This window comes from Polypterus senegalus, chromosome 8 (assembly GCF_016835505.1).
Source record: "Polypterus senegalus isolate Bchr_013 chromosome 8, ASM1683550v1, whole genome shotgun sequence".
In the NCBI taxonomy this organism is placed as follows: Eukaryota; Metazoa; Chordata; class Cladistia; order Polypteriformes; family Polypteridae; genus Polypterus; species Polypterus senegalus.
In genome coordinates this window covers 168,110,312-168,182,400 of record NC_053161.1, presented here as the reverse complement: position 1 = coordinate 168,182,400, position 72,089 = coordinate 168,110,312, and the positions used below count along the sequence as shown (strand labels likewise).

General features: G+C 40.1%; 2 protein-coding genes across 2 annotated transcripts; one reads left to right on the top strand and one right to left on the bottom strand.

The window, feature by feature from the left end:
- Positions 1 to 16,817: 16,817 nt before the first annotated feature.
- LOC120534478 (zinc finger protein 184-like) lies at positions 16,818 to 54,963 on the bottom strand. The gene is made up of 5 exons (XM_039762071.1): positions 54,830 to 54,963; positions 47,845 to 48,221; positions 28,517 to 28,607; positions 25,511 to 25,971; positions 16,818 to 17,820 (listed from the first exon to the last, which is right to left on the bottom strand). Exons 2-5 carry the CDS (start codon positions 48,140 to 48,142, stop codon positions 17,252 to 17,254), a joined length of 1,419 nt encoding a protein of 472 aa, XP_039618005.1. The 5' UTR covers positions 48,143 to 48,221; positions 54,830 to 54,963; the 3' UTR covers positions 16,818 to 17,251.
- A 34-nt stretch (positions 54,964 to 54,997) lies between these two features.
- On the top strand, positions 54,998 to 70,829 carry LOC120534477 (gastrula zinc finger protein XlCGF57.1-like). Its single transcript, XM_039762070.1, has 3 exons — positions 54,998 to 55,124; positions 67,352 to 67,821; positions 68,691 to 70,829. Exons 2-3 carry the CDS (start codon positions 67,389 to 67,391, stop codon positions 69,782 to 69,784), a joined length of 1,527 nt encoding a protein of 508 aa, XP_039618004.1. The 5' UTR covers positions 54,998 to 55,124; positions 67,352 to 67,388; the 3' UTR covers positions 69,785 to 70,829.
- The last annotated feature ends 1,260 nt before the right edge of the window (positions 70,830 to 72,089 follow it).

The following is a 72,089-nucleotide window of genomic DNA, read 5'->3' as shown; positions in this document are numbered from 1 at the left end:
GAGAGTTGGAAGAATGCTGTGAGGGCTGTGTGCGGAGGATTGCATTTTGTGCTGTAAAATATACTCGCAGTCTATTTTCCAAGTGGACAGCAAAATTTAGCACCGCTGGCAACCTTTCATGGATGCTAAATCCTAGGATCCTCCACACTGCTTCTGAAGAGCTTATGTATCACCCAGTTTTGAATTTCTCCACCTCATCCCATACTGGAAGGAGAAGGTCGCCTAATAGCTGCCCTTGCAGACATACTTAATAGCTGTGACAGAACTGCAATATTCAATAATGATATGTGCGTTAAATGTCTTCAGCAAGACGGGATTAAAAGGCACAATTCATCTCTTGGTTATTTGCACTGCCCTCCCCTTCACATTCATAGTGGCTGTTTGACCACCGTCTGCAGGCTGTCATCTTCAGTATTTAGGGTAGCCATCATCAGCTGTAGAGGTTTCAGTCCAGAATTCCTATAGGAAGTGTTTAGTGCAGCATCCCTCCTTCATGCAAGGACAGTACTTATTAAAAGAACCGCATGGCCCGTGGACCATTTGTTAATCACAATTGAGTGAAGCTTTGGGTCTAAGGTAGAGTCTGAAATCTGAGCCAATATTACATCATCTATCTGGTCAGGTCGTATTTTGTCATCAAGCCAAACTAAGAGATGGCCATTACCTTTCGATGGTATACATAAAACATTTACTCAGTCCAAAGATCTCACCTTTATTAATAAGAGGGATTCTTTTCTGTAATTTCAAATGGAAAACTGCTGATCAACTCTTCTTTGAGTCATCCTGCCCAGATAGAATAATATCTCTAGGCTCAAATTCTTGTCCAAAAATTAGTAAAGCAACTTCATTAATCATGGGCCTGTCTTTTGTCAGCATCTATAATTATTTTAAAGTCAGAAGAATTTTGAGCAATGTTCTCCGTTGCAGACTTAAATGACAAAATGTAAGAGTTATGTTCATGTAATAAATCCTGTAGCGAGCGAACCAAAAATTGCTCACATTGAGGAAACGTGCAGTCACTTGAGAATACAGTGATCCCTCGCTATATCGTGCTTCGACTTTCGCGGCTTCACTCCATCGCGGATTTTAAATGTAAGCATATCTAAATATATATCAGGGATTTTTCGCTGGTTCGCGGATTTCTGCGGACAATTGGTCTTTTAATTTATGGTATATGCTTCCTCAGTTTGTTTGCCCAGTTGATTTCATACAAGAGACGCTATCGGAGGATGGCTACCCAATCAGAGCATGTATCACGTATTAAATAAAACTCCTCAATGATATACGATATGCTTCCCGCGCGGTGCTTGATTGTTTGCTTTTCTTTGTCTCTCTCACTTTCTCTGATATTCTCTGCGCCTGACGGAGGGGGTGTGAGCAGAGGGGCTGTTTGCACAGAGGCTGTTTGCCTAGAGGATACGGACGCTCCTCTAAAAAATGCTGAAAGACTACCTTCACATTGCTCCCTTCTTTGCGGCCGCTTTATCGCGGTGGGCATACTTAAAAGTCCAACAGCACGTATTGATTTTTTGATTGTTTGCTTTTCTCTCGCGCTCTCTCTCTCTCTCTCTCTGACATTCTCTGCTCCTGACATGCATTCCTTTGAAGAGGAAGATATGTTTGCATTCTTTAAATTGTGAGAAAGAACTGTCTTCTCTGTCTTGTCATGAAGCACAGTTTAAACTTTTGACAAAAGGGTGTTATTTCATGTCTAGAGGACTCTAATAATGTTAAATGTTAACAGTGTGGGAGAGTTTCTAAGGGCTTAAAATATATAAAAATAACAATACAAACATATGGTTTCTGCCTCGTGGATTTTCACCTATCGCGGGGGGTTCTGGAACGCAACCCCTGCGATCGAGGAGGGATTACTGTAATACCTATCAATGCAGTACATCTGAAGGAATTTGTGTTCACTTTCAGGCAGTGGGAAGACACTTCTGATAAGATGGTAAATCTTCTGGACTTTGAAAGTGGGCATATATCCAGCATCCACTACATGATTTGCTCCAAAAGTTGTCATATGGAACGTGTTGTTATAACAGCGATTTTTTATTTTTATAAGAAATCCATAGAAAGGGGGTGCTCGCCAGATAACTACTGGAGAGGTGCCAGGCGAGCTTGGACTAACTGTAATTATACTTCACCACGTTGACAACACAGACCAGTAGATTCATCTTTAACTCTCAAGGCAGAACAGAACTGACAGGTGCGATTCATTTCCCCAAGAGAAAATGATCTTTCGATTGCGTAATCAATGTTGGTCTCCTATTGTAAGGCTAAATATTGCTTCTTGGTCCATTTAAGTAGAACAGCATCTCCAGCAGCATCGTTGCAGGATTTGAGGAGAACAGCCGTAATGGTGTTGAATATGTCGAAGCCGATCTCCTTGTAGTCATGCCGATCATCTTTGTGGTGGTTCGTTCTCTTTTAAAGCTGCATGGCGATATCTGTCAGCCGAAGTGAGAGCTTTTCTTTTAGGCAGTGACTCTTTCTGACATAGAAGAGCATGTCTGCCTTGATCAGCTCTCTGTCAAGCTGAACGATCATCAGACATCTCACGTTCTCTGTGAGAGGCGTGTCGCTGTTGATAAGCCATGAGGCGCAATTTGCGCTCTTCAATTGATTCATACTCTCGCTGAGATGCGTGCTGTTGTTGATCCGCTCTGAGGTGAGCAGTTCGCTCTTCTGAGGTTTGTCTTTGTCTAGATAAACGCTCTCTCTTTGCATTAGTAGTGGAACATCCAATTGAAAATCTCTGACATCGGGGCATTTTTTTTTCTTGATAAGTGAATAGGTATCAATGTAGCTGTGATCTCTTTGCCAAAAATGTAAAAAGGTGGTATGGTATCTCTGGCCATGCAGAAGGTAGATACGCTCCAAAGTCAAACTTTGCCACTGTATCTGATTGTGTTCAGCTGTGACGGGAGAGCGTCCCCCGCGTGGGGAGGAGAGCATGTGGCCGTAATATCTCTGCCAATGAACAGCTACCTTCTAAAACACACTTAGCTGTGATCTCGCTTTCAAAAATGTCAAACACTACAGTTAACAATCTCTCTGATAATGTCCACTGAACAAACAGGTATTGCTAAATGCAGGCAAGGTACCCTCCAACACATGGGGACAGGTAGGCCAACTTGATCAGAGGCTGGCACGTGAGTGAGGATGGCCCTGCCCAGCTCCCTACTCCTGAGGTCCTGCTGCTTCTCTCTTGGATTTATGGGCTACTTCAAGCAAACTATGATGCATAGTGTGATGAGACAAGTCACAAAATCAACTGGAATGTTCAAAGCAATATATAGAAAAAAAAAAAGATTTAAATCCGTTAAGTAGTTCTCACATAAAAAGCTGACAGACAGACAGACAGACGTTGGATTTTATATGTAAATAAAAATGTTTTGCAAGTTCACAAACTTGCCATATTTAGATTAACTTAGTAGCCTATCACAATAATGTTATTGAAAAATCATATTTCTCTTATATTCTAGTTTATTTTAATTAATGTGTACTTATTTTAATAATCAATACATCCTAATGGCAAGTCAAACAAAAGTTCATTCCAGAGGAGGGAAAGACTTAGCACTATATTGCCAAAAATTATTGGGACTTCTGCCTTTACACACACAAAATTTAATGTCATCCCATTCTTAATACATAGGCTTTAATATGGAGTTGGCCCACCCTTTGCAGCTATAACAGCATCAACTCTTCTGGGAAGACTTTCCACAAGGTTTAGGAGTGTGTTTATGGGAATTTCTGACCTTTCTTCCAGAAGGTGAGGTCAGGCACTGATGTTGGATGAGAAGTCCTGGCTCACTCGCAGACTCTGCTCTAATTCATCCCAGAGGTGTTCTATCAGGTTGAAGTCATGGCTCTGTGCTTGTCAGTCATGTTCCTCTGCACCAAATTTACTCATCCATTTCTTTATAAATGTTGGAACAGGAAGGCGCCATCCACAAACTGTTCCCACAAAGTTGGGAGCGTGAAATTGTCCAAAATGGCTCCATATGCTGAAGCATTAAGAGTTCCTTTCACTGGAACTAAAGAGCAAAGCCCAACCCATGAAAAACTATGCCACACCATGATTCCCCCTTCACCAAACTTTACACTTGGCACAATGCAGTCAGGCAAGTACTGTTCTCCTGGAGACCACCAAACCCAGACTCATCCATCGGATTGCATGATTCGTCACTCCAGAGGACACGTCTGGACTGCTCTAGAGTCCAGTGGCAGTGGGCTTTACACCACTTTGCATTGCACTTGGTGACGTAAGGCTTGGATGCAGTTGCTCTGCCATGGAAACCCATTTCATGAAGGTCTCTACGCTGCACTGTTCTTGAGCTTTTGGAGGTCTGTAGCTATTGACTCTACAGAAAGTTGGTGACTTCTGTACACTGTGCACCTCAGCATGTGCTGTCCCCACTCTGTGGTTTTACGTGGCCTACCACTTCGTGACTGAGTTGCCATTGTTCCTAATTGCTTCTTCTTTGTTATAATATTACTAACAGTTGACTGTGGAATATTTAGTAGCGAGGAGATTTCACGAATGGACTTAATGCACAGGTGGCATCCTATCACGGTACCACACTTGAATTCACTGAGCTCCCGAGAGCGACCCATTCTTTCACAAATGTTTGAAGAAGCAGTCTGCATGCCGAGGTGCTTCAGTTTATACACCTGTGGCCATGGAAGTGATTGGAACACCTGAATTGAATGATTTGGAGGGGGGTCCCAATACTTTTGACTAGAGGCTACCTTGTGCAGAGCAAAGTACTGTGGGTAGAAGGAAGAAGCAGAAGGCGTGGTTCTTCCCACTATCTGTTAAAATATTAGTTTGCCCTTCAAATAGTTAGAGAATTCATTGAAAATGTTTGCGTCAAACGAAGAAACGTAACTTCTGTTCATTTGTTTTTGTTCGTATTAAATTGTTTGCTTATATATGGTTATTTTAGAAACAATAAGTTATTCCCTTGTTAAATAAAGAACCAGAGAGTAATGTTATATTTTTGAGAACTTTAATTGTCTATGCAGTTCTTATAAGGCACCGTTAAGTCAGAATATTTAATTTATTAATAAGGTTATATTTGTTACGCTTGTAATTTCATTAACTCTGTAGTACTAGGGTGTTGTACTGTGTTAGCCATTATGAATGTAGAGAAAAGTCGAGCAAAATGACACCTTTTATTGGCTAACTAAAAAGATTACAACATGCAAGCTTCCGAGGCAACTCAGGTCCCTTCTGGATTACGTCTTGTCTGAAGAAGGGGCCTGAATTGCCTCGAAAGCTTGCATATTGTAATCTTTTTAGTTAGCCAATAAAAGGTATCATTTTGCTTGACTTTGCTCTACATTAACTCTGTAAAAACGTTCTCAATAGTACCTGTAGTAACAATGGTGCCATCTAGTGATCGACTTCAGTATTGTAAGTTTGTGATTGATATTTGTTTAAGATTTTGAAACGTTATCTATTTTCCTTTACGAGTAATTTGAGAACTAAGAATAGTTCTACTTTAACTTTTTATTGTAGACCACACACAATTAGATCTCTATATGTACGTCTATATCTGCATATTCACGTTTGGATCTGAAATCTACTTTCCAAGTGTTTTGATCGACATTTTGCTGCTCAACCAAAAGTATCTTAGTTGTTCTCTCCTATATTTCATGTACATGCAACCGTCTGCAATCCGCCTTTCCCTGCGTTGTGTAAATGATCGTCACGTAGGGTTAAATCACAAACTTTTATTTTCCTCTTCCAAAAAATCTTTTCAAAACAAAAGGAAAAAAAATAGACAGGGCGTCACATAAACGTCTTCTCCCCTTTGCCCCTACAGCGTCCACCGCGCTTCTCGCCTTTTTATTTATACAAACACATTACATTTAAAACTAGTTACAAAAAAATTACTCCAATTTTCTAAAGAGATCTATTTGCAATACACATAGCTTTATACAAAAAAATCCTAATTTTATAATTATATATTCTTAACAAATGAAAATAAAAATAAAAGAAAAAAATATATAGCATACCTTTTCAAAACAAAAGGGAAAAAACAGACAGGCAGTCACATAAACGTCTTCTCCTCTCTGCCTATTAAATAACAGATTAAATCGATTACAAATTATCAACACAAAGTTAATGAAATAAAAATCGGGAAAAACTTTGGGAGAACTAAGTAAGACGACAACCTACCCCTACACCGTCCACCGCGCTACTGGCGTTGTCGCTACTCGATCTGCGTGCCTGCCCAATTTGCGCGCGCAGGTGTATTGAAAGCCTAGCATACCGTAAAGTGTTCACGCATGCGTTAAACACATTGGGCAGCACCGTAAAGTGTGCGATGACGTAGCCTTTCAATACGCACGCGCGCGGATCGGGCCGGCAACAGGAACCAGGTAGTAACACACATAGACATATATAGATAGAAGCCGCATTCACTATGCTGTCAGCGCGTCAGCCTTATTGCGAGTGGCAAAAGTGCCATTTAAACTAATACAGGTAGACGTGGAAACTAGGTTTTCTGATGTAAAAACAGTAACGTTTAAAACAGTATCGTTTACATACAACAGATTTTGGCGGATCGTTTACATGAAATTATTTATATCCATTTATACACTAATAATTTCAATTATTAAATAATAATAATAATTATTATTATTATTCAATAATTTCTCCCATATAAGTAACATTTCTTGGGCTGCCTTCTTCCATCTCCGAAACATTTCTAGACTTTTGTCCTGTTCTTACGCAACACAGTACTGAAGAATTGGTTAATGCCCGAGTCACCTCACATATACCGTAGATTACTGTAATGCTATTCTATCTGGCATCCCGCAAAAACTTATCCATCGCTTACAACCTCTTCAAAATCCTGCTGCAAGGATTATAACCTGCTGTTCTAAATCCACTGAACATATTACACCGATTCTCTCTCAGCTTCACTGGCTCCCTGTTCACTACAGAATCTACAGTATACTAATAAAAGGCAAAGCCCTCACTGACTCACTGACTCATCACTAATTCTCCAACTTCCCGTGTAGGTAGAAGGCTGAAATTTGGCAGGCTCATTCCTTACAGCTTACTTACAAAAGGTGGGCAGGTTTCATTTCGAAATTCTACGCGTAATGGTCATAACTGGAACCTATTTTTTCGTCCATATACTATAATAGACTTCTGCTCGATGGCCGTGGGAGGCCTGATGACCCCAAAATTAGGGCGAAACACATGTCGCGTACTCTTTGCATTATTTCACAGTAAAACTATTTCAATATATATATATACATACTTATATATACACACACATACATATATATCAGCACTTCCCAATTCATTTTTACCCTCGCATCCCCTTGGTTTGAGACGCATTAAAAAATATGCGGTTAACGCAGAAAGACAGATCACCAATTGAAGCTTTATGAATAATGGATACTTTATTCGCCATCAATGACTGTTTTGGTAAAGCCATACTCAGTGTAATCATTAGATGAACGGTAAAAAAGTAAGAGCGAGGGAAGGATGACTTATTGAGGCACGCAGACGAAACCACAATAGCACGCGGGCTTGATGTACTGTAGTGCGCGTCAACTCGATCTGAATTGTGTGATCACATTCGAAAAAATATATCTTTTCAAGTTCTATTTAGTCAACAGAAATATCTTTGGTTGGAATGTAAGGCGAATTTACTCTTTACATTTCTATGGTGAAGAAAAATGTATTCAATGATGCCTACATTTAACTTACATTACTACCAAAGATATTTCTGTCGACTAAATAAAAATTCCTTCTATTTAAAATTTAAATAGAACTTGAACAGATACAATAGTTCATAATATCCACGCAGACTTGCACGTAAGAGCGGGAGTCATCTGTTTTAACAAGCAGCGTATTGCACTGATACGAAATAGCCTGCCCATTTAATTATTTAGGAATGGATAAATAAATTAAGATTTTGTACAAATAATGTTTTTCATGTTTTTTCCTTGATGGATTCTGGCACCCCAGCAACAGTTGCTCGCACCCCAAAGAGTGTATATATGTATATATGTAGATATGTATGTATATGTATATGTGGATGTATGTATATATGTGTGTGTGTGTATATTTCCATTCTTTGTTACATATTGCCCGGCCATATCAGGCTCACTCTTGATATCCAGAGGAACATTCTGTCTTATGTATTGAATGACTGGGACAGGTTCAAGGTGTGGACTGGTGACGGTACAGGAGATAATTATACTACACAGGAGCACTAGAAGAGTGAAATGCTTAAGCCCTTCACCTATCGTTCTGCATGTGAGTTGATGGCTGCCGCTGAATTGTTCGGTTGTCGCTTTCAAGTGTACCGAAATGGCCAAATATTTTACACCTTTCGACAACCGCCAATGCCTCTTAAACATTTTAGATTCACAGGTGACGATTTCAGTAGTGGACACTTTGATGTTTATGAATGTTTCAACTCTCAAAAGCTGGATGTGAAGTTATCGATGAAACCGGTTGTATTCTTACAACGCTTGACAGATGCCGAATGTCACTTCAACACAAGTCCTGCATATACTGTCGTAATTGAAACAAACCATGAAACTCAAAGTTGTGAGATTTGAGGCAAGATTACTGTTCACATGGCCAACTGTACATTGCATGCTCAAGGGTAAGCTCAGCGCACAGCTTGGTCATATTACAACTGGAGTCCTGAACTGACAACCTGGCATACAAAGAGATCCTTAACAAATAATTATTGAAATATTTTCCCTCAGTTTAAAAAGGTTTACTTTTCTTCTTAATAAAAATTTTAAGGCAGTACTTCGCCGCTGTAATGTGCGGGTATTTTGCCAGTACAATACTAAATGCCGCTCTGAACATTTAATCCTCTCCACAACCTCACTGATCTCATCCAGACTTGCACTCTTTTCGCTCACTCAGATCCTGTAATTTGAGAGTATCCAGTTTGGCAATGTGGTGCAGCCTTAGTTTGTGGAAGAGTTTGTGGAAGACTAAAGACATGTGCATAAAATGATGGCTGTCAATTTCAAACTGTGTTTCCTCGATGTGCTCCTTGAGAAAAAACATCATCAAGTTTGAGAAATGTTAACAGCTAACAACAATCTACATAGATTGTGACTAAATACGTTAAGCCAACACGTTGTTTAGTGGTTCACTTGAGCACATAAATGCATAGCTTTGCTAGCTTAGCCTGGCATAGTTAAAGTTAAAATTATAAAACGGGATTTTCAAATGGCCAAATATAACCAAAACAATTGTTCAGCCTTACCTATGAAATGTAATCCCCCGGTATCTGGTTTGGAGCGTACAGCATTTTGTAAGATCCCAAGCAGAACATGTGTGAGGCATCTTATCCATTAATTCACTCCACAGTAGTGCCACTCACAATATGGCGGCGACGTTGACATACGATTCTGCTGATCATGAGGCGTCTACTTATTCTATGTCTATGGTGACACACACCGCATGCGCTTAATGAAAAAAACAAAAAAATTCACTTTATGGCACAGCTCAATCTGAACTGTGCATGCCGATTCACAATTTGACATTACGGTATATTCATTTTAGGTCCACATTAGTTTACCATAATGAAAATATTCATCCTGCAAAATAAACAAAGCAGCTTTCGTGGCGTAATGTTGACGTCCAAGGATCAATCGCCGTAAGGGGAAGAATAGCTGCACACACCTGATGAGCCCCAATTAGGGCGAAACACATGTTGTGTACTCCTTGTATTATTTGGCAGGTATTGTGTGTGTGTGTATACAAGTATGTAGTGTTTTAATTTTTCCACTCACGTAATAAATTATATAAAGTTCCCTTTCCATTTTGATCAATTGTTCTTATTTCCTTCTATGGACAAACTGTGTTCATTTAAACATATCTTTAGATATCACTTATTAATAAAATTGCCATTTGTCTTAAGGCATCAGGTTTACAAAACCTAATGTTGCCAACCAGTTTTATAGAAATAAATGGTCCTTTTTCAACAAAAAAGATTTAACACCTTGTTGCATTGCTTTGTGCGGACTGTACCCCTTAGTGTTAACTATGACAGTCCACTTGTTCAGATTCTTTTATTCGTTCTCAGTTTTGCAATCAGGTCAGATGCTGAAGGAATCAAGAGTATAAAGCCACAGGTTCAAATCCTCATTTATTCCAACGGCTATTAATCTTACAAAGAACTTTAATTTTACATCCACAGACTTAAGTGAGTGAGCTGTTATCACTTCATCTTTTATACAGTAAGTGCTGCTATAGTTCATATTTTAATAGGTTTGTTCTTAGTGATGTGTTTTTAATGTTGTTTCAAGGTGTCTCTGTAAAACTCCCCTGACAAACCGAACCTACCTATTAAGACAATAAAACTGAACTAAATTTAACAGCTGTAAAATAAAATATTCTGCAGTAACTGAGGAGAATTTAAACAGCATGAAATAGTTCAGTTTATGGTGAACTTAATATGGACAGAGGGCAGTGATATTCTTTCTTACAAGTTTAATCAATATAACACACCGCTGTCGTTTGTGTGCACATTCATCTCATGTGAATGATTTTATTCACCCATATTGATACAGAGCCAGTTCATTTTTATAACTTTAAAAAAGAAATACAATACACTTTTTCATATATATTTTTTATTGAATAAACGGTATGTTTAAAAATAACAAAAGTGAAAGATTTGTGAACAATGTAAAAAAAAAATTAGACACACAAATATATGAGTAGAAAATTCAGTAATCATAAAGATGTATAAATAGTGAATGCATTTAACTAGAACACAAATACAATGAAAATGGCCAACAATGGGGAGGTATTAAAAACTATTAGAGAAAGGGAATACAAACATATTTACAGATTTTTACCTTGGTATTAAAAAAACGCCTCCATCAACATCCTCAGAGCAAACATCACATCTGTGGTGCTCTTTCTTGGTATGAAACCACACTGCTGCTCACTAATCATCACCTCACTTCTTAACCTAGCTTCCACTACTCTTTTATCATAACTTCATGCTGTGGTTCATCAATTTTATCCCCATGTAGTTACTACAGCTCTGCACATCCCCCCTTATTCTTAAATATCAGCACCAGTCTGTTTAAAAACTCCACTGCCATCACTTCTAAACACCTCCATGCTTCCACAGGTATATCATCTGGACCAACGGCTTTTCCATTTTTCATCCTCTTCTTAGCTGTCCTTACTTCCTCCTTGCTAATCCGTTGCACTTCCTGATTCACTATCTCCACATCATCCAACCTCTTCTCTCTCTCATTCTCTTCATTCATCAGCCTCTCAAAGTACTCTTTCCATCTGCTAAACACACTCTCCTCGCTTGTGAGTATATGTTTCCATCTTTAATCTTTATCACCCTAACCTGCTGCACATCTTTCCCAACTTGGTCCCTCTGTCTAGCCCACCGGTCCTTTTCTCCCTCCTTAGTGTCCAACCTCTCATACAACTCATCATGCACCTTTCCTTTAGCCTTCGTCACCTCTCTCTTCACCTTGCACCTTATTTCCTTGTAGTCTTATCCACTTTCTGCATCTCTCTGACTATCCCACTTCTTCTTCACCATCCTCTTCCTCTATTTACACTCCTGTACCTCCCTATTCCACCATCAGATTTCCTTTTCCTCCATCCTCTGTCCACATGTAACGCCAAGCACCCTTCTTGCTGTCACCCTTACTACATCTGCTGTAGTTATCCAGCTGTCTGATAACTTTTCACTACCACCCAGTCTTCCCTCCTCCCTAAACTCAACCTTGCAGTCTTCCTTTTTCAACTTTCACCATTTGATCCTTGGCTCTGCCCTCACTCTCTTCCTCTTCTTGATCTGCAACATCATCCTACAGAGCACCATCCTATACTGCTCAACTACACTTTCCCCTGCCACCACTTTGCAGTCTTTAATTTCCTTCAGATTGACTCTTCTGCATAGGATGTAATCTACCTTTGTGCATCTTCCACCACTCTTGTACGTCACCCTATGTTCCTCCCTCTTCTTAAAATACGTATTCAACACAGCCTTGTCCATCCTTTTTGCAAAATCCACTATCATCTGAATTTCTTCATTCCTCTCCCTGACAACATATCAATCCATCACCTCCTCATCTCCTCTGTTCCCTTCACCAACATGTCCATTGAAATCCACTCCAATCACTATTTTCTGTACCTTGGGTACACTGTTCATCACTTCATCCAACTCACTCCAGAAATCCTCCTCATCCATCGCACACGCAACTTGTGGTGTATATGCACTAACAACAGTCATCATCACACCTCCAATTTCCAGCTTCATAATTATTACTCTTCCTGGCACTCTTTTCACCTCCAAAACACTCTTGACATGCTGTTCCTTCAGAATAACTCCTACCCCATTTCTCCTCCCATCCACACCATGATAGAACAATTTGAATCCACCTCCAATCCACCTGGCCTTACTCCCCTTCCATTTAGTCTTATATCATCATATCGGCTAACACTGAATGTTGACAGTATGACTGGTAAGGAGACAAAGTTCCTGCCCTCAGTTCCACTCTCTTTACATTCCTCCTCTCCTGCTGCATCCAGACGTCTCCCCCCTCTTCTTCTGCTTCTTCAGCCAACAGTAGCCCAATTTCCACCATCAACCTATTGGCTAACAGTACTGGTGGTGGTCGTTGTTAACCCGGGCCTCGACTGATCTGGTATAGAAATTTGTATTGGTGTCCGCATGTTGATCTGGCAAAATTCTGTACCAGATACCCTTCCTGATGTAACCCTCCCCATTTATCCGGCCTTGGGACTGGCGTGAAGAAACACACTGGTCTGTGCATCCCCTGTGGCTGGCTTCGCATATACATGCAAAGCTATACTAATAAAAGGCAAAGCCCTCACTGACTGATTCACTGACTGACTGACTGACTCACTGACTCATCACTAATTCTCCAACTTCCCATGTAGGTAGAAAGCTGAAATTTGGCAGGCTTATTCCTTACAACTTACTTACAAAAGTTAAGCAGGTTTCATTTCGAAATTCTACACGTAACGGTCATAACGGTCGATAATGGTCGACAACGTCCGCCATGTTGAACTTTCTTATTTATGGCCCCATCTTCACGAAATTTGGTAGGCAGCTTCCCTGCGCTAACCGAAACCGATGTATGTACTTATTTCAATGGTATGACGCCACTGTCGGCCGCCATATTGAACTTTCCAACATCACCAATTTTCCGACTTCCCGTGTAGGTAGAAGGCTGACCCCATCTTCACGAAATTTGGTAGATGGCTTCCCTGCGCTAACCAAAACTGATGTACGTACTTATTTTGGTAGTATGACGCCACTGTCGGCCACCATATTGAATTTTCAAAACGTCACTGATTCTCCAACTTCACGTGTAGGTAGAAGGCTGAAATTTGGCAGGCTCATTCCTTACAGCTAACTTACAAAAGTTTAGCAGGTTTCATTTCGAAATTCTACACGTAATGGTCATAACGGTCAACAACGTCCACCATGTCAAACTTTCTTATTTATTGCCCCATCTTCTCGAAATTTGGTAGGCAGCTTCCCTGCAATAACCGAAACCAATGTACGTTCTTATTTCGGTGGTATGATGCCACTGTCAGCCGCCATATTGAACTTTTCAACAGTCTTTGTTACTTATGGGCCCATCTTCAAGAAATTTGGTACACGGGTTCCCAACGCTAACTGAATCCTACTTACGTACATATATACGTCCATAGCCTGCAGTTCGGTCACCGTGTGAGGTGGCGTTGGGTCCCCCATCCCAACACCTCCCACGTTGTTGGCTGCCTGCCTATATAAGACCGTCTGTCGCTCCGGTCTCTACATTCCCTTCCTTGCTTCGCCACAAGATTCACGTCTCCCTACTGATAACTACAGCCTTTTTGTTTAATCCATGGCTTCTCCACTGTTTTATTGTTCATTCATTACGATTATAGTTATTGTGTAGGTATTTTACACTTACTTTACATTGTTCAGGTACCCATTTCCTTTATCATTCCAACCCCCATTAACATGTCTATCGAGGTAATCACTATCGATCAAAGAACTGTCACTTACCGAGTGGTTTCCATGCCCGGAGATGGCACCTACCTTTTCCATTCTCTTTGTTACATATTGCACGGCCATATCAGGCTCAGTCTTGATATCCGGAGGAACATTGTGTTTTATGTATTGAATGAGTGGGACAGGTTCAAGGTGTGGACTGATGACATTACAGGAGATAATTATACTACACAGGAGCACTAGAAGAGTGAAATGCTTAAGCCCTTCACCTATGCATCTGCATGTCAGTTGATGGCTGCCGCTGAATTGTTCGGTTGTCGCTTTCAAGTGTACCGAAATAGGCAAACATTTTACAACTTTCGACAACCGCCAATGCCTCTTAAACATTTTAGATTCACAGGTGACGATTTCAGTAGTGGACACTTTGATGTTTATGAATGTTTAAACTCTCAAAAGCTGGATGTGATTTTATCGATGAAACTGGTTGTGCGCTTACAACGCTTGACAGATGCTGAATGTCACTTCAACACAACAAGTCCTACAAATTCTGTCGTAATTGAAACAAACCATGAAACTCAAACCGATTATGAAAGCAGCAATCCAAGCTGTGAGATTTGAGAAAAGATTACTGTTCACATGGCCAACTGTAAGTTGCATGCTCAAGGGTAAGCTCAGCGCAGAGCTTGGTCATATTACAATTGGAGAGCCGAACTGACAACATGGTATACAAAGAGATCCTTAACAAATAATTATTGGCCTATTTTCCCTCAGTTTAAAAAGGTTTAATTTTCTTCTTAATAAAAATTTTAATGCAGTACTTTGCGCATGTAAGCTGGTATTTTATTATATATATATATATATATATATATATATATATATATATATATATATATATATATATATATATATATATATATATATATATATATTTATATATGACAGCAACATTCATAACAGTGAAAAAAAAATAACATTGACAATCATGTTACGTTATTTTTAAAATGTTTCCTTTTCTTTTTCATAACTTCTTTAACACACTACTTCTCCGCTGCGAAGCGCGGGTATTTTGCTAGTAATTTAATAAAATGATCTGACCTAGATTGCCCTATTTTTCGGTGTCTTCTGTATCAATGCTCTCGGTTCACTAGAGATCAGGCTATGTTCTTCCTTTCACACTGCCTTGTCCATTCTGCTCTCGGGATGGTCTGTTTAGCTTCCGGCTCGAAGGACCATGTAACAGAGGAGTTTCGGGGACCTCTGGAAAATGTGCTAATGAGCAGAGTTTAAAAAACAGAAAGCCGAGTGCAGGAGTCATGGAGATGACAGACTGGTGAATTTCAGTGTTTAGTAATTTATTCAGAGCAACAAACAATTTACAACAACAAACAAGCCCACTGTAAGTAAATCAAGATAGCAGAATACAAAGTCTCTCGGGAACAGGAACCCTTTCTGGTCGAGGGCGTTATCTGGCTAAACTTTCTTGGAATTATTAATTATTATTATGCCAAGGTGGCTTACAACATCTGAGACATAATTGCTTTTCCTCGTGGTGACACACTGTCAGTGCCTATCAGTCCTAACATATCAAATCCTTTTGAAATTCATTCTAAAATATGACTCTGACAGTTTACCACTGCTAGTACCTTATAAAAGCTCTCTGAAAGAGAGTTGGGAAAAGAAATTCCAACTTTACTTTTACATGATAACAATTCAGTAATTAACAATTTAACACCAAAGTAAAATGGAGGTACTTCAGAACATTTAAATTCTTTGGGGTGGTACGCCAAGACAAAGGGGTTGATGCCCCAAGTGTAGATCTTCTCCAACTAAGCCCACTTCTGGAGGTGGCACCCAGTCTGAATTCTTTTGTGGCCCAGAAGATTCTGGTTTGTGAGACTCGTCGTCCACACCCAGTACTGCATTATGGCATCTCGAAATTAATTCCTGCAAATTTTTTTTGTGTGTATGTATAGCAAAGTGAATTTTTGTTCATTTATTTATATATTTAATTTTTTGTAGCTTTTAGTTATGAATTTTTCCAAAAAGAATTGTTTGTGTATATTTAGCATTTTTTACCGGGTGGTCCAGATCGTCTGGATGACTTTGTTTTATGCGGGGACAATTCCAGTTCGGCACGAAGACAATTCTTCATGTCTTCAGTTCGTACACTTCTCGACCATCCGTGATTTTTCGGGTGATTTTCTATGTAATAAACTTAAGTTATAGCGTAATGAAAATTGCATAATTAGATCTGGACCACCCTATAGTATGGATGCAAATTCATGTGACAGCCCACAGACGGCAGGCACCCTCAGGTGGATGCTGCAGGTGTAAGTCATATTTTCAGCTCTTCCCAAGCCCTTTCTAATTTTATTCTATTTATTGGACATGTATATTATTTGCTAATGCTAAAGTGTTAAATAAGTAATGTGAAGACTGAGTTCTTATATTAAGTTTTTGTATGCTTTATTAACAAAAACAAACAAGAAATAAAACAAAATAAAAAAAAAAAATAGCACCTCTTCTTTTAGTGTGCTGTCACAGCATTTTATCATAATACAACATGGTGTAAAACATGGTGATGTGTATATTTTAGATTTTAATTTTACATTTTGTTTTTTTTATTTTGTATTAATAGTCTGTGTTTGTAATTATTAGTAATTGATTCATTATTTAATAAGCATTGGCATGAAGCTGTCAGTATGATGCTTGGCTCTTTTTTTAAAGGTATGTTATTTTATTTTTTTTTTTATAAAAATAAAATACATAAGATTATCAAGTTGAAAATATTTTTTATTGTGTTAGGCTGTTTACATTGTAAAGAATTATTTTTTTATTTCTCTCTGATGAAATGTTTATATTGTAAATAGTTCTATGTGTAATATATGTATGTTATGAAAAAAGGGCTAGACGCATGGTAGACGCCGTAGGGGCTGTGTGGATGTCGCCCTGTTCTTTTTTTAGTTTCTGGAAAGAGAAAAAGGATATCAACTTCTGTTTCTCCTCCATGTTCACTTGTTTCCAATGCAACATGGAATAGGATGGATTCCAGTCAGTTACTTGTTAGAACTTCACTCTTTAGTCGTGATAGTTCAGTTGTACTTCTCTCCTGTGGGAAATCTCTGAAGAGGACTCCCCTGACAGAATTGTTTGCCACATTCCAAACAGCAATATGGCTTCTGTCAGGAATTCATTTGTCAACAATATTTTAGTTTGCTTACTTTTCAGGACAGGAGTGAACCTCACTTGAGTCCTGAAATGTGCTCGTTTTTCTGGACTGAGTTTTGAACTGCTACTGTTTTTATTCTGTTGTGAACTCTTGTGTGGATCTGAAGACTGCCCATTTGTGAAAACTGTTTACCACATTCATTACAGATATACAGCTTCTCTCCTGTGTGAATTCTAGTGTGTGCCTGAAGACTACCTATTTGTGAAAAGAGTTTACCACATTCATGACAGCAATATGGCTTCTCTCTGGTGTGAATTCTAGTGTGTTTCTGAAGATTTCCCAGTACTGAAAACTGTTTGCCACATTCATTACAGCAATACGGTTTCTCTCTCGTGTGAATTCTTCTGTGACGCTGAAGATTGCCCATTTCTGAAAACTCTTTACCACATTCACTACAGGTATACGGCTTCTCTCCAGTGTGAGTTCTTTTGTGGGTCTGAAGATGGCTCTTTTGTGAAAACTGTTTACCACATTCATTACAGATATATGGCTTCTCTCTGGCGTAAACCTTAGCGTATTTCTGAAAGGCACTCCTGCCAGAGAATTCTTTGCCACATTCCAAACTGTTGTGATCATTGTTTCCTGTATAAAGTTTAAAAGAAAAACAAAAAAAAAAGCCCTTATTTTCAATCCACTGCCTTATTATTAACATTAACAATCATTAAATACATGTTGGCTGAAATTAGAAGCAACCTTTGATCAGCATAAACAATTATAAAACTTTAGTTGTACATGGAAAGACAATTCATTTATTAATGTTACATTCTCCATTACAACTACTCACTAGGGCCACATGTATAAAACTTCCTTATCCTTGGAAGCCATGTGTGTAAGCCATTTCTTATACAAACGTCAGGATTTACAAAAACCAGAACTTGGAGTGAAAATTGGCTTAAAGTTATGAAAAGGTTTCAACATTCATAAGTTCTATGCCGACATTTTTGGTGTTGGAGTTTTAGCAACTACAGGTGGCAACACAATGAACTGAAAAGAAAATCTCATTTCATTCCACATTCTGATGTTTGTCGGTATACACAAGGAGTTTTCAGGGATTACAATGATTTTTTGGCTCAAGATGATAAGTATAAGCTGATTTTTGACTTCCTGCATTGATCCTCTTTGAACTGTGTGCCGAACTGGAACCTTCATTACAGAGAACATGACGCATACATCATGTCATCCAGGTTCAGATAGATAGATAGATAGATAAATCCCAAGGGGAAATTCACATACTCCAGCAGCAGCATACTGATCAAAACAATATTAAAGAGTGATAAAAATGCAGGTATAACAGACAATAACTTTGTATAATGTTAACGTTTACCCCCCGGGTGGAATTAAAGAGTCGCATAGTGTGGGGTCTCCTCAGTCTGTCAGTGGAGCAGGATGGTGACAGCAGTCTGTCTGAAGCTGCTCCTCTGTCTGGAGATGATCCTGTTCAGTGGATGCAGTGGATTCTCCATGATTGACAGGAGCCTGCTCAGCGCCCGTCGCTCTGCCACGGATGTCAAACTTGTCCAGCTCGGTGCTTACAATAGAGCCTGCCTTCCTCACCAGTTTGTCCAGGTGTGAGGCGTCCCTCTTCTTTATGCTACCTCCCCAGCACACCACCGTGTAGAAGAGGGCACTCACCACAACCGTCTGATAGAACATCTGCAGCATCTTATTGCAGACACCAGCCTTATAAGGAAGTATAGTCGGCTCTGTTCTCTCTTGCACAGAGCATCAGTATTGGCAGTCCAGTCCAATTTATCATCCAGCTGCACTCTCAGGTATTTGATGGCTACTTTTCAGAGTGAATTGACTAACTGGTGAGGAATCACGCAGTCACCCTGAGCCACGTCATGCCATTTGTGTGTGGTGGTACAGAGATGCATACAAAATCCTTACCATTGGGGATGCGAACTGTGATCAAAATGCAATCTGAAGCAACTTCTTCTGTCATCAAAAGTGGAGGTCTTCTTTGCCCTCACAGTCGCTTTGCGATTACTGAGCTCACCCATGTATTCTTTTTGATTTTGGTCATCCTAAGGTTTTACCAATGTCTCAAATGGTTTTATTGTTTCTTTTTTTATTAGTATTGATTTTCAGCCTCATAATGGCCTCTTTAACTTTCATTGTCTCAGCTCTTCTCCTCATATTGAACAATGGCAACTACAGAGTCCAAAGGTAGTTTGTAGGTAGAAGCAAGCTGAGGCATCTTATGCCCGCATGACTATGGCATTGAAACACACCTGAGGAATCACAAAACAGCTGTGATACCAATTGGAAAGATAAAGAAGGTGACAGCCTTACAAAATTATTTTCCTTTGATAAAACAGAACTGGAAATATTACAAAAAATTGATGAGAAGAGGCCATTCAGCCCAACAAATCTTAACAGTCTGATCCACCTAATTTCTCTAAAACAACATCAATTCAAGTTCTGAAAGTCCCTAAAGCCCTTTTTTTCCACCACACTGCCTGGTAATTTATTCTAAGTGTCAGCGGTTTTCTGTGTGAAGAGAAACTCTCGAATGTTTATGTGAAATTTCCCCTTTACAAGTTTCCAGCCATGTCCTCATGTTCTTGTTGAACTCTTTTTAAAGTAGCAGCCGGACTCCACTGCTCCAATTCCTTTCATTATTTTAAACACATCAGTCATGACTCCTCTTAAACTCCTCATAATCTTATGTGATAAGTCATCTCTCTCATCCTTAAAATCATCCTAGTCGCTCTTCTCTGGACTCTTTCTAGCACTGCTTTCTCTTTTTTGTAGCCTGGAGACCAAAACTGCACACAGTACCCCAGATGAGGCCTCACTAGTGTGTTATAAAGCTTGAGCAGAGCCTCCTGTGACTTGTACTCCACACAAAGGCGCTATATAACCTGACATTCTGTTACCTTCTTAATGGTTTCTGAACACTGTTGGGATGTTGATAACTTTAAGACTCATAAATCCTTCTCATCAAATGTACTTTTAATTTTCAGACCTCCCATCATGTATTCAAACCATACACTTTTACTTCCTACGTTTAATACTTTACACTTACATTAAATTTCATCTTCCACTAATCTGCCCAAGTCTGTAAGCAGTCTAAGTCTCTCCGTAATGATTCAGCAGATTCTAGATTATCTGCCAATCCACCTATCTTAGTATCATCTAAAAACTTAACCAGCTTGTTATTCATATTTCTATCTCAATATTTATATATAATAACAATAGCAAAGGCCCTAGCACTGACCCCTATGGGACACAACTCTTAAAATCGCCAGATTTTGATGAGGTTCCTCACACCATCACCCTCTGCTTCCTGTGTCTGAGCCAATTCTGCACCCATCTACAAACATCACCCTGAACTTCAATTTCTTTTAGTTTGATTCCCAACCTCTCAAATTTACCTTATCACACACTTTATGAAAGTCAAAATAAATAATATCATAAGATCCACTTTGATTAAATCCTTTGCTTACATCCTCATAGAATCCCAGCAAGTTAGTAAAACACATCAGCGTGGGTTCAGACGAGGGAGGTCTGTTCAGTAAAACTGTTCTGTCCATGTCTTGGCCAATGTTTTCTTTAATAATTCCCTTCCATTAATTTATCTGTGATGCATTTTAAGCTTACTGGCCAATAGTTGCTTGGATCATCCCAAATACATTTTTAAATAACAGGATAATATATTCCATTTTCCAGTCAATAGAAATTTCCAAAGTGTGTGATGACTTCTAAAATTATGTGTCAAATGTTTATACACTCATATGAAAAATTTTGGGAACCCCTCTCAGCCTGCATAATAATTGACTCTCCTTTCAACAAAAAAGATAACAGTGGTATGGCTTTTATTTCCTAGGAACATCTGAGTACTTGGGTGTTTTCCGAACAAAGATTTTAGTGAAGCAGTATTTAGTTATATGAAATTAAATGAAATGTGAAAAACTGGCTGTGAACAAATGTGGGTCCCCTTGTAATTGTGCTGATTTGAATGCCTGTCACTGCTCAATGCTGATTACTGGCAACACCAATTTGGTTGGATTAGCTCATTAAGCCTTGAACTTCATAGACAGGTGTGTCCAATCATGAGATATAAAGGTATTTAAGGTGGTCAATTGCAAGTTGTGCTTCCCTTTGACTCTTCTCTGAAGATTGACAGACAGCATGAGATCCTCAAAGCAACTCTCCAAAGATCAGAACACAAAGATTGTTCAGTCTCATGGTTTAGGGGAAGGCTACACAAAGCTATCTCAGAGGTTTAAACTGTCAGTTTCAACTGTAAGGAATGGAATCAGGAAATGGAAGGCCACAGGCACAGTTGCTGTTAAACCCAGCAGGTCTGGCAGACCAAGAAAAATACAGGAGCGGCATATGGGCAAGCAGGATTGTGAGAATGGTTACAGACAACCCACAGATCACCTCCAAAGACCTGCAAGAACATCTGGCTGCAGATGGTGTATCTGTACATCGTTCTACAATTCAGCACAGTTTGCACAAAGAACATCTGTATGGCAGGGTGATGAGAAAGAAGCCCTTTCTGCACTCACGCCACAAACAGAGTCGCTTGTTGTACGTAAATGCTCATTTAGACAAGCCAGATTCATTTTGGAACAAAGTGCTTTAGACTGATGAGACAAAAATTGAGTTATTTGGTCATAAGAAAAAGCACTTTGCATGGTGGAAGAAGAAAATCACATTCCAAGAAAAACATCTGCTACCTACTGTCAAATTTGGTGGAGGTCCCATCATGCTGTGGGGCTGTGTGGCTAGTTCAGGGACTGAGGTTCTTGTTAAAGTTGAGGGTCGAATGAATTCAACCCAATATCAACAAATTCTTCAGCATAATGTTCAAGCATCAGTCACAAAATTGAACTTACGCAGGGATTGGATATTCCAACAAGACAATGACCCAAAACACAGTTCGAAATCTACAAAGGCATTCATGCAGTACAATGTTCTGGAGTGGCCATCACAGTCCACTGACTTGATCATCATCAAAAATCTATAGGATGATTTGAAGCAGGCTGTCCATGCTCGGCAGCCATCAAATTGAACTGAACTGGAGAGATTTTGTATGAAGAATGGTCAAAAATACCTCCATCCAGAATCCAGACACTCAGCAAAGGCTATGGGAGACGTCTAGAGGCTGTTATATTTTCAAAAGGAGGCTCAACTAAGTATTGATGTCATATCTCTGTTGTGGTGCCCAAATTTATGCACCTGTCTAATTCTGTTATGATGCATATTTCATATTTTCTGTTAATCCAATAAACTTAATGTCACTGCTGAAATACTACTGCTTCCATAAGGCATGTCGTATATTAAAAGGAAGTTTCTACTTTAAAAACTCAGCCAATGATAAACGAAAATCTAAAGAATTAAGAGGGGTTCCCAAACTTTTCATATGACTGTATATGTACTCACTAACCCCCTAAAGTATTTAAGAATAAATATTATCTGGTCAAAGTGATTTGTTTAAATTCAGCCTCTCTCAGCAGCACTTCTCACTCTACAATTTCAAAATACCTTTATAAGTCCCTATTACCACTGGGAGGTTATCCACTTCCTCGCATGTGAAAACTTTAGAAAAAGACAAGTTTATAGCATTTGATTTTTCACTGTCTGTCTATGTATCGCAATTCACCTTTATTGTTCCTAATCTGCTTCACCTCCTTGGCTGTTCTTTTACTGCTAAAATACCTAAAAAAGGTCCATCTTTCTCCTTACCGGCAATATTTCCCTGTAACTGCCTTTTAGCTTCCCAGACATCTTTCTTAATGGTTGCCCTCTTGCTCTAAATGCCCTACTGTTAGCATTGCGGTACTTAGTCTTCTATGACTTATTCTACTGTTTTTTCCCTTTTTTATCTCCTTATTTACCCACTGCAGAGGTCTTATTGATTTCTTTAACCCCATCCTGTATCATATGTAAAATGTTTAACTTCTTCCTAGTAAGGAATCCCAGTTACTGTTGACTGTTTGCTGCTACCCCACCAGTTAATTACTGACTTGCCAGCAAAAGCTTTCTCTGCCCTCTAACCCACAAACACAAAGGTTTAAATACAAGTACCTTTTCTAAACATTCAACTAGCTATTGTGTAGATGACAAAAAAAAAAAGCAAAACACCCTTGTACATAGAGAAAAGGTATAAAAGGTAACCAAAAAAAAACAAAGTTTATAGCAACAAAAGTAATATTTAATTCACTCTCACACAGAAGTAACACATACACATGGCCTTTTTTCACTTTTTAATGCAAGAATGAGGTCAGCAGGTCTATGATGTTACTCTAAACCAGTGCTTCAATTTGTAATCCAATGCTTCAATTTCCCTACCGATAGTTCTTAAAGAATGTCACAAGGACCTCAGAAGAACTGAAGAGCTGTTTAAAGCTGAAAAAGGCAACAAAAGCATTTTGGAAGGCCCGGGTGCCCATTAATCCATAGGGAGCAAAACTGACTAGAAAAATGGTGGAAATTCAGTACTGGAGTGGGCATCCTGCAAAGATCACAGTGTGAAAGTAGTGGCGACATCTACTTGTGAATTATGAATTTCCCCTTGGTATTAATAAAGTATCCATCTATCTATCTATCTGAAAAGGAGCCCAGAGAGGAAAAGCAATGGGCCAGCAGAAATATTCGGAACTTGACAAAGTCTCTGTGCATGGGTCCATGTGAAGGAAAACACCAAGGAAATCAGTGTGATCTAACAAATGCATCACCGTACATGGTTGATGTTCCATACAATGTTCTATAGACGAGTGCGAAAAAACTTGAACTCTTTTGTCAAAAGATGTGACACTATGTTTGGAGGTAAGAGAGAACTGCACATTGATATTAAAACCTGAAGGGGAATGGAGCATCATGGTTTGGGCCGGTTTTGCTTCTTCAGCCACTGGGAAGCTTAACATGATCAAAGGAACACTGAATTCAAAATATTATCAAGAAATCGGACCAATATTTATCAGGATAGTAGAAGCTTAACAGAAGTTGAGTGATGACAATAAGACAAAACACAGGAAGAAATCAAAAAGAGAAAGTCTTAAACATAAGGAAATTAATGTTCTGGAATGGCCAATAAGAGACATGAGATGCTGTGGCCTGACCTAAAGAGAACTGATCAGAATAGAGCTCTCGGAGATAAAAGGAACTGAAAAGCTTTGGAAAAAAGGAATGTATCTGTAGCTACACAAAAAGATTGCTGGAAACCTTTACTGCTAAAGAAGGGTCAACCAGTAGGTAAAGAGAGAAGGGGCACGGAGAGGACTGTAAATGTCTAATGATGTGTTTAGAGATGACAAGAAGTCGTCCAGTTGTTTGTGTGTCATTAGTTTAGGATGACTGTTGTGACACACATGCGCTTAGGAGACGGCCAACAAGCTCTAAGGTGAGTGGAACTCCACGAGACAAGGGATTGATAATGAGCACTAACTTCTCACTCTATATTTCTACAGACCACAAGAAGAAAAATAAAACATTCTTCTGGTCCTACAAAATGGCCACCAGGCATCCCAGAATTCCTTCAACATCGTCACTTCCGGTTTCCCTTGATGACATCACTATCATCTCCCAGAACCCATCTTCATTCTCCACCCCTCAATGATATCGCTTCCGCTCCCTGTATGCTGTCATCTTCAGCCATGTCAGTTCATCTCTCCAGCTTGTCTATATAAACCCGGCTTTATCCGTTATAAATTGTCAAATGCTTCTGAATTTGGTCACACTTTTCTGTTTATTTCAAACGTCCAACAGACATTATACAGGGCTATTCCCCAACACTTTGTGTGCTCTCCAGAGTGTCTTCATTCAAGATAATTACTTACTACACTGTGTTGCCTGTAACTGCACCATAGCTAAATATCAGACCACATTGGTTAGAGTAATTCATTCAGATATCCTGGGAATTCCAAAGGGTTCACAACCTTTTCTTTGCAGCTATACATTTGTATATTACTCTTTACTAAGGACATGTTTAGGACTTTTGCATGAAATCACTACAATGGAGGAAGAGCAAATTGATAAACCTTACATTAACATAAGGGAAATCTCAAACTACATGTAAACACACAGTACAACACAGTATTTCTCAAAAAAACCGCAAGACCCAACCATTCAGACCCATAAACCATCCATCCATTATCCAACACGCTCTATCCTAACACAGGGTCACAGGGGTCTGCTGAAGCCAATCCCAGCCAACATAAGGTGCAAGGCAGGAAACATACCCCGGGCAGGGCGCTAGCCCACCACAGGACCCATAAACCCCAACCCTAAAACTTACACATTTTTATTTTACACTTACTTTTCCCAGACTTCATTGTAGGTGGTGGCTGATTTCTCCGAGTTCTAACAGGTGTAGTCTCCTCAGTCCTCTTTGTGTCAGATAGTAATGATTCAGACTTCACAGTGACAGAAGGCTCTGGAGATGAACAGTGTCTGCTTTGAGAAGAGTCTAACCTGGTCACCACTCCATCTTGACACCCATCATGAAGAACGCCTTCCTCAATACTCTTCAGATTTGTATGGTTATGATTCTCAATACTAACAGACTTCTCTTCAACTTCTTCTTTAATGCTCACTGGCTGTAGTTCACTGTCCTCCTCCTTAATGCTCAGACTTTCTTGTTTAGTGTAGATGGACTCCCACTCACAGTCCTCCTCCTTAATATTTACAGTTAACTCCATGATATTTGTATCCACATTACAAGTCTCCTGTTTCACATCCATTGGGATGTTATAGTGTACAGCAGCCTTTTCGTTTTCTCTGTAGAAAGAGCAGTAATTCACTTCATTAAAACTGCATCACTTAGATCTAAAGACTCTTGAATGCCATTTTACAACACTCTTTCTGTTAAGGTTTATGTAACGTTTCACAGTTCATAGCATGCTGATAGTAACTCATTACTCTTTATTTCAAACTAGCAAAATACCCGCGCTTCGCAGCGGAGAAGTAGTGTGTTAAAGAAGTTATGAAAAAGAAAAGGAAACATTTCAAAAATAACGTAACACAATTGTCAATGTAACCTTTTGTAAGTAGTGCCTGGAGGATTCAGTGTGGAGAAACTCTAGAGACAGTGTGTGTATTAACTTGTGGATTTTTCTGTGAGTATTTGGTGGCAGTGTGACGAAGTTGCTTTGGAAGACGGCGTTAGCCACAGAGCTCAGCTCAGAGCGAAATGAGGTGAATGGGAGGGGAGAGGATGACGTCACTCCTCCATCTGCCTTAACTGTCAATCCCCCCACAAACACAGTCTCTCGGAATTTGCATAAGCACAGACTTTGACCAGCAATTTGAACTTAGTTACAAAGTGATCAAAACTGTCGTTTATATCCTGCGTCCTCTCATTAAACTTGTACCCCGCATTAGCCGTGGGCATGACAAACGCCAGCAGCAGCCTGTCTATGAACTTAATTTAAACTTTAGTTTTACACCGTGCTTTGTTTCTGAAGTAGCTGCAGGCATGAATATGGTTGTACAGTATGTGTCACTCGCTCGCTTCTTATTGTTTCGCTGCCTTCTCAATTGTATAACGCATGTTTTCTTCAGCGCTTTTTGGAGCTCTTCCAGGTTTTCTATGTAATGCGTTGACAGTCAGTTCACGTGATTACGTGGGAGGCGTGATGATGTCACACAAAACTCCGCCCCCACGGCCATCGAGCTCAACTCCATTACATTATATGGAGAAAAATAGCTTCCAGTTATGACCATCACGCGTAGAATTTCGAAATGAAACCTGCCCAACTTTTGTAAGTAAGCTGTAAGGAACGAGCCTGCCAAATTTCAGCCTTCAACCTACACGGGAAGTTGGAGAATTAGTGATGAGTCAGTGAGTGAGTGAGTGAGTGAGTGAGTGAGTGAGTGAGTGAGGGCTTTGCCTTTTATTAGTATAGATTATCAGATGAAACAATCTTGGGAGTGGAGAGAAGGTCCAACAGTCTTAAACATGAAGACCAATTTGCTGTGGGTAACTCTAAAAGGACAAAGCAACACTAGAAAAGGTCCAGAGAAGAGCGTTTAGGCGGATTCCAGGGCTACAGGGGTTGAATTATGAGGAAAGATTAAAAGAGATGACAAGACTGAAGTGTTTAAAATTATGAAGGGAATTAGTCCAGTGGATTGAGACTGTTATTTTAAAATGAGTTCATCAAGAATACGTGGACACAGTTGGAAACTTGTTAAGGGTAAATTTCAAACAAACATTAGGAAGTTTTTTCTTTACACAAAGAACGATAGACACTTGGAATAAGAGACCAAGTAGTGTAGTAGACAGTAAGACTTTAGGGACTTTCAAAACTCGACTTGATGTTTTCTTAGAAGAAATAAGTGGAGAGGACTAGCGAGCTTTCTTGGGCTGAAAGGCCTGTTCTCATGTAGATTGTTCTACAGTAATGATCTACTGTTCTAACAACCAATTGCTAACCTTCATGAATATTCGAATTAAAGAGGATCCTGATAAGAGGAGAGAGGTCAGGTGGTATGTAGAGATGACCGTTATTTGCTGATTTAATACTAGTACTGTGGTCTGAAAGCTGGTATCAATACAAAGGTCAAAACACTTAGTACTGACCTAACACTACCTTGCAAAGCAAATTTACATTTGTCAGTGCATCTTTAGCACATTTAGAAAGAAAAAAAAAAAACAGGGCACACGTGAAAACTACACATGCAAAGTTATTAGGCAAAGGTTTAAATTCACACTACTAATGTAATACATTTGTAATTCAGCTGAGAGGGAGAGATATGGACAAATGGCAGCTCCAAATAAAGATAGATTGACAGAGGGTATGTGTAGGGATATCATAAGAAACCACGCTGATGTAAAGCAATTTAGCTGCATAAATGTATGACAAACTGGAACAAAGAATTAATCACCAGAACTGCCACTGGCAGAATAAATGTCCACCTGTTCATAATGTACTACTCAAAGGGTAAGAGTGAAGAGGGGCCGTGTGGTCTGTGGTCAAGGGTCCACTTACAGTTAGTACAGGGGGTTAAGTGTGAAAGAGGGGGCCTTATGGTCAGTGACACTGGAGCACATAATCTCAATGGCATCCTAATTCTGCCAATGTGTGAAGATACCATGAAATATCCAGGATATCAAAGCTATTAACATCAGTGCCCAGTGTCTGACGTGACTTCTAGTATCATATGTTAGGCACATTAGGGCCTAATGGACTCAGATGACCTACAAAGAAACGTCTGTCTTGTTTTCATCCGTTAAAGTACTTTTTCCTTAAGTAATGTTATTTTTTAACTTAACAGACATACATTTCATAAACGTAAAAGGTGACACGGTGGGTTTACTCACCTCAGGTTCCTGCCGACTACCGCTGATCGTCCAGTGCTGGGCTGCGTACCTGTCAGAGTGCCAAGTTTGAGGAGTCCAACCAGAGTCTCACCTGAATAAAAAGAAGGAACACACGGCTATGTCGGCATGTAGAGCACAGTTTAACACTTCACAGGACACAACCGTGGAGCAACAAGTAGAAGGAGCAGACAGGCAGTGTGGCGGAGGGGCGACGGCTGGGGAATAAAAACCCTGAGGCTGTGAGTTCAGCTGCTTCTACCGACACTGGGAGACCTTGAGCGGGTCACTGCACCTACCGGTGTTCCAAAAGGAAGTAAGCTGCCTTTGAATTTCCCCATGGGACAAGTAAAGTGTATCTAATCAAGGTGTCAGACAAGTAATGAAATGTAAATGTATAACGATAAGCAGATGGAAACATTGGTGTAAAAAAAAAAAAAAGATAATAAAATTATTAATAATAACAATAATAATAATAACTGACTCTCCAGGCTCATTGAAATCCGCTTTTAGGCTTACTGCAGATGTTGAAAGATGCCAACCTTCTCAGAAAGTATAGTCTGCTCTGTCCTCTCTTGCACAGAGCATCAGTATTGGCAGTCCAGTCCAATTTATCATCCAGCTGCACTCCCAAGTATTTATAGGTCTGCACCCTCTGCACAGTCACCTCTGATGATCACAGGGTCCATGAGGGGCCTGGGCCTCCTAAAATTCACTACCAGTTCCTTGGTTTTGCTGGTGTTCAGGTGTAAGTGGTTTGAGTCACACCATTTAACAAAGTCCTTGATTAGGTTCCTATACTCCTCCTCCTGCCCACTCTTGATGCAGCCCACGATAGCAATGTCATCAGTGAACTTTTGCACGTGGCAGGACTCCGAGTTGTATTGGAAGTCCAACGTATATTGGCTGAACAGGACCGGAGAAAGTACAGTCCCCTGTGGCGCTCCTGTGCTGCTGACCACCGTGTCAGACCTGCAGTTCCCAAGACACACATATTGAGTTCTGTCCGTAAGATAGTCCACGATCCATGCTACCAGGTATGAATCTACTCCCATCTCTGTCAGCTTGTCCCTAAGGAGAAGAGGTTGGATGGTGTTGAAGGCGCTAGAGAAGTCCAAAAACATAATTCTTAAAGCACCACTGCCTCTGTCCAGGTGGGAGAGGGATCGGTGTAGCATGTAGATGATGGCATCCTCCGCTCTCACCTTCTCCTGGTATGTGAACGGCAGAGGGTCGAGGGCGTGGTGGACCTGTGGCCTCAGGTGGTGAAGCAGCAGCCTCAGTTCTCTGCTCTCTTCTGATTTTCCTCCTCCTTCGTCTTATCACCTCCACCGGTCTCTGCTCTTCTTCTATTGTTTGTTTCAGTATATGTCTGCATATATTAATGAATTACGTTAAATATACGCGCGCCATAATTTAGAGAAATACAGAACTGTCATTGTCAGTTAACGTCTGTTAAAACGTTTGACCGAGCTAAGTAAGTTACTCTTGAAAAATGAACGCAGCCAACAAATTTGTCAGTCTAAACAGTAACAATATTAAATGTGTATACGGGCCACAAACTGGATTATTAAAGTAAGATAATGGTGATATAAAAGGAGTCGAAGAACGGAAAGCATCTGCCGTTGGTGAGAAGGCGGGCTATGGCAGCAAACATCCGAGCAATTAAGGGCACTTTCTAATCGGGGCACAGGAAGCTAGTTTGAAGTGGGTATATGGGACCCCCCAACCCCACACACTTTGAAAAAACAGCAATGTGCCTTAGTTCGGAGCGAAACTGAACACCGAGCGCGGTAGTTTACAGAGCCCTGAGCGAGGAATTGCGAAGTTAAGGATACCCGTGTAATGAACCCTTTGAATCCCCCCATTTTGCGCCCCGTTTCTAATAACCTTATGGGAAACAAAACTTAAACATGATGGGAAAACGGGCATTCACAAGATGTCCTATCCTAAGTAAAAAAAAAAAAAATACATCACTTTTCCAGCGCGCACGAGACTCGTCTTCGAAACGCATCAAAGTGAACTTAGCGGTGGGAGCAAAACGAACGGCGCGCTTGTAAAAGTCCCCTCGTAACGAGCACTTATTTTTCCAGTTGCAGCTTCGTTTCAATAGAAAATTTACATTCTTTGCAGGGAGAGTAGATTACCCAATACCCCCCCAATACACACACACACGCACCCAAATGGCTAGCGCACCGCGACACTACGTCACATACAAATCCTAAAGCATCAATGCGCAGGTCAGTCCTTTTAAATGACACAGGCGTGCTATGTGTCCAGTCACACATTCTGATGAGGGAAAACTAATCAGCAGCAGTAATACCGGTGCATCGCACCCGTGGCAGAAGTTGCATCTTTCTTTTTGGTGGTAAAATGACCGACACAATTTTCCATACAAACATATATTAGTCTTTTTGAAGCATATTCTTGTGTGTCTGTTTCATCTGCGGCCCAAAGCATTTCACATCACTACTGCATACGTAATTACTTTAAATGTTTCCAGTTTGACGCTTGAAGTACGTTTAGGATCAAACCCGTCAGTTCAAGGGAATCGTTAAAAATAATATTAATTTGAATAATACCATCCATTCATTTTTCAACTCGTTGAATCCGAACACAGGGTCACGGGGGTCTGCTGGAGCCAATTACAGGGAACACAGGGCGCAAGGCAGGAACCAATCCCGGGCAGGGTGCCAACCCACCGCAGGACACACACACCAAGCACACACACTAGGGTCAATTTAGAATCGCCAATCCACCCAACTTGCATGTCTTTGGACTGTGGGAGGAAACCCACGCAGACACGGGGAGAACATGCAAACTCCACGCAGGGAGGACCCGGGAAGCGAACCATCAACATTAATTATACAGTACAATGCACAAATACTGAACTGCAATGTATTCAGGCATCGGTTTGTTTTAGATTACCACGCAGCCCCTTCTGCTTCTTCATAGCGGACGCATTTATTTTTTGTGTTATTGCAGCTAAACTATTTCTTCATCAGCTGCCGAAAAGACTCCGTTGCCACTTATACGTGTTCTTCTGTATTATGTCAAATGAATTGAACTCTAAAATTTCTCAAACTTTGCCATAATACACCATTGCAACCCATCAACTTCACACCAAGTCACAGTTTCTCAGTCTACAGATACTGCACTCTCCTCTGTGTCGTGCTGCACCATTACAGATGTTGTCGACGATCGCTTCTGAGGGATCCTTATCTCACGAGAGCGCGCATCATCGGGGATTGCCTCCGCTCTCTCGGCTTAATAAACAACAGTTTGAGTTTGGGGAAGCAATTGAGCCCCGATTTGAAAACTAGGCGGATTCAAGCGGCACTTACACCGCCCATGTAATCAACACTATTTTCAAGTTCTTTTATTGAGAACACCCGGAATTTGATGGAGTTCCTTAAAGAAAAGCGTAACGCGCAGTTCACCTCACGGTCTTTGCTGCCATCTAGCGAATAAAGTCCAACGATGATTAAAGGGATGTGAGGAATGAAAAAGATCTAAAATACGAGTAATATTAGTATAATCAGCCAACAACTTCTCTTAAAAAACATTTACAATAGATGCTGTATCTAGTTTCAGTTGTAGATGAGGTAAAGTAAAAGATGTAAAGAAGCAGCATATAATGTTTGTTAATGACTTAAGGACATTTAATATAGGGTGGTCCAGATCTAATTATGCAATTTTCATTACGCTATAACTTAAGTTTATTACATAGAAAATCCCCCAGAAAATCCCGGACCATCGAGAAGTGTGCGAACTGACGACATGAAGAATCGTCTTCGCGCCGAACTGGAATCGTTCCCGCATAAATCAAAGTCATCCAGACGATCTGGATCTGCATAATTAGATCAGGACCACCCTGTATAAAGTGTAGTACATGATAGTAGATTGGTAACTGCTTGAATCTACATCAACTAATATGTGATAAGCACTAAGTCTGTTACTCACCTTCTAAAGAATACATTATTATAAATTGTCAGTGAATCATCTGTGTGAAGGGTTTTTTTAACAGGGAGGACAAAACAGCAACAGAAGCATCACGGCATGAAAGCTGGAGTGTCTGCTCTGACCAGCAGGAGACAATGATCAAAGGTTTAACTGAAAAGATCAAAAAAAAAAAAAAAGGTGGGCAGCGAGAATACCTGTGATGAGGGCCTGCAGAATGTCAGGCGGCCACTGCCTGTCTGTATACTCAGAGGTGGTCACCTGTACATCTTCCCATTTGAAGAAGCCATATTGTACGTACAGTGACAGCAGTGACCTTATGGATTTAGCAGACCATCAGCGCTGACTTTGTATAAACACTGGGGGTTGTTGTGGGGGTTTGATCATAGGCTACAGCATTAACAGGAATAATAATAATAATTCAGTAATCTACCACTGACAACACCCAGTTCATGGACGGGTCACGGATATTGAAAGACTGAGCTCAGCAGACCACCGTGATGACTTTATTTAAATCAAGTATTTAACACTCCAACATGTTTGAGGAGCCTGGTCTTTGATACTTAATGGAAGGGAGTATGGGAACACTTCCTGTTAGGCCAAAAGCCAAGGCAGGAAAACAGCCAAGCCCACTCATGTGCCCACCCCCACTCACACAGAGAGAAGTTGTAATTGCCAAGGAGCCTCACTTATACATCTGGGAGAAAAGCCAGAGAACCCGGAGAAACAGGATGAGGAAACAGAGAACAAGCAAGAGGGCACAAGACTCAAGTCAAGTTTTCTGTCATGACTATAAGGCAGAATGATATTCTTACTTGCATGTCTCCTCAGAACTGCTGGCAATAACACCGAAGACACACACAAAGGTACGTTTACGGTCTACATGGAGCTACAGCAGGAGGGCAGCAGATTTCCTACTGCATTGGTGGTCTTGTCAGTTGTCTTTTTTTTTTTCCCTGTCGGTCCAGTTATTTCAATTCTTGCTGCTGCTTAGCGAGCTGTGCTGACTCTATTTCCACAAGCGGTGGAGAACTTTCTGAAATGCCTTCACGTCTTCAGAATAACTGCTTAATCTTATAACTTGGGTCGTTTTATTTGTTTATTGTTTTTGGTTCATGGTCAAATAGTAAATGTGTTGGTTATTTAGGGTGCATCAGGTACCCCCTGAAGACCAACAATTGATTCTACTGAAGGCGTAGCTGATTTCACTCCAGCCCACACCATCTTCAGCTCTCAGGGACCTAAAGTCTTGGAACGCACCAGTTCTTGTGTATCACTTGATGAGCGTGAAGCACTTGTCATGTGTTGGTGTCCAATTTGTGGAGATCCTTTTCTGGCCAGTCTAGGATTCCAAAGCTGAATGTTGAGTCAAGGATTGTCTGTTGGTTTATGGCTTGACTTTTGTTGTATGCTGTTACAGGACTTTGTTCTGCAGATGTTCTCTTCACCAAGGACCTTATGGTTTAGACCTGCTCCTTCTTTAATTCTCTAATAACATTTTTTACTCAAAATTGATATTTTCACTCTATGTTAATTTTTTATTAGTAACAATTTCTCTGGCTGAAGTTTTATTCAGAGGTCATTCAGAAATTCTTTCACTAAGTGCTGCTGTAATGGTTGCCTTCAAGGAGCTTTATGCAGGCCATAAAGAACAGGTGAGTAAATATGTGAGTGTTCAGTTGATTTTGAGTGCTCATGTTGAACCCATGACCAAGGTTAGTGGGGATTTGGTTGCTTTGGGGTCAATGCTATACAAAAGAAGTCTCTTAAGAATATTCCTACACTTATTTGTACATTTGGGATTGTGATCCGGCCTTTGCCACAGTGAAGCTGCAGGTTTGTCTCTCATTGGTGCAGGGTGATTGACACGAAACTAATGACAGCAGGGTGAACTTTACACACTTGCATGCATCTGAGGATCCAATTTGTGGTGTATTATCAAAGGCTTTTCTATAGGCGATCCATGCCACACACAGGCTTCAGCCCTCCATGCAGAACTCCGTAAATACTTTATTTAAACACAGTTGGTCTTTGGTACCCTGTGATCTCCTTTTGTTTCCCCTTCATGTGGTGCACTGTGTTATGGAGGGATCTTTTGTGTGTGTAATTTATTAATTTCTATAATTTTTTTACTTATCCTGTTGATTACTTGGCATGGGCCTGCACTCACTGCATCACTAAACAGCAATCATTTTGATAAGCCAAGTGCACGGCCTCAGGTGGGGTGGGCAAGTTGCAGGGGTCTGACCTGACCTTCTGTGGAGGGCTGAACTAAGTGTGTCACTCTGGGTCAGTGTCCCTACTTAAATGAAGTGTAGAGGTTTCTTTTGATTTATTTTTAATATGCTGGTTTAATTTGATCTCTCTGAAGATGACTGATGGTTGAATATGTTTCTGATGCTTTTAGTGCAATAATTTTAACATTTTTAAATTTTTCCAAAGGCAATGTTTTTAACACTAATTTTTTGTAATCTCAAATAAACGCTGCACTTTTTTGCACTTTAAATCTACTATTGGTCCATCCTCGGCCAAAAAACTACTGGAAGCCCCACCAAGGGACAATTCCATGGACTTCTGGGAAATCACACTTTGTTGTCATTCTCTTACTTTGAGCAGGTGACTGTAACTTCTATTGCTGTCTACTGCTGTCAAGAACGTTTACGTGGTGGAGAAGAAGCAAATTATGGGACTGTGGTGCTTCAGCTTGCTCTGGTGTTGGAAGAAGGAATATCAATAAAGGGGTGAGCAGGTGTTGCATCAGTCTCATTAAACAATGTCATGATTTTACAACAACAACATTTATTTATATAGCACATTTTCATACAAAAAGTAGCTCAAAGTGCTATACATAATGAAGAACAGAAAAATAAAAGACAGTAAGAAAATAAAATAAGTCAACATTAATTAACATAGAATAAGAGTAAGGTCCAATGGCCAGGGTGGACAGAAAAAAAAAAAAAAACTTTTTACACTCGCCATATCTTGGTGCAGTACGGTGATCTCTTTGAGCCAGAGGATGGGTATGTCAACTGGACCGGGTGTCCTCCACTGAACAGCCTGTTGTGCATTTCTTTGATTGTCACCTCAGATCATTCCATTTCTGTGTTTTCTGTGTGTGTCTCTAGTTTGCCTAACCAATCTCCATTATTGAATATCCTGAAATACGCTTCTCTAAAATATTTTAACTTCCTTATTATCTAGTGGTGTAGTTACTTTGAGATTGACTCTGTCTAACATTCGGTAGAAAACGTTTAGGCTGTCCCTCAATAGTTGTGCTCTGCATCTTCTCTTTTTGATTTTGTATAAATTATTTTAACTTTGGGGCAGCACGGTGGCGCAGTGGTAGCGCTGCTGCCTCGCAGTTAGGTGACCCGGGTTCACTTCCCGGGTCCTCCCTGCGTGGAGTTTGCATGTTCTCCCGTGTCTGCGTGGGTTTCCTCCGGGCGCTCCGGTTTCCTCCCACAGTCCAAAGACATGCAGGTTAGGTGGATTGGTGATTCTAAATTGGCCCTAGTGTGTGCTTGGTGTGTGGGTGTGTTTGTGTGTGTCCTGCGGTGGGTTGGCACCCTGCCCTGGATTGGTTCCTGCCTTGTGCCCTGTGTTGGCTGGGATTGGCTCCAGCGGACCCCCGTGACCCTGTGTTCGGATTCAGCGGGTTAGGCAATGGATGGATGGATTATTTTAACTTTTGAGCTTTAATTTATTTAATTAATCCAATTAAAGCTCTTAGGTTTGCATTTTTTCTAATTATGATGTAGCAGTCCAGTGCTGCTATGATTCACACCATCGATGAGACAGTGATTTATTTATTTTCCATCCATCCGTTCTCTTCCGTTTATCAGAGGTCGGGTCGCGGGGGCAGCAGCTTGAGCAGAGATGCCCAGACTTCCCTCTCCCGGCCACTTCTTCCAGGAGAATCCCAAGGTGTTCCCAGGCCAGCTGGGAGACATAGTCCCTCCAGCGTGTCCTGGGTCTTCCCCGGTGTCTCCTCCCGGTTGGATGTGCCCGGAACACCTCACCAGGGAGGCGTCCAGGAGGCACTCTGATCAAATGCCCGAGCCACCTCATGTGACTCCTCTCGATGTGGAGGAGCAGTGGCTCTACTCTGAGCCCCTCTTGGATGACTGAGATTCTTACCCTATCTTTAAGGGAAAGCCCAGACACCCTGCAGAGGAAACTCATTTCAGCCACTTGTATTCGTGATCTCGTTCTTTCGGTCACTACCCATAGCTCAGGACCATAGGTGAGGGTAGGAACGTAGATCGACTGGTAAATTGAGAGCTTTGTTTTATGGCTCAGCTCCTTTTTCACCATGACAGACCGAGGCAGAGCCCACATCACTGCAGACCCCGCACTGATCCGCCTGTCAATCTCAAGCTCCATTCTTCCCTCACTCGTGAACAAGACCCTTTATTTATTTTACTTAGACTTTATTCATTTTTTTTGGAGGATATTCCAGGGACGCACCCAGCCTTAGCTCGACCTTCACAAGCAGAGACACAAACCCAAGAAATGAATAAATAAATTATATATTAAATGGAAAACCCAATACACAACAACAACGATCAGACAAACCTTCCCTTTCCCCTACAGCAACACAGTTGTAACTTAACAATGAACCAGAACAATACTCATGACAACATCCTTATACAGTCCAATATAGCAAAAGTAGGTGAAATGGTATGGAGTGAAGAGGAGAATCCCAAGAACAGCTTCTGTAGAAAATGAGTGAAACAAATTGATATTGGTGTGAGATTTAAAGACACATGACGATTAATCCACCACTATGCACACGACAGGCAGGCAAGAGACAGTCCATGCATCCTAATGGGAAACGATCCAGGGGCACGACTGACTTTTTAGATGACACGTTGGGCAGGATACACAAAAACACGATCTCCTGTTGCTCCGTCAGGCCCCCCTTTTCAATTTTCCTGCCAGCCTCTTTCCTCCCCAGCAGCCCCTACTTCCGGTTCAGTCATCCTATGCGGGTAATCACCTTTGGGCTGCTGGAAAATGGAGTTCTTCCACCAGTAGCACTGCCACAAGGAGAAAATGATTACTTTATGTAAGCTCTCCCAGCATTTTCTTTAGTCAGAAATTCTGGATTTACTGTATAAAAGCTGCAGTGCATGATCTCTTATTTATCTCCAATTCAGCACCGGACTGTGTCCAGTCCTCTTCATTTCTTATTCAAATTGCACTTTCACGGTCTGATCACTTCCACTGTGGTAGGAGACGTGACACGGTCGATCTGGACTGTCATCACATTGACGGTCTTTTTCTCTTCATTTGAAGATGTTGCTACCACCATCAACTACCCTGGTGCCAAAGCAGAGCGTGGGCACCTTTTTATCCTGAGAAACTTCGGCTAGTATGAATTATCTTATGGATCCTTTTCATATTATAAAAGCAGTTTTACCATGGTGAGGTTTGGTATGGACCTTGCACAACAATGCACCCTACCCTGACCCACACACAAAGGTAGCTTGGAGAGTTACATTTCTCTCCTTCCTCTGTTCTATACTTTTACACTCACCAAATTACTTTATTTATGGCTTCCCTCCTCGATAATTTATCCAATTTTTAGTGTGCTTACTTTAAAGACAGGACTAAACTTTACTCTTTCGTCATTAAGTACTTTATAAGTAATTTGTGCACCGTTAATGTTGGTTTTCTCAGAGAGATAGATACTTTATTAATCCCAAGGGGAAATTCACATACATTTTATTTATTTAAATAGATTTTGTACAAGGGTCAGAATGTAGTGGGGCTACATAATAAGTTTTTTTTTTTTTTTTTTTGTCTGTGCTGAGTGCGTTTTGTTTTCATCGTCCCATTTACTGTCCGTTATATGTGTGTCATTAAATGTTGTCCCCGTAAGTGTAGAGGGGAAGGATGATGGAGGAAGACCACAACCCAAGACAGAAATCACCTATTGGATCCACCAGTTACATCCGGGACATTCTGCATTTAAACAAGAGGAGCGAAACGAAGAGGAGAGGCGAACAGAAAGAGAGAGAGGAAGGAAAAGAATAATTTTACGCATATTTCAACTCAATTCCGAACATCGTACCACTCCACCACTTGCTTCTTCAGGATCCGGATTATTAATGCAACAGCCAGCACAGAGAAACCCTGGGCTTTGGACTTTTGCCAACCACTGCTGAGGACACTTATGGTGAGGTCTTTTTTTTTTTTTATGGTCGGGAGGAAGCAAGATTTCACACCAGCCAATATCTAACGCTTGCTGGACTTTATTAGCTTTTCAAACTCCTCGGTCATTTTCATTTCAACCGTCATTTATCATTTAATCTGGGTTTGTGTTTGTTCAGTTAGTGTTTAGGGGCAAGGTAGGGTTCTTTGTAAATATTTGTATATCCGTGTCTTATATAATAATTATTCACTGGTGTCATTGAGATAGTGGTGTTTTGTGAACACACACACGCATAAATATTATTGAATATTCGTCTCTCCGTGTGTATGGTTTTATATATCTGTCTACTGTTTGGTTGTTATTTCATTGTGTTGGGGAAAAATAAGGCATTCTGTAAGCAGTGTGACTTACTACTAGATAAAGAAGCCTCAGGTTATCCAAGGAATCACCTTGGTAGTGTAGTGGCCGTTCTGCGTAAGGGGTCGGCCGTTACAAGAAGTAGTGCTAATATTGTCCCTAATGATCCTTGCTTCTATAAATCGTTTGGAGTGACAGTACTTGGTAGGGAATTCAGATGGCCTTGAACTGGTTTTTTTTTTTTTTTTTGGAGAAGTCCCACTTATCACAGTGACATTGGCACAATCTTAACTGGTTTTACTCCATACCTGCTTTATCTCTAGATTACATTTCTTGATGCTTGGTTATTGTTTCTTTTTATTCAGAGTTTGGAGTAATCACTTAGACCTGAAACTTTGATAATCTATGCTTTATCAGATTGATTTTCTTTGATGGCGATATCTGGATTCCAAGCATCGGTTTTTCTGTCTATTTCAACTAATGTGTCCCAAGTGATTAATACCTCCTCATTTTCTGTTATTCCAGCTGGAATGTGTTTTCTCCAGTATGAATTCTACTGTGGATCTGAAGATTACTCTTGTGATAGAATTGTTTGCCACATTCGTTACAGCAATATGGCTTTTCTCCAGTGTGAAGTCTGTGGTGTCTTTGAAGAGTGTTCTTCAGATAGAATTGTTTGCCACATTCATGAAAAATTCTTTCATGGTCCTGAAGAGGACTTCCGAGGAAAAATCATTTGCCACATTCATTACTGAAATAAGGCTTCTCTCTCGTGTGAATTCTTACGTGACTCCAAAGACATATCCAGTCAGAGAATTGCTTGTCACATTATGAACAGCAATATGGCTTCTTTCCAGTGTGAATTCTCTGAAGACCCATCTTTTCCCAAACTTGTTTGCCACATTCAAAACAGCAATGTGGCTTTTGTTCTGTGGAAATTCTTTTGTGGCTCTGAAGAGCACTTTCACCACCAAACTGTCATATTCCAAGCAGCAGTATAACTTCTCCCCCTGTGAATTCTAATGCGTCTCTGTAGAGCAGTCTTGTAGAAGAATTGTTTGATGCAAAACCTCTGTGTGACATACTAGCACTAAGAACTTTCAGTCAATGAACGATTCAGCAGGAGTGTGTCAAGAAACACGACAAGGTCTCCTTTATTCTAACAGCAATACAGCTCCATAGCACCTCACTGACACTGGGACTACCTTCTTTTTAACTTTCCTACTATTTAGTCAATCTGGTGTGTTTTTGGACCATAGCGTGTGCATATATTTATTTGGCTTTTTCCCAGAAGCTCTTTAGATAAATTTTCCTGGGGGACAAATAAAGATCTGTCTATCTATCTAATATCCGCTAGATATAGAGGAACTCACTTCTACATGAACCATTTGCTTTAGAGCCAAAGAAAAAGAAAGAAAACTTCTGATTTTGCAGCCCTAGTTCCAGTGAGGCATCATGCTGACATCCTGATGTTGGTATTAAGGAGCTCATGTAGAGTTTCTTGTCTCACTTCTGCTGAATAATTTGTTGGTTGAAAGTCCTCAGCGTTAGTGTGTCAGAGAGAGGACATGCAGCATTGTTCATAATGACACTCAGTTTAGTTTAAATTCTCTTCTTTGCTACGACCTCCAGGGATTTCAGAGTATGTCCTATAACTGAGTCTACAGTTTTAATCAGCTTGTTGATTCGGTGGGCCTCCCCTGAACTGATGTTACCAGCCCAGTACACCACAGCATAGAAAAATTGCACTGGCCATTACAGAGTGACCCACATTAAAGGAACACAGTCTCGAAAGAAAAAACAGAGTCTGTTCTGTGCTTTCATCTATTATTCTCTATGCTAGGAGACCAGTCAGTCATGTGGCCTGTGACCTGACAGATACTCCATTATCTAAGACACCATGGACTCATCCATCTGCAGATTTCTGAACTTACCCCTTAACAGGGGTAAAAACAAACTGGTCAGGTCGCTCTTCTTTAATCTTTCTTGAGTGCCTTTGTCGGACAGCAGATCACAAGATGTGTCCTGTCAATTTGAACTCTACACACAGCAGAATTGCTTCTGTTCTGTGTCTTCTTGTAGACTACAATGAGACTAACAGAAGATTCATACAGACTTGATATCGACTTTGGTATTTTTCCAATTAATATATATATCTTTTTAGTTCTAGTCGCGATGTCAACTTTTTCATGTATTCATGTTTATGAATTCAGAACACACTATCGGCCCACCATTCTAGTTTTTAATCAATTCTGAACCCACTGTCACTCCTACCACTTCTGGAAGTTTGTAGGCCCACAGACAAACAACCCACTGCTTTATCGGACAAGTAGGTCTTGCTTAGGTAAAAATGTAATGTGCTGTTCATCTTACACTGCACCAATGTACTGGTCTATTTCTTGACTGCATTAATCACAATTATGTGTGCTGGCAAGACCAATAAACACTGTTTCTCTTTAACCTCCCTAGCGTTAAACCTGAGTATCACTTTAGTGTCAATCGGGCAACTGTATAGTCGCATCTCGCGTAAAAGTTAGATCCGAGGATTACTCAGGCAGCAAAAGTGCTAACACCATTAGTCCCAGGTGTTACTTGGACAACGGAATAGGTGTGTCTTACGTAAGCATCAGGCCCGAGTATTACCTGAGTAATGGTGTAGCTACATCTTCTACTACCTTCATAATGGCGTCTCATAAGAAATGTTTTCCAGAAGCCCTGGCTGCATTACACCCTCTTAAAAGTGACATGAGCAGTGACGATAACATTAATATCTCTTTGGACAGAGAAAATGAAAGCGATTCTGATGAATCCGAAAGTGATGCTCTATCGCATTTGGATTTCTGTTGAACCTGCTTCAAATAAACCGGTACAGCCTCGTTTTGATTTGGGGGGGCCAGGAATAAAATTGAACATTGGCAGCCAAGATTCATTTACTTACTTGAAGTTATTTCTAGATGATGACACGATAGAAAGAATTGTTGAGACAAACTGTTATGCTGAACAGTGTCAGGTAAATGACAATACGCCCAAGTCCGTTCAAAGATTTACCACACAAAAGACATATTTTAACAGTATATATTATATCAGAATCATCATCATTATTATTATTATTCATTTCACATTATCATTATTATTCATGTCATTATTATACTTTTTACACTTATACATTTTTCAAACAAAAAAATGCAACGCTTTTTACATTTAATTTCGACTAATGCAAGATTATTTAAAATGTTGTAAAACACGTGCGACTAGGAGTGAGCAGAGTGCACCAAGTGGGCGTAATTACCCGCCAGGCCAGGGGGTTGCAGGGTGCACTAAACCTACCTATGTTATCTCTGCAGGCCAAATATGGGAAAAACCTGCCTGATTCAACGTCACTTCCAGTTCCGGTGCCCAGACAGACGTCACTTCCGGTTCCGGCCAGATGACATCACTTCCGTCTTTTGGCTTATAAAGCTGCCATCTTTCCCTAACTATTCAGTTCAGGACTCAAAACAGTGCACATGAGTGCGGAGTCGAAACCCTTTTGCAGCCAAGGACAATACATGGGTGGCTGCCCCAAACCTTTTTGCGTGTGTCAAGGCTATTCATTTCATAATTTACAATAGAGGAATAAATTTGGCTAACAGTTTAGTTGAAGGGTGTCTACATGGAGATAAATAACACATGGATAGGTTATTGAACATCATTTATTATTTAAGAAACAATATTTGATTATTTCATAATATCATTCACAAGGTGATATAGATGTTTTATGAAGTAGTTGCCATTGCATTGTGTTAAAACAAGGATCCCTATAATGTGTGGTCTCTGATGTGGCGATACATGTGTTAGTTAAATTATGGTGAATTCTGAATGTCTGCAGTGCCATGAAAAAGGTTTTTTTTTTTTAAAAAAAAAAAAAGGAGTGATGATATTTTGTTCAACATCTTCTAGATGGGCGGCATGGTGGTGCAGTGGTAGCGTTGCTGCCTCACAGTAAGGAGACCCAGGTTCGCTTCCCAGGTCCTCCCTGCATGGAGTTTGCATGTTCTCCCCATGTCAGCTTGGGTTTCCTCCAGGTGCTCTGGTTTCCTTCCACAGTCCAAAGACATGCAGGTTAGGTGCATTTCCGATCCTAAATTGTGTTTGGTGTGTGGGTGTGCCATGAGGTGGGCTGGCGCCCCTCCCGGGATTTGTTCCTGCCTTGCACCCTGTGTTGGCTGGGATTGGCTCCAGCAGACCCCTGTGGCCCTGTGTTACGATATAGCGGAATTTATGATGACTGGCTGACTGACTGACATCTTCTAAATACAGATGTTAAATGTTTGGTACTAATCAAGTATTTCTTCTTAAATATCATTCCATGCTCATGTATGTGTTATGAAGTCATCCTTCAAGTAAAGTGTTATTGAACTTTGACACTTTATATTGATGTTCTCCATGCATGGTTAAGTAATCTCTAAAAAAACCACCACTTCAAATATATCAGTGCACACTAATTCAATCAAGATAAAATTGATATTGAATCAAATCGGGACATCAGTGCCAATATCCGGCCCTAATAATTTGGGTGGGAAATGACACTTTATCAGGTATATTTTGGGAGGTATGCCCTTTGTGCAACCCAACAAGCCTGTGTGCTGGAGACTGAGTTTGTTGCTTTTCACTTCTGCCTCAAAGTTCACTCTTTCTCCTCCATTTCATGCAGACTTCTGTCCTTATATTCACTTCTGATCCTCCATGACTAACCTTAAGCTCCTATCTTGAAACAGTCTGTGTTTGGATGTGAAGGTAATCTGGGCAGGTGTATTTGACTACTTGTGCAGCAAGAGAATGGATGTGGCTCTTAGACAAGACAAGGCTTTTACAAAATACCAGGGTTTAGCCTGAACTCTTACACTAGCACTCGCTCACTCAGTCAGTCCCATACTCGCCAGAGGCATTTCTCTTAAATGTATCTGCATTTAAAAATGACACCTTAGAGAATAAGACCCACCAAACTGAGACTAACTAATGAAAAAATGACCTCAACACCACCACTTCAGCCTGAATGAATGCAAATCGATGAACTCTGATGGGTTATTTTAACAAAACGCTCTTCAAAGAGTGCAGAATCATGGTGCCTACTAGTGATGCCACTGATCTAAATTGGTCGATTTTTACCCCAAATATATTGATCAGTGATCAATAAATTGGACTATTTCAAACACCAATTTTTTCAGCCTTCACTTTTCGGAGCTTCATAGTAATTTATTTGTATTATTTCTTTAAACAAAATATTATAGTATTTAAGGAAGTGCACATGTAGTTCTGCTGTCAAACATTCCTGTAAACAGACAGCAGCCAGGCAGACTTTAGAAGAGAGAGAAGACCAAACTATTGGCTTTTAATGGTAAAGAAAGTGGAGGAATAAACTGAGAAACAGAAATGTGAGGAGTCGACCAGTGCATGGAGAGCAACAGCAGAAGTAGACGTGTATGTTGTGTAGCTGAACTTGGTGTGGAAGATCAAAGGAGCAGGTCTTTGGCAGACATTACGAGAGTGAAGCTCAGTTAATGAGTTCAGACCTTTTAATTTTGTTCTTTATTTTAAACAGACACTCCATTGTCAGAGTGCAGAAGGTTAGCGAGTTTGTGTTTAGGACAGCAGCTCACATTTCAAGTTACAAAAAGAATACATGAAGAATTTGCCCTCACTGCTTAGTAAACAATAGGCTTGAAATTTATTAGAACTGTGGCTTCAAATTATGACAAGCTTTATATTTTTATTGTGGCAGACAGCCAGGGACCTTACCGCACCGAGACGCCTGGATCAGGGAAGGGGAAATATCTTCCCTGGACGGAAGAGGGCAGCACCCCCCGATTCCCATCAAGGGCCACAGATATGAAGCTTGGAAGCTCAACTCTGTGGGGGTCCGTGACCCAACCAAGGGGCTGCCGCTCCAGGAACTGTGTATGCCCAGAGTGCTTCCGGGTGCAAGGGCAGCACTTCCGCCACATCAGGAAATGCTGCCGGAAGACTGTCACCAAGCACCTGGAGCACATCCGGGCCATGATAAAAGGGTCCGCTTCACTCCATTTGGGGAGCCAGAGTTGGGTGAAAGAAGGCAACGCTCGGGAGTGGAGGAGGAAAGGCAGCCTGAAGAGGACCAATAAAAGGGTCTGACAAAAAGGGTGTTTGGTGCTGGAGCACTGCGTGTGTGCGGGGACATTGAGTTGGAGGACCATGTCTTAATTGACACAGGTAAGTTCTTAAAAACCACACGCGTTTGTCTGGGTTGTGTCCGGGCTATCTATCACATTATGTATAACTATTTCTTGTACACGTTGTGGAACGAGCCCAGGACACAGACAGGTATTGTGCACCACCACACGTTTATTTACAGTTCCTTCCTAGCTCAGTCTTTCTCCTCACCCGACCCAGCCATGAATGAAGGGAGGTGGCCCCTTTTATAGTCACCCGGATGTGCTCCAGGTGTTTCCCAGCAATCTTCCACCAGCACTCCCCAGTGTGGTGGAAGCGCCGGCTGCGTACCCGGAAGCACTCCGGGTGTCCCTACTTGTCTTCCCCCCGGCACTTCCGGCTGTGGTGGAAGTGCCGAGGTCCAGGGCTCTTAAGGCATCCGGGCACCCCCTGGCGGTGACCATGGGCCCCTACAGGGTTGAGCTTCAAATCCCTGTACCCGTGGTCACCAAAGGCACCAGGGTGGTCACCCCCCACATAGTCTGAGGGAGGCAAAAGCCCTCCTCTGGTCCTCGAAGGCGTCCCGTCTGGGTTGCCCACCCAGGCATCTGCGACAACGTATTACTTGAACATATTTTAAGGAAATTTTATTTACTTTATTTTTTTATGGTCACTGAACAATAAACCTACAGTCTATGTCAATATGTTAAAAAAAAAAAACAACAACAGGTAGCATCTGTGGTCTGCAGTTTAGTTGTAAAACACCAAAGTGAACACTTTAATGGAGAACATAAGACTTCTAGATCTTCTAGATTTCTGGTTATGAAAGAGCTTTTAAAAATAAAAAAAAATAAATAAAATCATAATCAGCCAATTCCAGTAACATGAAGTTAATGATCCGCATCAGCCCTAAAAATCTGATCAGAGCATCTCTTGTTCCCCAGGGCTTACACACATTTACAACTACAATGTACTACCTGCAAATTATTTAAATAAATAATGTTTTTAGAAAATTAATTTGAACGGATCACAATGACGTCCCTTTTAGTGGTAAAAATAAATAAATAAATAAAATACAGTACATATATATTGTTAGTGGGCAAAAAAGGAAAGGAAAATAAAAACTCCAATCAACAAATTTAAAAGAGGAAATGAAACTCTAGGGTTGTAAGCGGTCAGTAGCAATAAACAAAGTCATCCCCTAGCCTAGCCCCCCAGAAACCCTACAATATTATAAATATACGTTGGACAGTCTGATAGGAGACTTCAATTCTTTCAAAATTAAATCCCAGAATCTCTGATGTTAATTTAACAAACAAAAATGACTCTCACACTGCCCCAAAACAGTTCACCATGTGCTTGCTATGTCAGTAATTTACTTAAATTAATTAGTAATTTACGAACATCAATCGGTTGCAAGCAGTGCAGAATGCAGCACCCAGAATCTTAACTAGAAAAAGAAAATTTGAGCGCATCTCAACAGTTTTAGCGTCATTACACTGCTAACCCATGTCCATCCATCAATTATCCAACCTGCTATATCTAAACTACAGGGTCACGGGAGTCTGCTGGAGCCAATCCCAGCCAACACAGGGTGCAAGGCAGGAAACAAATCCCCGGGCAGGGCGCCAGCAAACCGCAGAATGCTAACCCATGTCATTTAGAATTTCCTTTAAAATCCTACAATACTAATTGTCTATAAAGCCTTAAGTAATCTTGTTCCATCCCCTATATTGGAATGCCTGACACCTTATACTCCAAGTCGTAACCTCAGATCCTCGAATGGTGGTCTGCTTACTATTCCAAAAGCCAAGCTTTAAAGAGGCTGTAAGGCATCCTTTTGTTGTTATGCACCTAAAATCTGGAATAGTTTGCCAATAGAAATTCACCAAGCGAACTCTGCGGGGAAAAAAATCTGCTAAAAACTCAATATTTTAATATAGCTTTTTCGCAGCTAAATTTTAGTGGTATACTCAATAGAGTATATGGGCATAGAATTATCATATTCTTCTGGGATCTGCCATTTGTACTAATATTCAGGATTCTCTGTTGTTTTCTCCGGTTCTTCTGTGGTGGTGATCTGCACCACCACCACCTGACCAAAGCACCATGCAGCCCCCCCCGAGATGATAGAATGAAGGCAGGCGCCTCAGCTGTTCAGGAGACCAACTCCAAATGTGAATCATGGAATCTACAGTATATTTATTTAGGAATAAATATGTTAGGTAGACTGTGGTGGACTGGCGCCCTGCCCGGGGTTTCTTTCCTGCCTTGCGCCCTGTGTTGGCTCCAGCAGAACCCCGTGACCCTGTAGTTAGGATATGGCGGGTGGGATAATGGATAGATAGATGGATGGATGGATGTTAGGTAGAATGCCCACTGAGGGCTGGATGGACTATTGGCCTTGGAACCCCTACAGATTTTTTTTTCCCTCCAGGCCATCTGACCTTACCTTACCTTGTTGTGTTGTTACTTATTCTTTAATATTATGCTCATTTCTATTGGCTTTCTCTTCTTCTAAATTTCTTTTTGTCATCTTGTAAAGGAGTTTGGGATACATTGCTGTATGAAAATGTGCTATATAAATAAATGTTGCTGTTGTTTAAAAACTGCCCCCACTTTTCATCATAAAATATCATAAATCACTGCAAGGTTTTACATAAATCACACATTTTTATTTCACACTTACTTGCTCCAGACTGTGGTGTAGGTGATGGCTGATCTTCCCAAGTTCTAACAGACGACATTTCCTCAATTCGCTTTGCATCAGACTGTAACGATTCAGATGCCACCTTGAGGTCAGCACACTCCATACTTTTTTGTCCGTTTGTCTCAACGCTGACAGACGTCTCCTCAGCCTCTTCTTTAATGCCCCCATTTACCAGTTCATGATCCTCATCCTTAATGCTGGGACTCTCCTGTCTGAGGTGGGCAGACTGCCATTCACAGTCCTCCTCTTCCTTCATATTTACAGCTGGTATCTCCATGGTCTTTATGTCAGCCTCACATATCTGCTCTTTCACATCCACCTTGACGTTACAGTAAATGGCAGCTGCTTCCTCCCTTCTGTTGAAAGAACAAGATTTCATTCCATCAAAACTACATGAATCAGATCCAATAATATCTCAGTTTCTTTGGACAGCACTCTCTCCGTTAAAAATTACATCTGGTCAAACAGTTTAGAGCATTCACACTACAGCATATTAACCATAACCCCTTACTGTTCATATCAGATTAGTGAGTGTGAAGTTAAGGTTCAACAGGCTTGAGGAGGACCACATCACATAGATTTAGCCCACCCAGTACTCACTACTTGCCTTACACTTATTGTGTGTACCAGTTAGTGCTGAATGGCAGGCTGCTGGACTTGCTTCATGCATTATTTTAACTTAAGAGGTGTTTGATGAATTTCTGTGACACATTAGTGGAAATAAAGTGCTGTAATAGCATGTGAAATATTAATGCCAATTTATAGTGTGTAAAAAAATGACTATGAAAATCCATCAGACCTTACTTGAACAATGACAGCAGGTACCCTTTTATCAGGGTAAACTGTAGAATATGGGATTTACAATAAAATTAAAGCAGCCAATGTAAACCATTCAAGAAGGCAGATATGGACAGGATTTGGAATTCTACTTCAAAGAACAACAAATCAAGTCAACTTTAATTTTATAGCGCATTAAAAAGAAAAAGTTGACCAAAATGCTGTACAGTTTCCTTAAACAAACCAATAGATATATAGAGCGGGTATAGAAAAGAATTGCCTCTTCAAAATATTCCCTTTTTTTTGCTTTACAGCCTTAAATGAAAACACACAAATCAATATTTTTTTCAACTTTTCTTACTCAATGCAATCTAAAACATCTTGCTTGGTAGTGCAACTGACAGCAAACAACTGACTATGGATGGCAAGCCACCTTCAAAAGATCTCAGGGATAGAGTTGTGGACAGACATAAGGCAGGAGATGAAGACAAACAAATCTCAAAGGATTTATCAATCACAAGGAGCTCAGTAAAGTCCATAATAAAGAAGTGGCAAGTGTTTGGTACTACTAGGACCCTCCCTGGATCAGGCTGTCCCTCTAAACTGGATGGAAGAGCAAGGAGGAAACTGGTAAGAGAGGCTACCAAGTGGCCAATGGCCACTTTGAAGGAGTTACAGGGTTTGATGTCAGAAAGTGGTCATTGTGTGCATGTGACAACAATTTCACAAGCGCTCCACAATTGTGGCTTGTTCGGGAGGGTCTAGGTGAAAAAGCCACTTCTTAAGAAAGGCCACATTAAAGCTTGTTTGAGCTTTGCCAGAATGCACCTTGAAGATTCTGATGCCAAGTGGAAAAAGGTCTTATGGTCAAATGAGACCAAAATCAAACTATTTGGCCTCAATACCAAACGGTACACCAATGCAGCTCACCATCCACAACACACCATACCTACAGTAAAGTATGGAGGTGGCAGCGCCCTGTTGTGGGGGTGTTTCTCTGCTGCAGGGTCTGTGGCTCTCATTAGGGTAGAAGGAAAAATGGATAGAGCAAAATACCGTCAAATTCTTGAGGAAAACCTGCTACCCTCTGCCAGAAAGTTGAAGACGAGCAGAATGTTCACATTTCAATACGACAACAACCCGAAGCACACAGCAAAATGGACCACACAGTGGCTGAAGGAGGAAAAAGTGAATGTGCTCATGTGGCCCAGTCAGAGCTCAGACCTAAATCACATTGAAAACCTGTGGAAAGATTTGAAGATAGCAGACGGCCAACACTCACCATTCAATGTGACCGAACTTGAACAGTTAAACTGTAAAGAAGAGAGGGGGGCAAATATTGAGTTCGCTCAATCTAGATGTGCAAAGCTGATAGAGAAGAATCCCAACAGAGTGATCCTTTATTAATCCCAGTATTTCTTTTTTATAATTTTTTTGTAACTGTGATATCTTTCACTTGGATGTTATAGGTTGCGTTGAGTAAGTAAAGCTGAGTAGAAATATTTTTGTTTGTGTTTTCATTTAAGGCTGTAAAGCAAAAAAAAAAAACAACAAAACAGAATATTTCAAAGGGGGTGATTCTTTTCTGTACCCACTGTAGATACAGTAAATAAATACCCAAAACATATAAATAAATTTAAAAAACAGTACTCTCATGCAAGTTTAAAAAGCCAAGGCAAAAAGGTAGGTTTTCAGACTGGCTTTACAAGTGAACATGGCTGGTGCGGACCTCATATAAAAGGGTAGACTAATCCAAAGCTTAGGGGCAACTATTAGGCACGGTCCCCATTGAGCTTAGGTCTCGACTTTGGTACGACCAGTAATTTTTGGTCAGAAGACCTCAGTGATTGTGAGGGAGAGTAAAGGTGTAAGGGGTCAGTCAGATAAGAGGCGGCTAAACCATTCAGAGACCTAAAAACAAACAAAAACATTTTAAACTCAATCCTGTAGTGAGCAGGAAGGCAGTGAAGAGAAGCCACGACTGGTGTGATGTGATTCAGTAAGTGCGAGTCTGGCCGCAGCGTTCTGGACCACATGAAGACGAGTAAGGGATGACTGATTAACTCCCGAGTAGAACGAGTTGTGATAGTTAAGCGGAGAAGAGACAAATGCGTTAATTAAATTTTTGAAAATCATCTGCACATAGAAAAGACTTAACCTTAGTGAGTACCCTGATAGAAACAGGCGTTAACAACGGAGTTCATTTGTTTGTCAATTTGAGGGCATTATCAGATTATTTTGTGAAGGGTTTATAGTAGGCTGTCAAAGGGCCGAGTTTACTTACAGGAGCACAGGAAAGATCAGAAGGTCCAAAACACACACTCGCTGCTTTTCTTTAAGAAAATTTAATGACATCAGATATTCCAGTAAAGGTTTAAGAAAATTGGTCTTAAAATGGTTGTAAGATATATCTGTGTATCTTCTGTGCAACAGAAAGAATATTAAGATTTTTAGAAATTAATCTGAAGGACAACATGTACAGTACAATGAAAAAATCAATAGGCCCAAGGACAGATCTCTGAGAGACCCCCACAGGTGAAAGGGGCCGAGGAAGAGGAGAAAGTACCCAGGCTGAATGAAAAGCTGTCTGCGAGGTTAGACCCGAACTATTCCAAAGCAGTTCCTGCTCAAGACGGGTGATAAGGATATCACGGTCAACAGTATCAAATATAGCAGTTAAGTCCAACAGCGACAAGAGAGCCTCAGACTCACTTATTAAAAAAGAGATCATTCAGAACCCTCAAAAGTGCGGACTCTGTGCTGTGGCAAGCAATAAAATTAGTTTAACATATTTAAACATTAGTGGACATTTTAGACAACTGAAGGGTTTGTACTCCATTACACCAGTAGGTTATTTGCAGGGCTGCTCGCCTTCCCCACAAGAGTTTGCTGCCATGTTGCGTGTGTTTCTGTTTTGGAGTCTAAGATAATCAGTTACAAGTAACAGATAAATATTTGAGGAAACTGACACCGGACTAAACGCCTGAATGCTTTTTACTGAGATCCAGTATCCAGTATTATTTTTCTTTTTTTTTATATATATGTAGGGCTTGTGTTCATAGCAATTTTGGACATTACTGTTTCTCTTTCCTGATGTTCTTTTTAACAGTTGCTCTCATGCCATCATGTTCCCTATGAACAGTGCTGGAGTTGTGTGTCTTCTACAACCTCTTGCTTCTTGTATATTGTTTTTTTTTTCCCTTTGCAGATTATTTCTAGTATTTTATGTACCCACTGTGGAGTTTTGCAAAAATTGTCTCATTCAGTGTCAAAGCTGCTATGAGGCAACATTTTTGAAAACAATTCTATGACTGCCAAACTACTGTATGAATGTGATTCAATACATGCACCAGCATTAAGTGCAGAAGTATTATAAATTATATGATACTTTTATACTCTAAATAGCACATCATTCATTGTCAAGTCCCGTATCCTATTAGTCCTTCCAGCTTCACCATGGAACAATCTTGGATGTGTGTTGGTATCTTCATGCAGCACAAGGAAAGTAAGCCAACTGTTTATTACTGCATTTGCACACATTGTCGGGTCTGCCTTGTCTGTAAAAACGATGTGAGCAAGCCGCCTTTAAGAGCTGAGCTCATCACTCACCGCTTGCTCTGTCCACAATGTGCCATTTCGCATGATCTCCTTTCAAATGTCATCCAAATTCTGTGAAAAACATTGCAATTTCATTTCAATGGAGATGATATTACTTTTTAAATTACTGCTACAAATGATGGGAGCACTGGCAGTTTTCCAGATGTATCTAATATCTTCATTAGGTGCCGTGAGACACTGTCAGTGATCATAAGCGTAACATTTTTACATTTATTATTTTATTTCTGTCTGCAGTAGAGAGACAACTATTCACACCAGGGCAGGAATGTTCAGTAATGTCAACGACAATGGAAGGAGACCATTTGATGAGGTTAAAAGGATATGCAAATGTGATCAAAAGATTTTTTTATTGTTTTTAATTTAATAAACAACTAGCCGTTTCCAGCGTGTCTGGCTGTGTAGTAGTGAAACAGGACAAACTTTAAAAATCAATAAACAAAAAAGTATTGTAGCTAAGCGGAGGCAAGTTATGCTCCAAAACGCAAAGGTAGACTGACTCTCTACTCCTGATGTCACACTTCACCCTCCCCTCGGCCCGCAGCCTCTGTCTCAGATTAGTGCAACTATGTCATTCCTGCAAGCGAACTACAATTCTTAGCGTAATGAGAGAAGTCGCAAAATCAACTGGAATGTTCAAACAAATTCTAGAAAAAAACCCAGCTCTAAATCCATGAAGTAGTTCTCTTATTCGCTTGCTAAGCGGATATAAGATACACCCTAAGGCTGACGAGTGAGTGTATGAGGAGGGCCCCATCCCTCTCGGATTCATGCAAATAAAACAGTACTGCAAGCAAGCTATAATACTTAGCATGATGAAAGAGGTCGCAAAATCAACTGGAATGTTCAAGCAAATTATAGGGAAAAAAATCCTAATCTAAATCCTAAATATATATATATATAAAAATAGAGAGAGATGCTTCCAAAGTTAAAGGTTGTGCTTAAGACAGAATCTCACAACAATTATTGTCCTTCATTTGCCACTCTCTACCAAGAAACTAAAATTAGCTAGATCATTTTTTTCTTAAAAATCCTTCCAGTGAATGAAATTCTGTACCTCACTTCATTTTTGTAAAGTTGGTGGGATACAGTTTCTGTTGTTTTGACCCTGCAAATTTACCATGTTCCTGATTAAAGCTGACTAGAGGTTTTGAGAAGTTTTGTTAAAAATTTGGAAATCTCTGTTCAATAATAAAGACAATATAAAATTCTACCCCAATTTTTTTTTTTTTAAAAAACCAAATAGTAAATGATGAATGCACATGGCTAGAAATTGAGACAAGGTAAATGTAGAACTGCTGGTTCCGTTGTCACGTCCATCTTATTGCTAATAAAGGAGAAGTTAAAACAATGAATTCAGCTGTTTAACACTAAAATAAGCAATTAAGGGTTAAGAATCTTAACGAGCGTGATCACTATAATGAAGCAGAAAATGTCACTTGATCAGTAAGTGCTTCATCAGCATTGGATGATTTCTCATAAAGCAATTGGGTCAGAACAAAAACCCGAAGCCACTGTGGCCCTAAAGGGCCAACATTGCCCAGCCCTGATTTAAAGAGTTTGAGTTGTAAATAGCAAATAAATTCAATTAAGTTTTTAGTAGCAAAAACTAAATCACTCATTAAGAATACAGTTAGAACAAAAACCTGAAGCCGGGTAAAGCGGTGGCTCTCTAGGATCGAAGTTGGCCACCCCTGTACTATACAATTAGTTATAATATTAAATAAATGCTATACTTATAAAATTAGGCTTTCCCACAAGGATAACAATTTATGTAGTTTTAAAACACAGACGGATTAAATAATTCAACTACATTAACAAGTCTGTGATGCCACGGAAAGAAATGGTTACGGAAATAAATTAGTTTCGTTAAGGGCTTTCAACCTCTGTTAATTTAAAACTACATTTTAAAAACTGTTTGATTTCCGTAACCATTCCGACACACTGCATCAACATTAAGTGATATTCTCATAGATAGACTGATCTATGTTAATCCCCATTGGAATATTTGGCTTAATTTGGCTCAAGGAATGTGTAAAGCATTTAATAATAATAAAAATAATTTTAAAATGTATCCTGTACATCATTGCTGGCACACATACTGTATTCATATTGCCTAACAAAAAGAATCCAAACACGTACACCTCTCGTGACTCAATAGGAATATTACTTGTAAATCTTAACTGGGAAAAAATGCCTATCTGATGAGAGGTTTTCTTTTCATTTAGTGGATGATTTTTAAAACACATTGGCTGCAGTTTGACTGAACTGTGTTGCTCGTACTGCTTTTCTGTCTGAAATGAAAAAAGACATACAAAAATCAATGCGCGATTTCTGTCTAATACCCCTTAGAAAATTGATCTAGAGCCTCTGGGAGATAAACGGCATGGAATGAATATGAATAAATAGCGATGTGTCCGAGCGCTTTGAAGGAGAAATGCGAGTCGACAGTGTGAAGGGCTGGGAGCCGCAGACTGGCGAAATGAACTCGATTAGATATCGTGTAACTCTGACTGAGCAAATCAAAAATGTCTCATCCATAAAGTGTCGGACTCGAACTCGGATCGCTTACCTTCTGCCTCTAGATGATGTGCGAAAGCCAACCGTTTCGTTAACTGCCTCCAGTTTATTGTTCAAGTTTAGAAACACACAGAGCGCACACCTGCAATTCTAGTCGCAGCTGTTGACATCACACAGTTAAGTCTTGCAGCCAGCCGATTCCAGGTCGCGCATGCACACTTGGTATGGTTGCCTCCGGCTGACGTCATCCAGGGCGACGGATGCTGAAGCGGAGCTTCGCTGCTAGACTCTCTTGTCTGCCTCGTATTAAGAAGTGTTACACAGAAGAAATACTGTTGTTGAGTGAGGTAAGAGTGTGAACGAGTTCCGAAAGAGCAATTGCCGAGAGGCAGACAGTTTGTCTTTTAAGTTTTGGGGGCGCACTTTATGGACGTGTGTTTTTTGTTCGTTCCTTTCAGAATTACCGCGCGCGACTTGAATGAAAGGCGAGCGACACATTAGTTTCTATTTGCCCACCGCCGAACTTTGCTCGATTGAATCCCCCCTTGGCCACCTGCGTGTCTTTGCTCTTCATTGGTATTTGTGGTTCGTTTCACGTAGCCGAGTCCCATTTTTGCTTCATATCACTATTGTTTCCCGTTTATTCTGTCGTTTCCTTCTCAAATCGGTGAAGTCGAGGGGGCGAGCATTCCGTAAGCACGGCGCTTTGATAACTGCCTTTATTTCTCCTTTGGCGCTCCGCAGCGTCCAATATTAAGACAATCGCAGAGTTGTTGGTGGTGACTGTTCGGCCATTAAGATTGTAGTGAGGAGACAGTCAGGCTTTACGCGTCTAATTCGTACAACAGAAACACGAACTGACAAACTGGAGTCCATGATGTTGGGGAATACGAGCTGAGAAGGAATACTAAAATATAGTGTGAGAAAACTGCAGTAGTAACGTGGCGTAACTTGCCGGTAGGAGTATAAACTGAGTGTTTATAGCTGGCAAAGATTTGACCATCAGTATCTGTATTCGTACGACCTACTTTAGATCTATCTGGCAAACTAAGCTTGTTCTCCTTAATTCGGTGCAGATGACTTAATTCGGTTCTGCCCTAATTACTCACCTATTGCATTGCCCACTGTTATTAAAGCATCGGGGTTTGTAGGTGTGGTGTAAGTATTTAAAAAAAGAAGCTTGTTTGGATTTTAGTGAGTGTTAGGAGAAAAGAGAATGATTTTGTGAATTTCCCCTTGGGATTAATAAAGTATCTAATTTTAGTTTAACAGTGCAGGGTATGGAGTGCTAGGCCTGGATTGTTCTGCCTTTTTTCTTTTTGCTTGATTAAATGAAATGCAGCTGTTCTAAGCTCACCTTTCAGACATTGTTTAGCTAGGTAGCTAAGTTAGTGTTGTCCTCCTGCCTTGCTTCTGTTTTGTGTGTAACTGTCTGCATATCTTGTGAGGGTTTCTTTTTGACAGAAAATGGAGTCTGCTTTTATGTGGCCGGTTTAATTTTTTTTTTTTCTGTGTGTGTTTTGTCTTCCACTCTCTCACTTGTGTGCGTCCTATTTGTATACCCCAAGGCCTTTGGTAGGCCATAACAGTATTTACAAACATGGCTTCAATTCTGCTTAAACCAATGCAGGCAGCAGACATTTGCATGCTTTGCTTGGTGGACTTGTAAATGTTTTTATTCCTGTATCAAATATGAGAGACTTCTATATATCAGTGCTAAAGCCAAACCTGCGGGGGCGGATCTACAGGGGTGGCACGGGGTGGCAATTGCCACCCTGAGAAAAAGCCTTGCCACCCCATTTGCCACCCCAGCAATCTCAGTGTTCTAAAAATAAGAGTTTCCTCGACCGATTTACAGCAGCAACGCTCTATTATGATGACATAAAAATAGCATATACCCGTAAATAATAGAACAAAATCTTCTTTCTATTAAAGCGTAGTCCGAACAAACGACTCTTATGAACTGCTTCGTTTTAGTGAATCAAAGACATTTAGTGCAACCAGCGGGATCATCACAGACAAATTCCGGCATTTTTAACAAACCGAAGCAGTTAATTTTGATATCTTCGCGTATATCAATGACTAACAGTATAACTGTAAACTATTTTCAAAAGTATGTTGTTCAGTAGCTTGCATTTTCAAGTCCGAACCTTTGATAAGTGGCGTCACGTGACAACAACACCGTGTCCAGTCCATCGATATGCTGGAGTTGAGAAACAAAACCAGGTACTGAATTACTTTCATACTTAACAAATGAATGTTTAATTAAACATGTCTTAGTGTTGCCTGAGGTAGATGCTTGCTAGTTATATGACAACTAAACAGCAAGTATGTCTAATCAGTTCTATTTAACGTTAACCTGTATTACCTTGTTAGCTAGTGCAGCAATCAAAATATTCCATAGGAGCACATGAATTTACTGAGTTATTGTATAGCTTAATGTTTTCATATGTATTCATTAGGGAGGTGAAATTGTTCAGTGTAGTGTATGTTTAGAAAGCTATAAAGTCTAAACTTCATACTTGTTGCATCTCCCAGGATACTATGAAAAGAAAGGCTGACATCCAGAGTTTTTTTAAACCAAAAGAAAAGGAAAATCAGAATCAGATACTGTGGGAGTGGAAGGGGAAGATAAGATAGAAAAGGGTACAAAAGAAGTTGTGGAAGACAGAGGAGGTGATGGAGTGTTGGATGAAAGAAATATAGAAATGGATGACAAAGAGCTAGAAAGAAGTGAAGAAGCAGAAGATATCCAGCATGAAGTGAGTGAAGAGGTGGAAGAAAGAGGGTTAAGAGAGGAAGAGAGCTCAGACATTGAAAGAGAGGAGAGAGAGCTTGAAACGCTAGCACCCTGTTTGTCAGGTGTCCATGGTATGTTGTTCATTGTGCTTTTCAAATATTTCTTTACATAAATAAAAAATAAGCACAACCTATTTGATTTATTTAACCTATAATCATTTAAAGAACCATAGCTCAATGTATGTTTAACCTTGCTTATCGTGGTTACAGTCAGTGTTCTTTATTAGATATTGTTGAGATATATGCCTAAAAAAACCTTTAGACAAAGGTTGCTGCAGTAGTAGCTGTACATGAATGATTAGGTGTTAAATGTTTCATACTGTAACATTTAAATATAAGTGATTTTTATTTTACTTTACTAGGTATATCAAAATTTAGGTCAGAAGGCCCGACCCAGCCAAAACTACATACCTTCCCAAAGAAGACTTTTCCAGGCAGAGTCCGGAGGAGCTTCCGTGCTGATTGGTACCAAACACATCCATGGCCTGAATACTCACAGTCTAGAGATGCCTGCTACTGTTTTGCATGTAGACATTTTCTCTTCCTGATGCTCCAAAGAGTGTTTTTACCTCCTTTGAGGGTACAGTAATTGGAAGAAGGCTACGTTTAAAGATAGTGGGTTTTCTTCTCATGCCAAATCTGAGAACCATGTAAACGCAATGGTAGCATGGGCAGAGAACAAAAAATGCAGGACAAAAATACTTGCTGTTGGGTGTCATGGATGAACATTACCAGAAAAAGGTAACAGAGAATCGAAAATACATCAAAACATTGGCCGAAATTCTTGTCCTAACTGCTTCTGAAAATCTAGCCCAGCGGGGTCACAGAGAGTCTCCAGACTCAGACAGACGATGTGTTTTTCTGGCCATGCTAGATTTGTTGGGCAAACATGATCCCATTGTTAAAAAGAGACTTGAACAGCAAGCTAAAAATGCTAAGTATACAAGTAAAACCATCCAGAATGAAATACTGTCTTGTCTGGCAGAAATGGTGAAAGAGGAAATCATGAAAGAAGTTAAAGAGAGTGTACAGTTTTCTGTGATCGTAGATGAGACTAAAGATGTTCAGAAAAAAGAGCAAATGTCAATTGTTCTGAGATACTATTACAATGGTCTGATTTACGAAAGCTTTCTAGAATTTCAAGAGGCAGAAAAGCTTGATGCTGCTGGGTTAACTGAGAAAATAATTGGCTGTTTGGAAAAGTATGGTTTGGAGTACAAGAAAAATCTTGTAGGTCAGGGGTGCGATGGAGCTGCTGTAATGAGTGGGGCCCATTCAGGTGTCCAAGCGAGAATAAAAGCAGTGGCCAAGCATGCATTTTATGTGCATTGCAGTGCACACAGTCTCAACCTGGTCATAGTAGATGCCGTCAAAAATGTGCCAGACGCTGGGAATTTCTTTTCTTTGTTGGAAAGACTTTATGTGTTCTTGTCTGGATCTTATGTCCATCAAAAATGGCTTGAAGTACAGCGGAACATGTATGATGGTGTATCAAGGGAGCTCCAGCGACTTAGTGATACACGCTGGGCTTGCAGACATGTAGCATGTCGCAATGTCATGGATAGGTTGCCTGCTATTTTGCAAGTGCTTGAAGAGCTCTCGGATGAGAACAATCCTCAAAGAGCCGTTGAAGCAAAAGGCATATTGGCCCAAATTGATGTCAGTTTTGTTGGATGTCTTGTGCTCTTTCGAAAGGTGTTGAGTGACTCTAATATTTTGTCTGAGATGCTCCAATCTAAATCTGTTGACCACTCTAAGGCTGTTGAACTCATTGACGCACTAAAAGAAACACTGACAAATTATCGCAGTGAGGCTTTTTTTGAAGACCTATGGTCAGAAATACTTAATACGTGTGAAAAGAGTCACATTTCAACAGATGGCTACAAAATTTCAAGATTCCATCGTTACTTCCACACTTGGAAAGCATGTAGAACCAGACAGCAAGGAGACTTTTCGAGTCAAAGTGTTCTACCCAGTCTTGGACACCATGATTGGGGAAATGGAAAGACGTTTTTCAGATACCGATTGCAACATCATGAAAGGCATTCAGGCTTTAAATCCGTCAAGCTGTAGTTTTTTAAGGGATGAAGAGATTGTCTCTTTGGCTAATGCTTATGAGTCAAGTGTTGAAGATATTAAACATGAGCTTCACCAGGTAGGGAGAGTCCTAGATAGACTTAAGATGAATGGAAAAGAAAGTCCTACTACTCTGATGGAGTTTGCTCATTATCTGGAACCATATAAGCTTGTTTTCTTTGAGCTGTTCAGGTTGTGCAAAATAGCTGTAGTGTTACCAGTTAGCAGCGCAACATGTGAAAGGAGTTTTTCAGCTCTGAAGATAATCAAAAATTACCTAAGGTCTACAATGGCAGAGAGTAGATTGTCGAGTTTGGCTATTCTCAGCATTGAATCAAAACGCACCAAGGCCTTGAATTTAGATGACTTTGTTAAAAGATTTGCTAAACAACATGGCAATCGTCGCATTCAGTTACAGTAGGTTCAGTTACTTGCATTCTTTAGATGTGACTAGTAAATATGTCTGCAACTGTACACATATGCACCAAAGCTGTTGGTTGGATGGTTTAATTGACTGCTGGTCATAACCTTGTTACACCAAAATTTGTAATTTAGTTTTCGGTCCATCCAAATTTGTTGGTTTTGTTAAAAAAAGAAGAGATACTTGGATTTAAAGGGACTTTTGTTGCTTTACTTGCACTAAAAATATTGCATTTGTTTTTATGTCTCATCCAAGATATTTGAATACTTTAAAATGTCATTTTGTTGCTCTTGTTGCACTGAATACTGTGATTTATTTTATTCATTTTGAAGACAAATGTTGGTGATTTAAATGTGGTTTCTGTATATTTATTATGTGTTTTTGACTTAACGATCCATTGAGATTTTGTATCAATGTGCAGTCTGCATTGTTTGTCATGCTTAGTAAATTAAACTTGGCATAGACTTTGCGTAAAATGCATAGGTTTGCGTAAAACACAATAAAGAGAAGTTAAATATACCGTACCATCTCATTTAATTTATCTGACTTTCCAATCCAGATATCAGATTCAAGTCAATCACAAATCAGCCTTTATTTCATTTTTATAGAACAATGTAAAAATGTGCACCCTAGTGTATACACCGAATAAAGAATAGCATTCCTTGAATCCACAAAAACCATGCAAGGATGCTTGCTTCAGTGTTGCCACCCCTCATAATTTTAATGCCACCCCCTTGCCACCCCATGAATAATTTTCTAGATCCGCCCCTGCAAACCTGTAACCCCTGTTAGTGTGAAGTAGAGAAGTTAATTGAGACGTGTGTTACTGCCTCATAGTTCTAGCAGACTGAATTTGAATCTGTTTATTAAGTGTGTATGCTCTTTTATCCTCATTTGCTCCACTTCTCTAAAGATGCATATGGAGTTCCAAATCAAACTTTGCTCGATGAAGTTGTGGACTTGAATGTGAATGTACTGTAAGATGGCCTATAGCTGACTTGTGCCTTGTACAGGTCCTCTGGTTTTCTTCTCATATCCCAATAACATGTTTTGTACTGGACCATGGTGGTGAGGTCAAAGCTAATTCATATTTGGTGACATTTGCATATAGCTTTATCAATTAGAGCCTGATCTGGCTGTGCAGGTCACCTCTGTGTACCACTCTTGGATGAACACCGTGGTCAGGACTGGCATCCCTCTTCTTTCATTCAATCAGAATATTTATGAGGGTCATGAATAGGCTGTTTTTTGTCTAGTCCCTCCCCTGATGGTTACCCAATGCAAACTGGTCCCATCTGGAGCACAAATCTCCAGACAATGAAGCTCTGAGGAAGGCTGAGGCACATAAGGCCTCATAATTGTTAAGCTATTTCTGATAATGTTTATTTGTGTGGAAAATTTACTTCCGCGAGATGAAGCTGAGAAACCTGAAACTTGTTGTTTCCAGTTGTTGCAAACAGAAAAGTTTTGTTTTAGAGATTTGAATGTGAAGCCTGTAAATGTTCATTAAGACGTGTGCCATTTAGCTGTTGTCATCCGCCATCAAGCCCCTTTGTTCAGACAGTTTATTTTGCTAACCCTCTGCTGATGCCTAATGCTCCTGTCATACATGACTCTCGCTGAGTCTTCAAACTGTGAGGGCAAAAATAATGTTTTGACTGTGGACAGAATCGGATCATATTAGGAAGGCATTAAATTAGCAGGGTAGGAGATGATTACAATAATTGAAATTCACAACATTGCTGGTTTACTGGATATTTTAGTACATGTGTCCACTGTGAGTGTAAATTTTAGTTCCCTTCAAATTAAGGGTTAAACTGTCCAGACATATGCAGTTGTTTATTATTATTATTATTATTATTATTATTATAATAATAAAGACCTTTCATTGTAGTCAGACTGTCCGGTGAAACAGGGCCCCCACACATTTAACATTTGTGTTGAGCAGCTTAGTTAAATTCAGGCTGTCGTCATTTTGCTAAATTATATCTGATGACTCGCGTGGTACTTCAGGCTGCACTACAGTAGTGGCAGGTGAGCAGCCCTGCAATTACCATATTCACTTAAAGGTGTGTAAACCCAAAATTATTCAAAATGCCCCGCACCTCTACTGTATTTGATTTGTGAAACCCCTTTAATTCTGACAGTTTAACTTCATGAGGTAGACACCATTACATTTTCTTTATTTGCTGCATTGATTCTATAGTACTGATCAGTTCAATTCTTCCTGTTTTGTAATTTCTGTAAAGCAAATTTTAATGGCGTCTACTGTATACAATGGGAATTGATAACTCCAGTGCAGACAAGTCTTCCATCCTTTTAGTAAAGCACAGTTGCCCCTCGGAGTAAAGCAGAAGCTGCAACCACTGTTACAGTCACACCCTCAGAGCGGTGGGTTCTGGGTATGGATAGCCAAAGTTATTAGAAATCTCTAAGGTTAATGAGTTGAGATGATCAGGGTCTGACAAGGGTTTTTAAGGAAAGGAATAGCGGGCTTGCCATTGGTTTCTTGGGTGGAGAGAAGTCCATCCTCTTGACTGACTACTGGTGCAAAGTTTTGTTCATCAGTGTCACTCATCCTTTGATTTATGGTCCTTTGTTTGAACTTGAGTGTCCAGCTTCTACCTCCTGAGAGACATTCATGGATGTTACTTGGTTTGGTATTGATTGTCTTATCAGATAAGGCACGAAGGCTGCATTCTGGCGAGGGACCCAGCCATGGAAACTGAAACTTTTTAGCAGGCAATATGAGTGTCTGGCAGCCGCTTTTTAAAGCATGACCTGTGCCCCAGCCATATTAAAAAGAGATAATGTCAGTCTTTTCTGCACTGCTGTTGACAAGGCTATCCAAAATAAAGACTTGATGATTGTCACACCATACATTGGCCTTTATGTGCCATACTTGCTCCAGCTATCCCACACTATTCATATTCTCTCTGACTGGAAATGTTTTTATAACTGTTGGCAGTTGGTAGCCAGAATTTTATCCAAAATGAAAACCCATTCTTGCGTATTCACATCTGGTAATATCCTTCTCCGCAGAGCCCGTTTTATTGCCCAGCACTCCAGAGGATGAGGAGCACCAGAAAGCTGGAGCTCCGCTGTTCATAACGTGGCACATCGTGTTCTCATTGTTTACAAGTGGTGTGATTTTTGTTTTAGAATACCAAACATTACCTGAGCTCAATCACAGCCCCTTTAATCGATGTCCGGTGTATACTAACCACTATTTGAGATGAGACATATTGGGATTGGTTGATTCTGAACACAACCACATTCTGGATTATTAAAAGGTCTGCACACTCCTGCAACCAGCTTTTTTTATGCTTTTTTTTTTTCCCTCCCTTTTTTCACTAGTTTCTAAATTTTGTTTTCACCTTCTTTGTATAGATTGCAATAAATGTGGAATAAGTTGACAGGATTTATCTGGGTTTTATTGTTTATTACACAAAATCTGCGATTTTTGCAGGGATGTGTAGATGTTTTAGATCCACTTAATATGTTCCACAACTCTGTTATGACCAGTACAATTTTCTTTCCTGTGTTGTGCTGGACTAGTAACAGCACTACAAGAGAGGCCCATCAAATCTACCAACTGCATAAGAAGGCAGACTCATTTATGGGATGCCCCCTGGACCTGCTGGAGTTTGTAGAAAAGGAGAGAATTCAATCAAAACTGAGTGCCATTATATAGAATACTGCACATCCTCTCCTGACACACTGAAATTGAAGACTTTGAGCCAACAAAATATTCAGCAGACGTGTGTTTAAAAAATGCTACTGGGGCTCCTTACACCAATGGCAATACTCCTTTATAAAGCCACACTGTGAGGTTTCTTTAATGTTTTAGCAAAATCAGAAAGTTTTTTTTTTTCTTCTGGTTTGTAAAATTTCTCTTTGCTTTAGGGGAAGTAGTTGTTTGTCACAATGTTTTTTCAGATACTTTTTGTGTTATAGTGGGTCCACGGCTCAGATGAAAGGGCCAGTTTTTAAATAAATAATCTTTGCAGTGTGGCCGGAGCGTCTCCTGGATGCAAAGTTCTGCAGGCATTTCCTTGTTTAAGTGCACAGGTGGGGAATCCTCTGTATCTCTGATGCTGAGAGCTGCTAATCGCCACGTCCCCATAATAAATAGGAGAAGTGTGATTGCGGGGGGGAATGGTGATCGAAAGAACGCAGGTTAGAGGAGGTGAAAGAAGACGACGCTGGAAGTGAAGGAGTCTGTGCATGCGTGAAAGAGAGAGTGAGCGAGAGGGCAGGCTCGCTGATCAGAGAAGGCAGCCTGGAAGTGAACCCTAGCGGGGTGTTTGGCCAACACCCAGGGTACAGCACAAAGTGGTCGCCCTGCTGAGCACTTTGGAGGAGCAGGAGTGACTAGAAGGTAGTTGGCCTGCCATATAAGGTAGCGGGAGCCAGGATGCTAGGAAACTCAAGTTAGTCTGGAGAACCCTATGGAGCACAGGTGTCGAACTCCAGGCCTGGATGGCCGCAGCGGCTACAGGTTTTCATTCTAAACCTTTTCATAATCAGTGACCTGTTTTCACTGCTAATTCACATTTTAATACCCCTGTTAGAAGGATTCAGTCCTCTGAATTGATTTGTTTCCTCATGAAAATGCAGCCAAACAGAAATCGAGCCAACAGATGACCAGCTAAACTGGGGACGTTTCTTAATGGGAAAATTCTTGCGAGCACTAGCAGTGTCCAAAACGATTTCCCCAAAGTGTTTTGGTGAGTTGAGAGATCAACCAGGACTTAAATGGTTCCTTCCTATGATTAGGTAAGCTGATCCTGGCAATGGAAAAGGCTTTAAATACTGTTGTGGCTGCAAGAAGGAGGAAAAAAAAGAAAAGGGAGCAAAAGTAGGTAGCGCGAGGGACGCCAGCCTAAGAGGTGCCTAGTGGCATGTTCCCATCTCACTTCTATAAAGAGCTGTTGGTTGCTGTAAAGGAGTGGGTTAAGCTCCTGAGGACCAAGTTTACCAAAAAACGACTCCTGAGATTTTTTTTTTGGAGGAGTTGTACTGGTGACCTGGACTGAAACAGAGTCTAGTTTTTGGTATTATTTTAAGGCTGCCCTTGACTTTTCATGAACGAGAATTGATTATATTAGGGTAAGAGCCTTGGTGATTCCCAATTTCTATTTTTTGTTTTTTTTTTCTTTATAATTTGATTGTGTCTTATCACTGGATTATTTATACATTTTTGTTCATTTTTTTTTTTTTTGTTCTTTTTTCGTTCAACAACTTTTTTTTTATTCCATCGTGGTATAAATAAATTACCTTCTGTTTTGAACATCTGCCTCTCTTGTTACTCCCTCAGTCCTGTTCGGTCCCAAACTACTAGCAGGCCATCTGCTTTAGTAGACGGCTTGTGACAGGGGGGACTTTAAATTTGTGCAGAACACATTCATTTTGTTGTTGTTATTGAAAATCGCAGGATGTTGACGTCCCCTATCAGAAAATTAATTTTCAAATGTTTTCTGGACCCTGTGTGGAGTTTGTGTGTGCTCCATGTCCGTGTGTTTCCTCCTTTTCAAAGAAATGCAAATTATCTGAATTGGCAATGCTAGATGGGTCCTAGGATATGCAGGTGTACACCCTGTGATTGACCAGCGCCCTGTCCAGGTGGTGTTCCTGCCGTGCACTCAATGATTGCTGGGAGAGGTTCCAGCTGCCCTGCCTTGGATAAGCAGTTTGAGAAAATCGGCGGAGCAGCTTCTATTAAGACAATGAAGGACAGGTGTTCTTTGTTTCCACAAAGTTGCCATAGAAATTCAGTTGCTGTGATTTGAGTTAAACTACTACAGTAAGCAACTTTAGGTGGCCTTCTTTACCAGACTTTTTTAGTTTTCGTCCCTGTAATGGTGACATAATAAAGGAGGTCAAAATGGCTCAAGTTGGGTCAATTAGCTGTTCACTTTGGCAAATAGAAAATTCACAGTTCACCAGAGTCAAACACTTTAAATTGGGAACAAGAGGCTTTATAAAATATGTTAATACAATCCAACATTATGATTGGCTCAATGTGTAAAAAGGTGACTGAACAGCAATTTACTGATTGGTTTTAGTCAGTTACCAGGCAGTGGTCTTTGTCTGTCCTACCATCAGATATCAAAGGTAACCATAATCAATGACACATCAGCTTAAAGCCGATGACAGACTGAGCAGATCGTTCCTCCCCCACACTATGGGACTCTTCAATTCCACCCCAGGGGTAAACGCTAACATTATTTAAAGTTATTGTCTGTTTTTACATGCATTTTTATTACTCTTTAATATTGTTTTTTGTATCGGTATACTGCTGCTGGATTATGTAAATTTCTCCTTGGGATTAATAAAGTGTCTGTCTGTCCGTCCGTGATCCCTTCACCTGACCATGATATGTTAAACAATTGAAAACCTCCGCCTATGTCACATATAGTCATGGTGTGCTGACCATTCAACAGTAGCGTGCTGCCTGATGAAGCCCATGGTGTACAAAGGGTCAACAGCTGTGCCTGTTCATCATCAATCTTCTCCCTTTGTTGATCCCCTTTTGTTATGGTATCTGAAACATTGAGACATCAGAAAGAGGAGCATCTCTTATTTTTGTTACTTTCAAAACCTGCAGGTTTCTTATTCCTCTTTAATTTTCAGCCTTCTAGTTCAGGGGAACATTCATTGGCTGTCAGCTCTCCTGCACATACAGTCTGCCCGTAAGACTAAAGACAAAAGCAAACCTGTTTAATTTTATCTTGGTGAGTCACAAGCTAATTAAAGTCAGTCACATTAGACGACCAGCTTCACACAAACACCCTGGCAATTGCGTCCGTCTCACTAAGATTATATAAATTAAGGTTATGACTTAAATAATGGTTTGGGATTTTGCAAGCTCAAGGTGATGTCACATTAGACGACTTATCCAGTGATTTTAAGTTCCTCCTTCATATAACCTTATTTCGTAACTTAATCTGGAGGCCTAACTTGTATAAACCTTCCTTAACATTTAACTGATAATATTCTGGAACCCCAACAGCACTGAATGTTTAATCAAATTAGTGATTACTGTTAACACAAAACTGTGCAAGATGATCTCCTTCTTCTAGCCTGTTGCACCCTCCTTTCATTCCCAAACTCGTTTTACACCTAATCTGATATGGAGAGTAATGGGTTACTGTTAACTTGCTATGAATTGTCTGACTTGACATCCGCTTTAACTAAGAGGATGTTATAAAAGTCAAATGTCTTTGGATCTGAATGATGCGGTTTTAATTTAAATGAATCATGTTTTATTCCCAGAGAGATTGAAGAATCTGCCATTTACTGTAACATTTCCATGGATGTGAAAGAGGAGATGTGTGAGGCTGACATGAATTTAATGGAGGAAAGGACCACAAATGTTAAGGAGGAGGACTGCGAATGGGAGAGTGTCCACTCTAAACAGGAGAGTCTGGGCATTAAGGAAGAGGAATGTGAACTGGGGTCAGTGACTATTAAAGAAGAGGCTGAAGAGAAGTCTGTCAGCACTGAGATACACAACTACAAAAGTATGGAGAGTGTCAAGGAAGGTGACCTTTATTATGGACATCAAGATGAAGCAGGGACCGGGTTAGTCTCTGCACATAGCAGACACTCTTTCTCTGCGAAATCTTCTAACAATGTAAAATATGAATCGTTACAATCTGACACAAAGCGGACCGAAGAAATGTCATCTCCTAGAACTCAGGAACATCAGCCACCACCTGAAAAGTCATCTAGATCCAAAACAAGTAAGTACAAAATACATTTTGGTGTACTTTTTTAGAGTCAGGGTTATGAGCATCAAAGTGCCGTCTTCTGCTTTTGTAAAAAGAAACTTGGACAGATTTTCAAACTCTATAAAACAAGGCCATTTCACTGTCCTTCCCAAGGCCCCTGTTTTAGCTGAAAAAGATTCATCTATTTGCAGGTGGTATGCAGCCAGAAATATATGCTGCGTTTTGGCCGCAACTGTCCTGTTTGCTCTTTCATCTGATCAGTCAAGTGACATATGGTGCCCTGCGTTTTTTCAGTGACCTGTGTGTTTTACTCTATTCTCTGTGTATAGCTCCAGCATGTCACATTTAAATATGGAAATGTTTTCCTTTGTTATCCTCTTCCCCTTTTTCAAATAAAAAAGGTCAAGTGGCTTTGTGACTTTGAAATATCAAGACACAATCTGATTAATACAAGTACAATTCACATGTTTGGCATGACAAACTATTTTAAACAATAATCTTTCCACTGTAATAATTTTTGAATTAAAAATATATGTAATTTTTAAATAGTATTTTAAGAATATGGTGACGTGATGATGCTATTCAGTAATTTAGTTAAAACCTGTGACAAGTAATCTTGTTGATTGTGCCTGTCACATATACTCCATTTTACTAATTTTACTTCTTGCCTTCTGTGATCGTGCTCCTGTGGTGAGTAGTTGTAACACCAATGAAAAAATTAAGATTTTGAGTTTCTTTCCACATGCTACTTAAGTCTTATGATTGCTTATGCTTATCAAAGTTTGTTCATAAGTTCAACCAACAATTAATGTTGTAATGCCAATATTAGAGTAGTGGATTAAAACCTAAGCTTTTATTTTTTTCTTTTAAACTTTATACAGGAATCGAACGTCAAAGCTGTTCTGAATGTGGGAAACAATTTTCTGGCATAAGTAATCTTCAGAGCCACCAAAGAATTCACACTGGGGAGAGCCCACACAGTAATTCTCTTCTGACTCACATTACAACTAACTCGGGAGTGAAGCCATATTGCTGTTCTGAATGTGGCAAACAATTTTCACGAAGAAACAACCTTTTTGATCATAAAAGAATTCACACAGGGGAGAAGCCGTATTGCTGCCCTGAATGTGGAAAACGATTCTCTCACTGTAGTTCTCTTCAGAAACACATTAAATCTCACAAAGAAGTGAAGCTGTATTCCTGTTCTGAATGTGGCAAAAAGTTTTCACAAAGATGCCATCTTCAGAGTCACCAAAGAATTCACACAGGGGAGAAACCATATTGCTGCCCTGAATGTGGGAAACGATTCTCTCACTGTAGTAATCTTCAGAAGCACATTAAAACTCACACAGGGGAGAAGCCATATTGTTGTTCTGATTGTGGCAAAAGGTTTTCACAAAGATGCCACCTTCACAGCCACCAAAGAACTCACACAGGGGAGAAGCCATATTACTGTTCTGAATGTGGTAAACAATTCTCGCACAGTAGTACCCTTCTGATACACATTAAAGCTCACTCAGGAGAGAAGCCATATGGCTGTTCTGAATGTGGCAAACAGTTTTCACGAAGAAACAACCTTTTGATTCACAAAAGAATTCACACAGGGGAGAAGCCGTATTGCTGCCCTGAATGTGGAAAACAATTCTCTCGGCTTTGTTCTCTTCAGATACACGTTAAAACTCACACAGGAGAGAAGCCATATTGCTGTTTGGAATGTGGCAAACACTTTTCACAAAAAGGCCATCTTCAGAGCCACCAAAGAATTCACACAGAGGCAAAACCATATTGCTCTTCTGAATGTGGTAAACACTTTTCAAAAAGACATACTCTTCAGATCCACCAAAGAATTCACAAAGGGGAAAAGCCATATTGCTGCCCTGAATGTGGAAAACAATTCTCTTGCAGTAGTACTCTTCAGATTCACATTAAAACTCACACCGGACAGAAGCCATGTTGCTGCTCTGAATGTGGTTAAACGTTCTCACCGAGATGTCATCTTTATAGCCAACAAAGAATTCACACAGGGGAGAAGCCATAACCGTTCTCATACAGTAATACTCTTCGGAGGCACATTACAACTCACTCAGGAGGAAGCCATACTGCTGTTTGGAACATGGCAAACAGTTTTAATAAAGAAAACACCTTTCACCTCACAAAATAATTCACACAGAAGAGAAGCCATGTTCCTATTCTGATTATGGCATAGTTTTCATTTGGAAACCATCTTAATTACCACAAAAGATTTCACACAAGAGAGAAGTGTTTGGATTAGAAAATTTACCAAAGTAGCATTCATTAATGGAAAGTTAAAGTCAACCTTGTTGAAGATTATCCATTAAGAGAACTTGACCAAGAAGATACTTAAGAAATACTTGATATTGGCGCAGACATAAACCATAAAGACCAGAGACTGGAGATCAGCAGTGAATATGCAAGGATGGTAAAAATTATCCTTAGAGGTTCCTTGAGAAGGAACAAAATACAAGTAGATAATCAGTTAGTAAAACATGTCATCTCATCCAGCTTTGGGAATATAGTCTGGCCCCAGAAAGACCTCAACAGTCAGGATGCAAAAACAAAGTTGCTTCATATCAACCAACTGACAAAACCAATGCATGCCAAAGCTTTACATTACTAGGGCAGAAAGAGGAATCCAACAAGTAGAAGTAAATTACACATGCAGATCTGCAATCATAGGACTGTAAGCATTCCTTCTCGGCTCGCGGGATTTCCACTTTTGTAAAATATTATAGCCTAAACTGTAAAGCCAAAAGCAACCTCCACCATGTACCTTGGCTACACAATCCACAAATCTAAGGGAATGCCTGATAATCAAACCAAAAACAAGATAAGAAGGTACACCAGTAGAAGGAAAAAACCAACAACAACAACTGGAGAAACCACAAAAGCAATGGGAAATACACAGATCTCTTGTGGACAGATCTTATGGACCCAAACCTGACACATGAATGGCTCAGGAGAGAAGCAATGAGATGCATAGATGAATGATTTTTTTAATAAATGTTTATTTCTGCAGACCACGCCTGATTTCTTTTTTCGTCTACTATCAAGTATTAACACTTGAAAATGTACAACCCTTTTTTTTTTACTTTAGGCACTTGCCTGCCGCTCACAGTTTGAATATTCATAATTGGTGAGTATCCTTTAAATATTTTGGTGTTGTAACACACATTAGGTTAAGTTGCCTAGTCTCTGAGATTTTATTCTCAAACACACAGTAAGGAATGGATGGCACTTAGGCTCTGGGTTTGCATGTGAAGTATTATTCATTTAAGACACGCTAAGAAAGCTGCTTGGCCTCTGAGGTTTCACTATAAAACGTATTATTGATAAATAGCTCTTAGCCTCTGAGGTTACAGATACACTTTCTAAATGTTTATAACTTAATGCTTTGCAAATGATAGTAAGCTGCTGCTAACTCAGATGTTACAGTGACTTATAATCAATTCATGCAGTACAGCAAAAGTAATCCTTAAATAGTGATAATAAAAATTGGAGTCAAATTAAGAGATCTGCAGCCTTTTCTTGTCAATGGATAAGATGTGCGACAACTGTAATTTAAACCAAATAGTAGGTGTAAATGTATAATTAATAAATGTATTAAAATAATAGCCAGTTAAAAAGGCCTAGAGTTTTATTGGTGACCCCAAGATCCAGTTTGAATCAGCATTATGTGAACTTTAAAGACTTGAAGTTTTGTAACATTTTAGGCGCACTTTAGAGTTTCATGTTCAAGTAGACCACTCCTGACATGGCACGGGACCCCGAAATGCAACTCTCTACTACCTTCCCCCAGTCATATTCAAGTAATAAAGGGTATCCAGTCAGGAACCTTGGGATGAAACACATTGAAAGTAAGGGTGCAAAGGGTAGCAGTTTTAAATATGCAAAATGTATTACTTCTTAGTAATAAGCAGCAGGTATCCCATCCAATTCATTTCCTGTTTGAAACAGAAATGTCAATCTAACCTTCAAATTGGTGACTTTCCCGATCAGGGATTACACAGAAATCAATAGAAGACCTCAGCCTCCTCTACAAATCATTGCAAAGTCCAAATTCCATTCTCTTCAAAAGGTGATTTGCCTTTACTGATGTGTGTCCGCAGCAAGGACCCCATATAAAGGTGCATTTCTGCGGTTCATTCACAGGTTTTGACTGTGTGTGTAATGCTTGACTGTTTTCATATCGCAGAACAGGAGCTCCAACTAATAAATGACCTGCAAATGACAGCACGTGGTGAGACACTGATTGCACCACA

Coding starts and splice junctions, on each gene's coding strand:
- LOC120534478 (XM_039762071.1), bottom strand. CDS start 48,142: ATGGAGATACCAGCTGTAAATATGAAGGAAGAGGAGGACTGTGAATGG. Junction 28,608..47,844: donor TACACCACAGTCTGGAGCAA/GTAAGTGTGAAA, acceptor CTTTTTATTCAG/GTGAGACTCTGGTTGGACTC. Junction 25,972..28,516: donor GTAGTCGGCAGGAACCTGAG/GTGAGTAAACCC, acceptor CTCTTTCTACAG/AGAAAACGAAAAGGCTGCTG.
- LOC120534477 (XM_039762070.1), top strand. CDS start 67,389: ATGGATGTGAAAGAGGAGATGTGTGAGGCTGACATGAATTTAATGGAG. Junction 67,822..68,690: donor GTCATCTAGATCCAAAACAA/GTAAGTACAAAA, acceptor AACTTTATACAG/GAATCGAACGTCAAAGCTGT.